The sequence below is a fragment of the Malania oleifera genome, chromosome 5, assembly GCF_029873635.1.
Source record: "Malania oleifera isolate guangnan ecotype guangnan chromosome 5, ASM2987363v1, whole genome shotgun sequence".
NCBI classification, from domain to species: Eukaryota; Viridiplantae; Streptophyta; class Magnoliopsida; order Santalales; family Ximeniaceae; genus Malania; species Malania oleifera.
The window spans coordinates 82,445,547-82,503,980 of NC_080421.1; the positions used below are offsets into that span (position 1 = coordinate 82,445,547).

Sequence of the window (58,434 nt, forward strand, 5' to 3'; positions counted from 1 at the left end):
GGAACACTATGGAGTCATACAATCTCCTACACATATAGCTCTGCCAACCTATTCAAGGAATAGTTGACTCTGTTAGGAATGAAATGTGCGATCTTCGTCAGCCGATCAACTACAACCTATATAGCATTCTTCCCATGCACCGTCGCAGGTAATCCGGTCACAAAATCTATTGAGATGTGCTCCCATTTCCACTTGGGGATGTCACGTGGATGAAGTGGTCCTACTGGCCTCTGGTGCTCTGCCTTGATCTGCTAACATATCAGACACTACTCTACAAAATAGGCAATCTCTCTTTTCATGTTGGACCACTAGAAAGATTCCCTCAAGTTCCGGTACATCTTCGTACTACCAGGATGTACGGTGTAGAGCGAATGGTGTGCCTCCTCTAGAATGACCCGTTTAATTCCAACGTCATTTGGTACACATACTCTATTATGGAATCTCAAAATCCCATCACCAAAAATACTGAAATCCAGCTTTAACCCACTCTGAACTCCTTCCATAATCTCAACCAACTCTGGATCCTCCTTTTGCGCTGCTCGGATCCTCTCCTATAATGTTGGTTGTACCACCAAGCTAGCGAGAACAACCTAATGATTTCCTTCCACTACCTCCAAGCCCTACCTTTCCAAGTCCATGCATATCTAATGCTGAATTCCCACTGCAGAGATCGACGCATCGACTGACTTCCGACTCAGAGCATCAGCTGTCACATTTGCTTTTCTTGGGTGATAGTTAATGGTACAGTCATAGTCCTTTATCAACTCAAGCCACCTACGCTGTCTCATGTTCAGCTCTTTCTGGGTGGAAATGTACTTAAAACTTTTGTGATCAGTAAAAATCTCGCACCTTTCACCATACAGGTAGTGCCTCTAGATTTTCAATGCAAACACTACAGCTGCCAATTCCATATCATAGGTTGGGTAGTTCTTCTCGTACTCTTTAAGTTGATGAGAAGCGTAAGCAACTACTCTGCCCTACTGTATTAGAACACAACCGAGACCCTTCTTAGAGGTGTTACTATAGATAACAAATCCGCCATCCCCAAATGGAATGGTCAGAAGTGGAGCAGCAACCAGTCGCTGTTTCAACTCCTCGAAACTTAGCTTGCACTCATGAGTCCAATTATACCTCACGTTCTTCCTCGTGAGTCACGTCAATGGACCTGCTAAACTAGAGAACCCTTCTATAAAACGACGGTAGTAACCTACAAGAAACTTCTGACCTCCTGAACATTCTTTGGTCTTACCCAATCCCCTACTGCCTCTATCTTACTCGGATCCATTGATACTCTTTCTTTGGACACTACATGCCCTAGAAATGAAATCTGTTCCAGCAAGAACTCGTACTTCTTCAGTTTCGTGTATAACCTCTTATCACTAAGCACCTGCAATACCAGTCTCAAATGAACTTTATATTCTGCAGCACTCCTAGAATACACTAGGATGTCGTCAATAAATACCACGACGAACCGGTCTAACTATTCGTGAAAGATCCTGTTCATCAGATCCATAAATGCTGCAGGTGCATTAGTCAAGCCAAATGGTATAACCTTAAATTTGTAATGGCCGTATTGAGTTCGGAAAGTTGTTTTCGGAACATCCTCCATTTTCACCTTCAAGTGGTGATACCCAGACCGTAGATCAATCTTAGAGAAGATCTACGTGCCCTGTAGCTAGTCAAATAGATCATCGATCCTGGGTAGCGGGTATTTGTTCTTTATCATCACCTTATTAAGTTCTCTGTAGTCGATGCACATCCTAATCGACCCATCCTTCTTCTTTACAAATAGCACAGGTGCTCCCCAAGGATAAACACTTGGTCAAATGTACCCCTTATCTAGCAGCTCTTGAAACTATTCTTTCAACTCTCTTAGTTCAGCTGGAGCCATACGATATAGAGCTTTTGATATTGGCGTCATACCAGGAACCAACTCTATACCGAATTCCACCTCACAATTTGGAGGTAATCCTAGCAAGTCATCTGGGAACATATCTTTGAACTCGCACATAACAAGAATCTCCTCCAGTTCACGTTCCCCTGCCGGCGTGTCTTTCACAAATGCTAGACACCCTTGGCATCCCTTCAAAAGTAATCTCCTAACCTTAAAAGCTGAGAGGATCCATGGTGAGGAACGCACACACGACCCTAAGAATTTGAATTCTTGCTTCCCCAGGGGTCTAAACACCACTTCTCCATTATGGTAATCGATACTGTCATAACTAGTAGACAACAGTCCATACCTAGAATAATATTGAAGCCATGCATATCAAACACAATGAAACTGACTGGTAGTACTCTCTCCTGAATTTCTATTGGAAAGTCACGGATTACCCTATTACATACGACTACTGACCCTGAAGGCGTAGCCACCACCAGTTCATAATCTAACCGTTGAGTCTCAATTCCACACAATTTAATAAATCCTTGGGAGATAAAGGAATGCGTTGCCCCCAAGTAAAATAGTATAATAGCTTTATTGGAAAGTATGTAAATGGTTCCTATGACAATATCTCTTGCATTCTCTGCATCACCAAGAGTCTGGGAGTACACCCTAGGGTGGGCTATCCCCCTTTGTTGACCACCCTACTGTGCCTCAACACTTCCTCCATATTACTGTTGTGAAGCTTTGCTGTTCGTCGACATGCGACAATGTTTCTTTTTATGTCCCATCCTACCACAACGAAACAAGCTCCAGAACTTGAAAATCACTTCCCTGAGCGAGGTCTCCCACACTTGGAATAAGCCGGAGTAGTTGTGGTACTCTGAGAAACACCACCACTGTTCTTCTTCTAGTTTCCCTGCTTTGCTCCTCCATAAGAAATAGAAGGCACAGGTCTCTTCTTTGGAACCTGAACCTCAATGTCCTTCTGCAGGCTCTCCTCTGCTATGGTGGCTTTATCTACCAAAGTAGCAAAGTCCCACATCTGCCAAATCGCAGTCTGCTTCCTAATATCCTTCTTCAGGCCCCTCTGAAACTTCCAAGCCTTCTTTTCCTCATCTGAAATCATGAATGGAGCAAAACGGAATAGCTCTTGGAATCTGGCAGCGTATTGCTGAACTGAAAGTTGCCCCTGTTCCAGACTCATGAATTCCTCCATCTTGGCATTTCTGATCGTGGCTAGAAAATACAGTCAAAGAATAAATCTTTGAACTAAACCCACATCAGAACCATTGGAGTAGGTCTATCCTCTTCAAGCTTCTTAACTGACTTCCACCACCTCTCTGCTTCGCCCGTCAGCTTAAACGTCATAAAGGCTACCTTCTACTTCTTAGTGCAGTTCAGGACTTCTAGAATCTTCTCAATCTCCCCGATCCATTTCTCAACCCGAATCGGATCCACACTCAATTTTAGTCATGTGAACTGGTCAATGGAGCATACCAACTCAGCAAGGGGACGATCCTGACCCTTATTCATCAAGACAACCTTAGCCATAAGCTATTGAGCGAAGTCTCGTAGCACACTAGTAGAGTCACTACCAGCCTCATGGCCAACACCCTCACTACGACTACCTCCAATGTTTGTAGTAATATCCCTAGATTCCATCTTGAAAAGCAATTGAGGAGATCAATTAGAATCTTAACCAACTAATACTACAACACTATAAACTCACTTCCTATAACAACATTCCTAGTACCGATGTACTCTAATGACCCACATTCTTATTCTAACTCAAGTTCCGCCCTTCGACTTAGAAACAAAACTGCCAATAGATTGCCGTGATTTTCTGAACCCTTCGAATGATCTAGAAAAACATAGAAGTCTATCAATGGATTTTTGTCCCCAGGTATACTAAGCTAAACTCGAAAATCATACCCACATTCTAAACTTTGGTATAGTCTAATCTACAAAACCTAACAACCTAAGCTCTGAGCATATCCGTAACTAGGCAGTGCAATTCACATCACACTTCCGGCTGGCTATGGCTCTGATACCAAACTGTAACACCCCGACATTTAATACGACCCTAGAATGCTACTATACATACATATCCTATACAAATCTTGATAACATACATAACCACCTGCTCTAAATAAGGACATACGGGTATTCAATAATAATATGTACTCACATATTTTGCGAAAAACATAAATCATTCATATGGATTCTAATAGACATAATAGAGTATCTAAATGTTCCTTACATATATTTAACCGTATGCAAAACATAAACTATATTACATTCCCAAAAAGAAAAACCATCCTGGCTAAATAACCCAGAACTCAAACAAAACTTACGTCAGCTAACTGAACGCTACTCTCCAAAGCCTTTCTAGAAGACTAGGACCGATTTCTTGTAACCCCGAAAAATAAGGTTGTAAGATTGGGGTGAGACACTTCTCAATAAGGAGGAAATATTACATCGGTGTGTGATTGTACAATTATATTCTTATTTGAAAACAATTACATAGATTACACATTCTTAATACTGTAATGTATAAATAGTACATAAATAACTCATGCATAATATAAAACCCAGCATCGTTACAAGTGAGAGTTCTTGAGGTTAGGGTAGGTTACAAACCCATACACTGTACAATCCCTCCTCCTGGTACTCAGACCTGTGACTCTACTCAGTGAAACTTTTAAATCATGTAAATGCATATTTAGAACACCGTCCAACTTGAAACTATCATAACTATGCCAGTAACTCCCCGTGGCAAGGGTTGTGCGCTAAGAAAACACTGATCGAGCCCTATACATACAGGCATCGTTAGACATCCTATCATACTGGAGTTCAAGTTGGCCATCACCACCCTGATCCCTTTTTACTAGTGGCCCTTCTTACCAAGCCTACTACTAGGTACCCACACTGAACAATAACTACGTGTGGTTACACTATACCTCTGTTTTGGCAACAGTACTAAGCCAACATAATATAAGATTTTTAAGGCCTCATATATGTTGGTCTTACAAGGCTTAATATCCTATTTTGATGCTAACAAACAAGTAGGACTTAACAAGCTTCAGTTGAGTGTTGTATTTTTCAAGAATCAATGTTGAAAGCATTTATAAAGCAAGGATCAAAGTTTGAAGATCATAAGAGCATGAGGATTAAAGAGATCGACATGAAAGCTCAAAGAAAATAGAGCTTAGACCTTAATATAAAAATTGGAACATGTTTTTTCAAAGTTAAAAAAATCTATATTCCAAGAATATCTAAGCAAAAATGAGAGAGAAATAAAAAAATGACTAGAAAAGAAAATCAGTCAATTGACAGAAGCTTGTCTATCTATGGACTGACGACTGACCAATCTAGTAAAGCTTAAAACTTAAAACAGAAGCCTGACAAACACCTATCAAGGTTCTAACAGACGACTGCCAGAGCCAAGTAAGAAGTGTGAGAGTAATCTGTCATACGACTGGACACCACTCTATGTATATTGAAAAATTTAAAGTGTTCAAGGGACAGACGTCTGCCCACTTGAGGACTAATGACTGTCACCTCTTTGTGTGTAACTATTATAGCTATATTCTGGTGACAGACGACTGCCATTCAAGGGACAGATGACTGCCACCTCTCTGTCCATTAATTTTTCAGTTCTATCATATGGACACACGACTGTCAGAGTTTGAAAGACATCTCGCTTGCGGCATGTTTAAATTTTCCAACAGATATAATCTTTGAAATTCAAATTTTTGGAAACTTAAATAATTTTAACATTTGGAAACAACTCCAAGTATTCTTGGGGAACAAGCAAGGAACTTTTCTACATCTATAAATACCCCCAAGACACATTGATTTCAATACACGAAGAGCATTAAGAAATCATATCTACTGTCTTACTCTCTCACATATTCTGAAATTCTAAAAGTGATTTAATTGCTCACATCCTTACACGAAGTTAAGAGAAGTCTTGCTGATCATCTCACCAATCTTGTGCTTCAATTGCTAATTCTTTCATCTATTGAAAGAACTCTACGATGAAAACAATTCTAGAACTTCAATTCTAAATTTCATATTCTGAATTTACTTTGAAATTTATTAGTTGTGTTGTAATTGCTGTACTAACTAGCTCTTTGAGGATCAAGTTTCTTTGTACACATCTATTTGATTTTTACCTTGTAGATTGAAGAATCTAAGGATTGTTTGGATCGTTGGCTAAGCAAGGGGATATTGCTTAGAGAGGCGGGCTCTAGCCTAATTAAGGAGTGACCAAGCGAGGATACATCTTTTGGAGAGGAGGGCTCTAGCCTTACCCAAGGAGTGTTGTAAATGTATTGTTCCTCTCATTAAAGGAATAGGTTTAGTAATCCTTTGGTGGTTTACCAAAGGCGAGGACGTAGGCTGGGTATAAGCTGAACCTTGTAAAAATCTCCATCTCACTCTCTCTTCCCTATTCTTTATTTTCAGTACATATTTAAATTACGTGGATGGTTTAAACTTAAAATCGTATAAATGACGTATATTTGGAAACACAGTAAACCTTAAAGTTTGATTTTGATTTGGGTTATGAAAACTGAAATGGAGTACATTAGTTGAACCATTCTTTGCGGAAACCATACGGGAGTATGTTACTTGGTTAAACATCTCAAAGATAAATTAACTTAAGAGTTTATTTGAATTCTGAAGTTTGGAAAGAGTAATTGGATTTTATATTGAACATCATATTGAAAAATAAATTTCATATATTCAGGGATTTGTTTCAAACTCACATTCACCACAGGGCTGAAAACATTAAAAGCTGAAAGTTACATATATTAATATTGATTGTGATTGGATGGTATAAAGATTTGTTTTATATTCCAAGAGTCTTAAATCTTGAATGATTTCATCAATCTAATAGTGATGCAGTGAACTTATATTTGGTAAATAAATTGTGGTTGTGTTGGTTTGGAAATTGTGATTAATTGTTTGATTGTTTTTTACTTTCAAAGTGTGGTTGAAGATTGAATGTTTAATTGTGTTGTTGATTGATTGTTGAACAGAAATCAAGTTCTTGTTTGGTTGACAAAATAAATAAACAAGTCAAAGAATTGGTTAAATATTAAAAGAAGTTAAGGACTTTAAAAGAACTAAAGAGAAAGTTTTAAAAAGTCAATTCACCCCCCCTCTTGGGAAGCTATTCCTAATTTCAATTGGTATCAGAGAGGGGTTATAAAAAATCTTAATTAGTAACTATAAAAAGATCTATATGGCTAACTTAGGCGTAGCTTCCTTTGGAGAGGGACATTCTTCAATTAGGCCTCCAATCTTTTGTGGACACAACTATACATTTTGGAAAAAGAGAATGCAAATATACCTTCAAACCATGGATTGGAAAGCTTGGGAGGTTGTCACGTATGGTGATCTAATTCCTACCACATTAGTAGATTGAAAACAAATACCTAAGGAAAAGAAAGACATGATTGAAAGAGATTATAAAGTGTTGCAAATAAACTCTAGTGCTATGAATGCTCTATATTGTACTTTAGATGCTAATGAATTTAATAGAGTAATGGCTTACAAATCAGTTAAGGAAATATGGGACAAGTTAGAAGTAACATATGAAGGAACTATAGATGTTAAGGATAATAGGATTGATATGCTTACAAGTGAATATGAAGCTTTTAGGATGAACCCGAATGAATCCATAACTAATATGTTTACAAGGTTCACTCATATAATCAATTCCCTAAATGCACTAGGAAAAACCTACACTACTTATGATATGATTAGGAAAATTCTTAGAAGGCTGCCACCAAAATGGGAACAAAAAGCCACTGCCATAACTGAAGGAAGAAATCTAAAAACCACTTCCTTAGATGAGCTTATAGGTTCTCTACGTAAATATGAAATGGCTATGAATGAAAAGAATGGAAAAGTCAAAACCCAAGATTCAATAGCCTTCAAAGCCTTTAAAGACAACTCAAGTAGTGAAGAAGAAATGGATGAAGATGAAGTAGCCTTCATCTCTAAACAGTTAGCAAGAATACTAAGAAGAAGAAACAAATTCAAAAGAAGGAATCAAAAATCTAAATCAGATGAATCAGATGAAGAAGTTAACAAGAAATCAAAGAATAAAACTCCTACGTGCTACAATTGCAATAAAGTTGGATGTATAAAACCAGAATGTCCACTACTACTAAAGAAAAAGCCTAAGAAGAAAAAGGAAAAGGCCATGAAAGTCACTACTTGGGACATGATGAGTACAAGTAGTTCAGAGAATGAATCAAGTGACCAAGAGGTTGCTTATACATGCTTTATGGCTTGGGACAGTGAGGAAAGCTCCTCATCTAAATCTTTAAATAATTCTTGTAGTGATGAATCCGATGATGAAAGCATGCCATCTTATGAAAAACTTCAAAATGATTTATTTAAAGTTCATAAGATGCTAATTAAAGTAACTAAACAAAATACTTCATTGAAAAATATGAATGAAGGAATAATGAAAGAGTTAGAATTCCTTAAGGCTGCAGAAAGAGAAAAGGATTCTAGAATCAAAAAAATAGAAAGTAAGAATGAAGTTATGACAAAGGAGTTAGAAGCTAAAAATCTTGCTGAAAATGAAAAATATTTAAAAATTAAAGAATTAGAAAGCAAGAATGAAAAGATGATAGAAGACCTTCGATCCCTATCTTCTATGGAATATAAGAAAGACATATATATTTTTGAATTAGAGGATAAGATAAGAAAACTATCTCTAGAATTAGAAAAATCACTAAAGAAGGTTGACAACAAGAAAGAGATAGAGTTAAATGATCTCAAAAATCAGATTAAAGATAAAGAAAAGATCATTTATAACTTTACAAAAGGAAAAACAAACTTTGACAAAATAGTAGGCCCCCAAAGAATGTCTCTAAACAAAGAAGACATTGGATTTAATAGAATTGAAAATAAAAAGAAAAAGAATCTTTAAATGGGTTATTTCTCAAAAGCCTCCAAAGATAATGCAAGCACATCCTTTATTGCTTACACTAACACCATATGCTATCAATGTAAGAAAAATGGGCATATAAAGTTTGAATGTCCATTTAAGAGAAAAGGTGTGAAAACTAAACAAATATGAGAGTTAAAGAAACATCCTTTATGAAACCAATCGGATCCAAGAAAGTATGGGTACCGAGATGATAGACTAGTTCATAAATGAAAAACTCCATGGATTAAGTTATTCCCTTTAAAAATTGAGAAAGTAACTTAATTCATGATCAACAAACAAACTAGTTAAAATAGAAAAACTTAAAGATGAGTTTAAGATAAGTTTGAGAATGAATGCCTATATGAGATGCTATATGCTTACATGCCTATATGATATGCTACATGATATGCTTGACTTATATTGAAAATTCATGGCTCACTATGTTGAAAATTTGAGAATGAGATTATTGAGCATAAGCATGAATTCTGATATAAGATTAATTCTTGATCATGCATGCTATTGATGAATTACATGGATAGACTTACTGCCTTTTATATTGATATCCATGAGCTGTGAGAGATATAACGGTTATATTGGTATCCATGAGCTGTGTATAATGTGATAATGACTTTGGTATCTATAAAGTATTTGCTATCCATGAATATTTTTGGTATCACATTTTTAAAAAAACTTTAATTGGTATCACAATTTTTTTTTTTTTTTAAAAAAAGAGGCTCATTTGGTATCACAATCTAAAAGATCAATTGGTTTTTTAAGCATGACAAGAATAATTATATCTATGAGCATGGTATGGCATTGACGATATAAGCATAATATAGATATTTGATACATAATGTGAATCAATGTTTTGAAATATAGGATGATGAAAGCAAAATTGATAACAAAACTAAATGTATTGAATTTAGGGGGAGTGTTATGTCATATTGCTTATATTATGATTATTTCCCTATTAATCAATTCAGAGAATTTTCAATTGGTATCAATTCTCAATTGGTATCATGAATTTTAAATAGATAACATGAATTCAATTTTAAATTGGTATCATAAAATCAACTATTGATATCTTGAGTAATGTCAAAGAAGGAAGAAGCTCTTAGTAAAGATATCATTGTTAAAACACACTACACATGCTATAGTGAAAAATAATAAATTGAGTGTGTTCATATGTTTGATATGCATGTTTGATGATATGTTCAACATGGGATTTAACTTGAACTTAATTATTTTTTTTTCCTTTTAGATGGATGTCAAAAAGGGGAGAAGTTTTAAAGCAAAAATTGAGCACAGTATTGCAAATTGCAAAAACTGAGCATGAACATAATATTATATCAAAAGGAGAAGTATTTGATAGTGATGAGCATGATTGTAAAAGAGATTTTGAAATTGATATTGATCGTGCAAATATTGTTAAGATGATGCTTATTGAAAGGGGGAGTCTTTTTAAGGCTTACTCCATTTTTTGCTTCTTATTTGTTATCATCAAAAAGGGGGAGATTGTTGGCCTTATAAGGTTTAATATCCTATTTTGATGCTAACAAACAAGTAGGACTTAACATGCTTCGGTTGAGTGTTGTATTTTTCAAGAATCAATGTTGAAAGCATTCATAAAGCATATATCAAAGTCTGAAGATCATAAGAGCATAAGGATTAAAGAGATCAACATGAAAGCTTAAAGAAAATAAAGCTTAGACCTAAAAATGCCATATCTTGAAAGCTCAAGTGATTCAAATTGAAAGCTCAGAGAAGTTTGGGAGATCAGAAGTTCAGCAAAAGAGAATCAAAGGGGTCTTTAGGACAAGTCTTTGTAAGTACTTCAAGTTTATTTAAATATGAAGTTTTCATTTTGAAGCTCATTAGGCAAAAAGAATTAGAGACCTTAATATAAAACTTGGAACATGTTTTTCAAAGATAAACAAATCTATATTCCAAGAATATCTAAGCAAAAATAAGAGAGAAATCAAAAAATGACTAGAAAATAAAATTAGTCAGTTGACAGAAGCCTGTCTATCTATGGACAGACGACAAACCAATCTAGTAAAGCTTAAAACTTAAAAAAGAAGCTTGACAGACGCCTGTCAAGGTTCTGACAGACGACTGCCAAAGCCAAGTAAGAAGTCTGAGAGTAATCTGTCAAACGACTGGCCACCACTTTATGTATATTGAAAAATTTAAAGTGTTCAAGGGACAGACGATTGCCCACTTAAGGACAAACGACTGCCACCTCTCTGTGTGTAACTATTATAACTATATTCTGGTGACAGACTACTGCCAGTCAAGGGACAGATGACTGCCACCTCTCTGTCCATAAGTTTTTCAGTTCTATCATATGGATAGACGACTGCCAGAGTTTGACAAACGTCTCGCTCACAACATGTTTAAATTTTCCAACAGATATAATCTTTGAAATTCAAATTTTTGGAAACTTAAATAATTTTAATATTTGGAAACAACTCTAAGTATTCTTGGGGAACAAGCAAGGAACTTTTCTACATCTATAAATACCCCAAAGATACATTGATTTCAATACACGAAGAGCATTAAGAAATCATATCTACTGTCTTACTCTCTCATATATTCTGAAATTCTAAAAGTGATTTAATTGCTCACATCCTTACACGAAGTTAAGAGAAGTCTTGCTGATCATCTCACCAATCTTGTGCTTCAATTGCTAATTCTTTCATCTATTGAAAGAACTCTACGGTGAAAACAATTCTAGAGCTTCAATTCTAAATTTCATATTTTGAATTTACTTTAAAGTATATTAGTTGTGTTGTAATTGTTGTACTAACAAGCTCTTTGAGGAGCAAGTTTCTTTTTACATATCTATTTGATTTTTATCTTGTAGATTGACGAATCCAATGACTGTTTGGATCATTGGCTAAGCAAGAGATATTGCTTAGAGAGGCGGACTCTAACCTAGTTAAGGAGTGACCAAGCGAGGGTACATCGTTTGGAGAGGCGGGCTCTAGCCTAGTTAAGGAGTGACCGGACGAGGGGGTATCATTTGGAGAAGGCAGGCTCTAGCCTTACCCAAGGAGTGTTGCAAAGGTATTGTTCCGCCCATTAAAGGAACAGATTTAGTAATCCTTTGGTGGCTTACCAAAGGCGATGACATAGGCTGGGCATAAGTCAAACCTTGTCAAAATCTTCGTCTGACTGTATCTTTCCATATTCTTTATTTTCAGTACATATTTAAATTACGTGAATGGTTTAAGTTTAAAATCGTATAAACTACGTATATTTGGAAATCAAGTAAACCTTTAAGTTTGATTTTGATTTGGGTTTTGAAAACCGAAATGGAGTACGTTGGTTGAACCATTCTTTGCGGAAACCATACGGGAGTACGTTACTTGACTAAACATCTTGAAGATAAATTAACTTAAGAGTTTATTTGAATTCTGAAGTTTGGAAAGAGTAATTGGATTTTATATTGAACATCATATTGAATAAGAAATTTCATATATACGGGGCTTTGTTCAAAACTCACATTCACCACAGGGCTGAAAACATTAAAAGTTGAAAGTTACATATATTATATTGATTGTGATTGGATGGTATAAAGATTTGTTTTATATTCCAACGGTCTTAAATCTTGAATGATTTCATCAATCTAATAGTGATGCAGTGAACTTATATTTGGTAAATAAATTGTGGTTGTGTTGGTTTGGAAATTGTGATTAATTGTTTGATTGTTTTTTACTTTCAAAGTGTGGTTGAAGATTGAATGTTTAATTGTGTTGTTGATTGATTGTTGAACAGAAATCAAGTTCTTGTTTGGTTGACAAAATAAATAAACAAGTCAAAGAATTGGTTAAATATTAAAAGAAGTTAAGGACTTTGAAAGAACTAAAGAGAAAGTTTTAAAAAGTCAATTCACCCCCCCCCCTCTTGGAAAGTTATTCCTAATTTCAATTTGTATCAGAGAGGGGTTATAGAAAATCTTAATTAGTAGCTATAAAAAGATCAAAATGGCTAACTTAGGTGTAGCTCCGTTTGGAGAGGGACAATCTTTAATTAGGCCTCCAATCTTTTGTGGACACAACTATACATTTTGGAAAAAGAGAATGCAAATATACCTTCAAACCATGGATTGGAAAGCTTGGGAGGTTGTCACGTATGGTGATCTAATTCCTACCACATTAGTAGATTGAAAACAAATACCTAAGGAAAAGAAAGACATGATTGAAAGAGATTATAAAGTGTTGCAAATAAACTCTAGTGCTATGAATGCTCTATATTGTACTTTAGATGCTAATGAATTTAATAGAGTAATAGCTTACAAATCAGTTAAGGAAATATGGGACAAGTTAGAAGTAACATATGAAGGAACTATAGATGTTAAGGATAATAGGATTGATATGCTTACAAGTGAATATGAAGCTTTTAGGATGAACCCGAATGAATCCATAACTAATATGTTTACAAGGTTCACTCATATAATCAATTCCCTAAATGCACTAGGAAAAACCTACACTACTTATGATATGATTAGGAAAATTCTTAGAGGGCTGCCACCAAAATGGGAACAAAAAGCCACTGCCATAACTGAAGGAAGAAATCTAAAAACCACTTCCTTAGATGAGCTTATAGGTTCTCTACGTAAATATGAAATGGCTATGAATGAAAAGAATGGAAAAGTCAAAACCCAAGATTCAATAGCCTTCAAAGCCTTTAAAGACAACTCAAGTAGTGAAGAAGAAATGGATGAAGATGAAGTAGCCTTCATCTCTAAACAGTTAGCAAGAATACTAAGAAGAAGAAACAAATTCAAAAGAAGAAATCAAAAATCTGAATAAGATGAATCAGAAGAAGAAGTTAGCAAGAAATCAAAGAATAAAACTCCTACGTGCTACAATTGCAATAAAGTTGGACATATAAAGCCAGGACACTCACACACTCACTTTTATATGTCATACTTTTGTTTAGAGTGTTTGTTGCATGATAAAGGATCGAATTGCACAAAATGTGCACCTTCGGTCGATCGACCTGTGCAGTTCATTCTGCCCCTGGTCGACCAAATGGGTTCTGAGCTAACATGTTGATCGTAGCCCAGTCAACCGAGCTATGACAGTTCAAATGGCCTCGATCGACTGAACCCTCTGGAAGTCAACACTTTGACTTCCTAGTCGAAAAGAGAGAAAATTGTATACCAACAGTCTGGTCGACCGAGGGTCCTCGGGAGAAATCCCAACAGTCTGGTCGACCGAGTCGCTTAGTTCAAATCAGTCTAGTCGACCGAACCTCGATAAAATGGAAAAATCATCTCGGACATATACGTCCGGTCGACCGAGTCCCCAGTTCAAAAATGGCCCAGTCGACAGAGCCATATGAACTTCAGTCAACCAAAAGGTTTCTGGTTGACCGTGTCTCTCAGGTTGCCCTGCATTTTTTTACCGTGGTTAATTTTTTAAACGGGGTTAATTATTTGAAAATGATTTAAAACTTTCCTAATAATTCTCAATAGTCCCCAACGGACATAATTCATGGGGTATCTATAAATACCCCCTCATTTGGGATTATTAGTAGAGATTAGCATATTTAATTAGGAAAAATTTTTTGAAAATCCAAAAACCTATAATACTCATTTTTGAGCCTCCTACACTTATTCTTACCTGATCTTACTACTCAAACTTCTTTATAAGTGTGTGTAAGTGTGGTTGTTCTATAGGTTTGCTCTCCTTGCTTTGTTTGATTTATTCTATTTTCTTGAGAGTCAAACCTAAATTTTCTTAGGGGACTTTGTTAATGAGTCTCTCCTAAGAAGACTTACATTAAACTTCCGAGTATTGCACATTCATTGCAATATCTTGTGAAGTTTGTAATTATTTTTGGATTGCAAAATCTCTTCAAAATATTCCCAAATATCTTGTGGGATTTATTTTGATATAACTTTGAAAAGATATTTGTTTATGTGATATTGATCTTTGTTGCAATATTCATTGACTAATATACTATTTACTGAATATAAAGATTATATATCTTTTGCAAACCAAACATATACATTACTTGAGCATCATACTATTGAGAAAATCTACTGATAGATATATATATATATATATATATATGTATATATATATATATATATATGTATATATATATATATATATGTATATATATATTTTTATTGTTTGGTTAATGTCCTTGTTTGAGCACTTAGATTGAATACATCTTGTGATACAAAGATAGTAGTGATTGCACTCTCACGCACTGATTACACCGATGGTAAATCTATTTGAGAGTTGATATATTAAACCACATTGAGCTTACATATTATATCATTTGTGGTGTATGTGATTGCATGTAACTGGGTACATATCTGCTTTACACCAAAGCACTGTCACTGTACCATTTGATTGTATTTCAATACTACTGTATTTCCAAGAATGACCCTGAAAAGGGAGACTAGCCCTTTGAAATAGTCCCGGATTGGCTTAAACCCGGTTAGGAAAGTTAGGTGCGCCATCCTGTTAAGACATATAGGTTGAGGTCAACCCCGCTAATTGACCTGGTTGTAAAGGTTGAGGTCAGCCCTCTGCTAATTGATCTAGTTGTAATCAGTGCCGCTCCACCCTTTAAATGAGCTTTAGTGGAATCCTCGGGCTTGCGAGCTAGAGGCGAGGACGTAGGCACAGTTGGCCGAACTCCGATAACATATCGTGTGTTTATTTACATTTCCGCACTTTATATTTACCGTGCGTGTATGTTATTGTATGAATGATGCACTTGATTTAAATTTCCGCATCGCTTATATATCTGTGCATTTGGAATTATATAGATCGACCCTAGGTCGTATTATACGGATATTTCATTTAACCTAGGAAAAAGGTTTTAAATTCCAGTTCACCCCCCCCCCCCCTCTTGGAAATACACCAAAGCTAACATCATATATACAATTTACAGTATAACATAATAACCTATGCAATTCCAATATTTTCACAATTTCATTCATGCATACTTTCATTCATATTGTGGTGAAAATTGGCTCGTAACCTCACGATTTAACCCTTTTCTCATACTTGGCACAGTATCTAACCAGCTGCTGTTTTCTGCAATTTCTAATATCCACTTGGAACCTTAGTCCTCATAGTCCATATACATGCATCTCAAATTAGTATAGAATCAAGTAATATCATACGTCACACTTATTTAATCATATATATACATTTCATATAAACTGGTTCATAAAATATCATTTCTACTGCTAATAAGAGTTTCAAACATCTCCTACTTTATTTTTAGTGCAAACAAAGTAGTTTAAGAATTTTGGAAATCATATGCCAAAAACCTCATTTTTGTCAAAACCATAAAATTGTGAAAACCGTAAGAATCGGAATTTTTTTTCTGGTAAAATTTTGCAAATAAGCAGTCAACAAGTACATATAAACATAGGCTACATATTCTATGGTTTCTTTTTCTAAAAATACAAATGTAAACAAATCCCCTTACCTCAATCCCAAAAATCAAAACACGAACGAATCGATCCAAAACAATGACCCGGGTTCCCCGAAACCTAAAAACCAAAGAACATTATTTCATTATAATCTCGACCACTATATAAATACCGAATCAAAAATGGAATCGGACCCATAACTCGATTTTAGGAAAAAACCCAAAAATCCTCATATCGAAAATCTAATCCGCTATAGCTGTAGAGATTCTCCTCCTAACCCACGTAGTGATGTCAGATGATTGATTCCGACAACAAACGACATGAAATCCTAGAGAGAGAGAGAGAGAAAGAGAGAGAGAGAGAGAATGGGATAACTTAGCATGGAAGAAAAGGATATTATATTTATAACTAGGTTGACCCAACCAGCCTCGTCGATGAGTTAGAGTTCTTGTTGACGAGCTAAAGAAGGTCGCTCATGGCCGAGAAGATGACTTCGTCAACGAGCCTACGATTTCAGAATCTCTGAAAATCCCTCGGTAACTCCTCGTCAACGAGCCCTGGCATCTCATCGCCAAGCCACAGAAGAAACCTCATCGATGAGAAATGGAGCCTCATCGACGAGCTCTATTGTTTTACCCTTTATAATTTCCCTTCTCTTTTTTTTATTTTTTTTTATTTTCTGGATTCATGTCCCTATACTCGTGGTAGCTTCCGATCTTTGAATCGGGCTAAATCCACGCCGGATTCGAAAAGAGAAGGCAAAGGGGCCATTTTAGAGAGAGAAACAGAAGGAAAAATGAATTCCTTTGCTGAAATTCTAATTTTTGCCTATTTATAGGCAACTTGCCATGTGGCCTCGTCGACGAGACACCTGGACTCGTTGACAAGCCCAAAAACATAGTTTGTGGACAAAATCGAGAGCTCGCTGACGAAATTTAGAAGTATGAGAACCTCTCTCGGTAAACCCTCGTCGACGAGACATGCATACTCGATGACAAGGCTTAGAAGATTACTCATCGATGAGAAAAATCCAGTTCATTGACGAGTGCCTGCTTGTTACCCTTTTAAAATTTCTTTTCCCTTTCTTCTATTTCCCCTTTTCCTTTTATCATCTTTCTTATTATTTTAAATAGTTATTTTTGGGTCATTACAACGTGTTTGGTCCGTCAACACTGTATGCACCTTCATCAGGAGCTAATATTGCTGGACCGTCCAGTAGACAGGCTAATTCCCCTTCTGACTCTACTACCACCCCATTGATGTCATTTTTATTGGACGACATTTTCAATGGGGAGGTGGTTGATGCACCTACTATGTCACCTCGTTCTTGTCCAGAGACATCATATCAGTTCTCTCCCCGTGCATTTGACATGAATGATGATTACGCAGTACGTCTTGGAGGAGATGATCTACAGATAGAACAATGACGAGACAAGACACCTGATGCAGATGTCTTGAATTCATGCAAACTATCTATTCATTATCAAAGAAATAGCCATCAAGATGCAAATTATCTCAAAAAATTATCGTTGCTATTTTAATCCTCCTATCATACATGCAATTATACTCTAATAAAAAAATATAAACTGAGGAAAACCTTAAAATCAAACATTCACTTCTTTTTTTTTTTTAGAATAATATTGAAAACAAATTAAATGGTAAACATAGAACTTACAATGAAAAATGTCGAGTTAGTAAATAACTTTAAAAAGGGAGCAAATGAAAATGCAATAATTTTTTAAAATTTAAAAATAACTAATAGAATTGGATAGATATATTCACTTTTTCTTTGCTAGTGTGACAAATATTCTATAGCGTGACAAAGTATAGCTCATTTTTTATTTAAAATAACTAAACTACAGTTTTTAAAAAATAAATATGACTATTCACTTGTGAAAATAATTTTTTTTTTATTTTCAAATTTTCAAACATTTACAAAAATATTTCATTGTTTTCAATTTATTCAAAATATAGAGAAAAGTTGGAAAAAGTCTTTTTTTTTAAAAAAAAAAAAAAAGATTAGATTTTTGGCTCTTAGTTTACATATGAAAGAAGGTAATTATGAAAAATATTTATAATTATAGAAACATTAATTTATTTTTTTAATTTTTTTATATTATTTTTTATAAAAATTATATAAATATTAATTTATTTTTTAATCTTTCAATGCATTGAAAATAATTTGATACAAAAAATCTTGTAGGATCAAACTGTGAGATTTAAAAGGTCAAGGCAATCATGGCTTAAACGCGTGACAAATCTCTCAGTACAAGATTTAAATGGTAAGGTAATCAAGTTTTGAGAAGTGACAAAAATCTCACATTACCAAGTTAAGCATTAGACTGTATTTTATATTTTATTATTAAATAATAATAAAACCGAAAAAAGCTGTGTGGGCTTGCCCCAAGCAATTGGAATACTACAGTAGTGAACGTAAAGTCGTCGTTCACTTGGTACCATTATTTGACTTGTAAGCTATTGCGTTCACCATGCCAAACCCCAACTGAGTCTGCGAAGCCTGGAAGTCACGTCATCATCATCATCATCTCTCTCTCTCTCTCTCTCTCTCTCCCTCTCTCTCTCTCTCTCCCTCTCTCTTCTATTTGCACCATGGAAATCAAATAACGACATAAACCCCATGGCCTTTCCCTCTCTCTCTTTTATCTGTACCATGGAAATCAAAAAAGGACAGAAACCCCATGGCCTTGCCCCATCAATTATACACATACAAGTAATGTGGCTGGTAGTCTTTGTCCTTATATATTACATACCGAAAGTAGCTATCCCATCCTAGGGTTAGGCTGCGGCCTTGTCATGGGCATTGGGCGGTGGGTGGAATGGTTGTTCCATTCCTAATTATTTTGTTAACAGTATCCAAACAATCCAAAATTTCTAGCTAGGGTAGTCTTATCTTATGATCAGTTGTTAGCTTGCGCGGATTTCGATGCATGCATGCATTATTCAACTTCAATACGTCATTCTCCATATCAATGCCCACTTATGTATATAGGAACTCCCTGTCCCTGTCCCTGTCCCTGCAACTCCATTATTTATCCTTCAATTTGTTTGACTGTTTCTGGGGCTTGGGGTCCCTCCCCCATCCACGTCCATCCTCGTGTGCCTTACGCCAAAAATATGTGGATCGCACTAGGCTTGTTTGGTAAATGTATAATCAAATCTTTCCTCCCCCCCTCTCTCTCTCTCTCTCCCACATATTAATAAGCCGACAAGTTGCTCAGCTGAATTGACTTAAGTGATAAAAATGATTTATGACTTTAATGAGCAAATAAGTTGTTCAACTGAATTAATTCAAGTACTAAGGACAACTTATAACTTTGATAATCCTAAAATCACGAGTTCAATTGTCCTTTAACAGTTTACCCTAGTAAATTTCAAGAAGTGCATCAATAGGCAAGTTTTCACCCTCTCGGGTCTGACGTCGCACCATTATGTCCAATATGACCCAATGATGGTTGGAGTCCCTAGATCATAAAAAAAATGAATAAGTTAAATAAGGATTTAATTTATGAATAGAGAGATATAAGGTGTAAGAAAATTAACCAAAATCAATTTAAAATAAGTTAAATTTATAAGTATTTATGTTATCTTTGTGCATTTCTAAGATACAATAATAATCATTTAACTGTGATATTCATCTGGCAATGTGGCAAGTAATGCAAGTCCCCACGACGTTGTGTTAAAAATTATAATGATTTTTCTCTACTCCTAAATAGTGTGACTATTGAGGATTCTTATGATACAGATCTACAAAATTTTACACTGGCCATCAATAGCTTAACATAACACTCGTTCTTCACATGAACTTAGGATCAGTTATACTTAATATATATTTAAGTCATATATAACTCGTTTGTCCTTAATATTATCACATGGCATGCTAGCAAAAGGTTTTGAATCCAAATGATAATTGTATATTATAGTTATTCTCCTTACATAAGATTTATAGGTTAGTTAAGCAGGAGTTTTTGAGTCAATCAAAAGATTGTTCAATCCCCTTAGGACATCATGCAATTTGAATTTTCAAATGTATTTAAGAAAATTATAGTTGTGTCTCAAAATGAAGATAATATATATATATATATATATATATATATATATATATATATATATATATAAGCAAATGAGCACTTTCTTAATTATTAGATTAATTAAAAAAAATTTCATAATATTATTGCATCATAGCTTTCAATTTCCCTAACTAGAACTCAATTTAAGATGAGCAGTACAATAAATTGCAAAAAAAAAAAAAAAAAAAACAACTAATTTTTGTAAGATGACAAACTCATCCTTACTAGTTCATCTCAATGCTCTACTTGGATTAAGATTTTTAAAAAAGATATTTTTTTTAATATATTTTCTTTTTACATACCACTAAAAATAAAATGTTGTTCTGTTAAAATTAATTTTTTTTTTAAAAAAAATTAACTAAATGTAAAATGAAGAGTTTCTTTTCTTCTTACTTTTCCTAATAAACAAACACCAAAAAAAAAATTCTTTCATATTTTTTTCATTAATGTTTTTTATTTTTTAGTTCTAAAGGAATTCAAAAGAATTATCATCAAAACGTACATTATGAAATATTTAAATATTTTTACTTACAAATACTTATATTTAAGATAAAAGACATCCATCTCCCCTAAAATTTGCCAAAAAGATAAGGAATTTCTCTAAGATTTTTAAAACCCCATAGACTTCCCTTCAAGTTCGAATATATGGACACTTATACCCCTCATGTGAACATTCCGTTAGTATTCAAACAAAAGTTAAGAACATATTTATTTCCGCCCTTTTTACCTTTATTAAGTTTATTTCATGATGCCTACTTTCAAAACAAAAGAAACATTTCTTTCAAATGGAAATCAGTCTTCAATTTTACATTCAATACAAATTAAAACAAAAAAAATAATTTTTTTTTGCTCTCGATGCTTTAATATTTACAACCCCATCAAATTTCCTACCATTTTAGCTATGATCAGAACAAAATGCATAAAGTATATTTCAAATAATAGATAAAAACAATCCAGTCACTTATAGATTGATGGTTGAGGGCAAAATTGACCAAAAAAAAAAAAAAAAACTTTCACTTATAAGAAATTAGCAACTCTTTAAGGGTTAAAGATATAATGAAAGAATATATATATATATACTTGTATTTGAATACTAATAGAAAATTAACATGAAAGGATAAGAGTATCTATAAATTCAAACTTGAAGGAAGAAATGAGAAATTCTGGAAACTTGAAAGATTTTATGAACAGTATTTAATCTGGTGATTGATCTATTATATAATCTTTAATTTACAGGGATGGAATTAGGGTTAATTTCCTTGCATCACTGTGCATTTGGATGATTGAGGTGGGTGCAGGTGGGGAGAAAAAGTGAATGGTCATGATCAATGGTTGATCATCTCCCTACCACAAGAGCTTAGTGCAGACCCCATTAATCAATTAGTATCAACAGTTATACGTACACATTTGACTTTCACATTCTACAAAAGGGAATGAATCATTAGTGTGTCTTCAATTTCAGGGTCGGGTCGTCTCCCTTCGTGTCATCGCCCCTTATTTTTGCCTAACAAAGTAAATGTGTTCCACAAATCAACGGCCAAAAAAGGTTACCCCCCAAAAAGAAACCCTTTTGGCATGCTTAAAATTTTAAAAATATTAAAGAAAATGAATAAATTTATATTTTTTATATTTGGTCACAATAAAAATGAAATGAAATAAAGTAAATTAATTAATCAAATTTACTAACATGTGTCATTGATTTTCTTTTTCTTTTTTTTGTTTTTTTCAAAGAAAATATTTAATATAAATAAACCATTGAAATTGGTAATGCCATATATATTGTAGCGAGCTAGGGCATAGGTGGACTCCAGAAGACAAAAACAAAAAATGAAATAAAAGACAAGGTGAACAACCTTAATTCCTCCACTGCCATATATGCATATAAGCTTCTGTGTTGAACATATTGGACCCTCTCTCTCTCAAGACAAGGTGAAATAGAAACCCAGCTGCGTAGCTAGTTGGCAGATGGAATGGGGTCGCCAGTAATGGTATTCCTACTGCTGCACTACGATTGAAAGCACACACCTAGACCTGCATGGGTGCAATAATGGCCACGAAGGTCGATGGTGGGCAAAAGTGCAAGCAAGGTATGAGGGAGAACCAGCTGGGCAACCCCACTACTCCTACAGCATCCCCACGCCCCCCCTGCCTGCACTGTGACTGAGAGGTTTAGGTTTTCAATGCCACGTGCAGTTCTTTAATCCCTTCATCGTGTCTTACATGTGACTGTAATAAGTTCAGATATTAACTAGTTCCACCTTTTAATGCTGACCTGTGGAAAAAAATGCCCCTACCTTCGAATGGCATTCTCTGTTCTTTTAGACCTTAGAGATGTTATCCTCCTTAAAACAAGATTTTAAGTCTCTACCTTCAAAATTTTCACTTATTTCATATATTCTCTAGTCTTTTAGAGCAAATTTTTTTTTTTTTTTTAAAGGTTAAAATAGTTTTTGAGATTTCAAAAATATCAGTAATCCCTATTGAGACTTGTTAAAAAAATATATATACCCGCTTTCAAGAAACTTATCCTCCTATAAAATATAAGGCGAAGTTTATGTGTTTTTAATAAATTTTAGAAGAAATCTTTAAAATTATTGAAATTTCAAGAGAGATTTTTAAAAATTTTTGAAAGCTTTGAAAAAGTAATTATCATTTTATCAAATCTCAGAAAAGATCAATATATTTTCTCTTTTTATTATTCGAAACTATATGCAAAATGCGTGTTTGAAATACTTCATCCTCAACAACTAAATATTTGACTATCTTAAAATATAAATAATACTTTTATGTTTGGGAAGATCAAATTTTAGATTCTAAATTTGAATGTGTGGAGGTAAAGATGTAAGGGTCACCGTAAATGGAGCCTCACATATATCCAACGACCAACGTTGCCCCTCACAGAAACTCCTAACTGTTGAACAATGCAGACTTTTATTTGTGAAGCCCAACCAAAGGATTGGGCTTTGAGTACATTACTTTGTGATTCCTGCTTGGGGAAAGTAATTGTGATTGGGGGTCTTGGCCCGAAGGCCGCACATTTGCACGGACCCGAATCAAACGGATCTCACTTCCGGAAAAATTATTTATCAAACCCCAACCCAAAGATTTTTGTGAAAAAAATTAAAGGAAAGAGAATAAAAAATTTTTAAAAAAAAATCTTTTCAAAATTATATGTTTTACAACAATTTGCAACCCCAATTTATACATGTAATTGGGGAATAATTGAATAAATACAAAATTAATCCTAAATTAATTTCCACGCTCCTTTCTATAATAAGGAGATTTGCTGATTTTTCTCAAATGAAAATATCACGTAATTGGGGTCTCATGTTTACTCCTTGATTTGTGGTCTTCCTCAATACTCCCCCTCAAGTTAGCGTGGGTATTTATAACAACCAACTTGCTGAGTAGGTAGTTAAATTGTGTAACTCCAAGAGCTTTGGTAAATAAATCAGCGGGTTGCTAGCTTTAGTGCATATGGATTGTTTGAATGATCCCATTTTGGAGTTTTTTTCAAACCACATGATAATCTATCTCGATATGCTTGGTTCGTTCATGAAACATTGGATTTGAGGCTATATGTATAGCAGCTTTGTTATCACAGTACAGTCTGACTAGTTGAGAATATGTCACTGCAAGATCTGAGAGTAAAGATCTTAACCAAGTGACCTCACAGCACGTAGAGGCCATAGATCTATACTTTGCTTCAGCTGAGGAGCGAGAGACCGTTGTTTGCTTCTTGGTCTTCCAGGAAATGAGTGATTTTCCGAGCAGGATACAATACCCAGTGACTGATTATCTAGTGTCCTTGCGGGGTGCCCAATCTGCATCACAGTATGCATGGAGTTGAATTTCACTAGAAGCTGACGAGAAAAGCCCTTGGCTAAGAGATTTCTTAATGTACCGCAAGACTCTGTGTGCTGCATTCAAGTGTGGTATACGTGGCTTGTCCATAAACTGACTTAGTATATGTACTGAATAGGCTAAGTCTGATCATGTGACTGCCAAATAAATCAGTCTTCCAACAAGTCGTCTATATGATGAAGCATCTGTAATGAGTTCACCTTCACTCTCACTGAGTGCAAGGTTTTGTTCCATGGGAAAGTTGCTAGGCTTAGCTCCAAGGAAGCCAGCGTCTTCCAGTATCTCAAGGGCATACTTCCTCTAAGACAGAAATATTCCCTTGGCTGAACGAGCCACTTCAAGTCCCAAGAAATACTTAAGAATTCCCCAATCTTTGAGCTTGAAGTAGTCGCTTAGAAATTTCTTGACCGCATTGATCTGCTCCAAACTATTTCCTGCAACGATAGTATCATCCACATATACTAAAATGACTGTGAAATTGTTCTTGTGGGATCGGACGAAAAGTGAGTAGTCTGCCTTGGACAGTGAATATCCTACATCAATAAGGGTGGATGAGAGCTTGGCATACCATTGCCTCGAGGCTTGTTTAGGGCCATAGAGAGACTTAATGAGCTTGCATACTTTAGTCTCCCCCTTTCGTATGAATCCCAGCGAAAGCTGCATGTATACTTCTTCTTCCAAAATCTCCATAGAGGAAAGCATTGATGACATCAAGACGATGAAGATGCCAGTAATGCATGGAAGTAAGTGCCAGAATGGTGCGAACGGTGGCCATCTTGGCGACTGGAGCAAATGTCTCGGTGTAGTCAATGCCTTCTTGTTGACTGTAACCCTTGGCAATGAGGCTAGCCTTGTATCGTTCGATGGATCCATCTGGATTTTATTTGATCTTATAGACCCATTTACATCCAATAGGCTTCTTACCTGGAGGGAGAGGAGTGAGGATACAGGTATTGTTGAGCTCAAAAGCATCAATCTCAACATGTATAGCAGTATGCCAGTTTGGATCGGTCATGGCCTGTAAGAAATATTGTGGTTCTTTGGCAAAAGAGATAGCTATGGTGAAGGCACGATGAATAGGAGTTAAGCGGGAATAAGAAAGGCAATCAGTGAGGAAATAATAAGTACTTGATGAACGGACCAGTGCAGAATCAGAAGATTGAGTGGGTGGTCGAGATGGTAGAACTTGTTCCACATGAAAATCCTTCAAGTATGTCTGTGGCTTAGTGGGACGACTAGATCATCGAGGCACTGGAGAAGGAGATGTTGATGGTGATGGTGATGGTGACGGAATAGGATATGTTGATGGTGATGGTGAAGGAATAAGATACGAGTCATCTAAACTATCGTCAAGGGAAAATACAAGACAAGGTAGGATAGGTTCTACAGGTTCAGGTTTAGAAGAAGCAAAAGGAAAAATATCTTCATGAAAAATGACATCTCAAGAAACAAAGACTTTGTGTGTGCTAAGCTTATAGAGCCGGTACCCCTTTCTGGCTCAATTTTTTGCTAGTTCGACGATCCGAAACCGCCACACTACTCATAGGAAAATTCTTTTCATATCTACTGAAGTGGATCGTTGGTTAGGCTAACTTGGGAACCATCCCAAAATTTGGGTAAGTTAGTTAATTTTAGTATTATTGGGTATTTGGTGTTTCTGGACTGAGTAGAATGTATTGGGAAAGGAAATACTGAAATTTTGTTGAGAAAAATGTTAATTTCAGGGTGTTGTGTTAGGAACACTGCAGGTATAAGAATCAAGGGTTTTGTGGGCTTCTCAGTAAGTCAGGTAAGGGGATAAGCTAAGTCAGGATTTTTCATGAAATTATTTATCATTTTACAGCATTAAATTTCAGGAAAATACATATATTATATAACTATGTTTGGGAAATACTGTTATGAATAGGATTATGACGATTTGTCAGAAATCATGATTTTTAAATAGATTTTATATTCAAAATATTACCCATTTCTGTGTGGCATGAGGTTAAATTTCCATGTAAATATGCATATCAAAATAATATGCTTCCCCAGATCAAGTAAGATATGATAGTTTTCAAGGTAATTATAAAAGAACACAAGAACCATGATTTTATGATTATAATATTAAACAATACAGGAAAATTATGTTCAGTATGTTATGTTATGCTGGCGCGGATGTCATGATTCATGTTATGTTATGCCGGCGCAGATGTTGAGATTCATGTTGGCACAGATGCCATAACCAAGTATGATCAGACAGAATTTATGAAATATTTACATGACAATTATTATTATGAAATACGAAACAACTATGCTCAGTATATGAAATTTATTATATGACATCAGAACCTGGATGACATGATTTAGTACAATTTCAGGAGCACTATACCGTAGCTATATGTTCAGAATTATGATAGTGCTACCACACGACTAGTAGTGTGGGAGATGGCAGTCAATGTGGCATCAGTATAGAGTGGAGTAGTCCCCCTGGCAGTCCCGGGACCAGGTAGGAGCGGGCTCATCGTACTTACATACTTATGTTTGACCTAGCATGGTCGGCCGGCCATTTCTAGGTCCCGCCTTTGAGTTGCACAACCTAGTCATGTGTGTCATGCCCCGAACCCACAAATGGGTCCCAAGTGTAAATATAGTAACCTAGCCTGTTTTTGTAACAATTAAACATACATGATACAATAATGAATGAGAGTCCGACCCCATGGGGTATACGTAAACCCTATACACATACACATACATATCCATACTCATCAAATACGTAGTGAAAAATGTTCTTTCTATACATACATCATCCCATACCAGATTCTATACAGAACTAGGATATACGTTCCCAAAATTACAGTACATACTCCGGGTGTCTACAAAACCCAACCATGACAACTCGGTTACAAAACTCATACTTACACAGGTACTAACGTAGCTAACCGACACCCCCACTTTCGGACGCTAGGATGCTAGTTTTGCCTACCTGAAGGACCTGAAAAACATTTGTATATTCGAGATGAGACACCTCTCAGTAAGGAAGAAAGCAGGTTATATCAGTGTGTGGCATATGAGTGTTATTTTAGCATAAAACATAACACAATACAATACAGTTCAATACATTTCAATACATTTTTAGTATTTTTCACAAATTTGTTCCAGTACATACGATACCCAAACATACGGTCAGTGTTGTCACACTAAGCACTCAATTACCCTGCAATAACCGAAGCCTCACAGCGATAACGTTGCCAATACAAGCACCCAATAACCTGTGATAACCGAAGCCCCACAGCGATAACGTTGCCACTACGGTGTAGCGCACACCCATCGGTGACCAACTGAAAAGAATAGGCGATATTTTACACCCTCGGATATAGAGTCGGACACTCTCGCCCATGGTAATTAGCCGATACATGGTGTTAGCGTACGGTAATTAGCCGCCACTAGCTGATTTACAAAACCAGGAACAATTTTGGAACTCATGTCCCTATACTCATTAGCGTACAGTAATTAGCCACCACTAGTTGATTTTACAAAACCTGGAACATTTTTACATACAATAGTTAATTCCACACTTATTTGGTATATAGTAAATCATATCATTTTCAGTTCAAGAATACAATTTAATACAAATATGGGTACGGTTATCTCAATACAACATTTTTAATACAACATACTATTTCTACAATAAAATAGAGATGATACCCGAAACCCCCAAATTTTTTCGAAAACTGTAACCCGAAAATCCTACATTTTCACTTGATAGATTTTCCCAAATAAGTAACCAAAACATACATACAATCATAAACTATAGGTTTACCAATCTCGATTTCAAAAATAAACTAATATAAATAGAATCCCCTTACCTTGATTTTGGGTTAAAGCCCGAAAATCCCTGAAACGACTTTTCGATCCACTATTCTTGAAGAGATTCCTCCCCTGATCTACGCGGTAACGTCGGATCGTCAAATCATACAACGAACAGCGAAGAATCGAATATATATATATATATATATATATATATATATATAGAGAGAGAGAGAGAGAGAGAGAGAGAGAGAGAGAGAGATAGAGAGAGAGAGAGAGAAAGAGAGAGAGAGAGAGAGAGAGAGAGAGAGAGAGAGAGAGAGAGAGAGAGAAAGAAAGAGAGAGATAGAGAGAGAGAGAAAGAGAGAGAGAGAGAGAGAGAGTTTTGGCTTACTTAGCCAAGAAGCAAATGAAACAGATATTTATAGCCCCTTTGACCCAGCCAACCTCGTTGACGAGATGGCGCCCTCATCGACGAATCATCCATACATTTCTTCGACGAACCGGCTCCTTTGGCGATGAACCCTATTCCGATATTTTACAACACATTCGGTATCTCTTCGTCGACGAGGCTCTAAATTTCAATGATGAAAAATATAAGGGTCTTCGTTGACGAGAACAATGGCTTCGTCAACAAAGTCTACAAAATTTACCGTTTTACCCTTTTTCATTTATTCAATCTACCTACCTCGAGTCGGGTTCTTATAATGTGGGGGTAAGACATGACTTCAGCTAGCTATCAATCCTAGGTGTATTTCAGTATTGTACAGTTATATAAGATGATTTTCATGTTAGTAATTTAGTACGTTATATTATATTATAAGAAATCATGTTTTATTCAGGTATGATAGCAACAATTTTTACCAGATATAATGTATGCACTGATATGATGTATAACATGAAAACACTTATGTTGTCACACACTGATATTAGTTTATTTTCCTTACTGAGAGGTGTCTCACCCCAGCTATATAAATATTTCAAGAAATCTGGGTAGAGGAGCGAATAGAGCTCCGCGATAGTAGAGACCGGTGGGGCTACCTTGTCTAAAGAGTAAGTTGTTGAGTTAGGGTCACGTTTATTTTTGGTTATGACCCTAGGATACATTTGACCTTTTTGGTGGGTGATTGTAAATATAACAGGTTTAGTTGAACTTTGGTATTGTGGTTGGTTGTATAGTATGTTGTAATTTACGTTTTTTACTACTTAGGTATCTGAGTTGCATTTTGGGTATATCCTTGGTACCCACGGGTCCAGGTTGATTATGTTATATGGTTGTATAGGATTTTTATATTGAATGTTATTATGAAAAAAAAAATTAAAAAATGGGTAAATTAAGCAGGTAGTTACAATTTGGTGTCAAAGCCTAAGTTGCCAGGTTTTGTAGATTATAGAGTGCAACAGAAACAATACTAGAGTATAGGAAGAGGATTTGAGGTTTTTTTTTTTAAGTTTAGAGGCAGGACTTCCATGGTGGTTTCTATGTCTTTCCTATGGTGACGATTTCAAGAAAGTCATAGTAAACTATTACCGGGTTGTGTTTCTAGTGTGTAGGACTAGATCTTGAAATAAGATAAAGATGTCAAGATAGGGGATTTTGGTTAGATGTGTAAGTTATAAGGATAGGGTCCCTAAGTCATGTTTATTGTCTTTTCAGGATGGACCCTGGAGGAGGTAGCGCCCATGTGAGCGGTAGTGATCGTGCAGGGCCCTTGAGTGCTGGTGGGGCTAATTTTGATGCGGTATTACACAGTTTGGCTCAATAGGTTATCGCTGAGATCACTAGGAGCTCTAAAGAGCAGGGTGGCTCGTCTGCAAGCTGTGGGTGCACGATTGAGAAATTCACTAAGATAAATCCTCTCGCATTTTCAGAAGGAGCTGACCCTGCAGCTACTGAGAATTGGATGCATGCAGGTGATCGAGAAGGTTTTGACAGTATTATAGTGCACGGAGGAGCAGAGGGTCCTCTTCGCCACCTATAAACTGACAGGGGAGGCTGAGAGGTGGTGGATTATAGTGAAATTTCTGGAGCAACAGAGGATGACGCCGATAGTCATGACATGGGACCGATTTAAAGAATTATTCTTTGATAGATATTTCCCAACTACTATCAGGGAAGTTAAAGTGGAAGAGTTCCTGAATTTGAAACAGGGACAGCTAATGGTCCAACAGTACGCGGCGAGATTTATCGAGTTGTCCTACTTCGCCCTATATATTGTTCCTAATGAAGTAAAGAGAGCGAGACAATTTGAAAAGGGATTGAGGCATGAGATCTATAGGAAAGTTATGGTGTTTAAAATACAAGACTTTGCTGAGTTAGTGGATAGAGCAGCTTTGGCTGAGGCTGGTGAGCAGTTGGGTGCATAGGATTAGGGGCAGAGGAAGAGGTCCACACCTTCAGGCTTTCAGCAGGGCTTTGGTCATGGTTAGTGGAGGAAAGGAAATTACGGTAGAGGTCAAAGGCAGGAGACTGGGGGCCATGAGGTGCAAGGTGCTCAAACCTACCATGTATGTCAGATATGTGGAAAGAGGCATCAAGGGGAGTGTCAAGCCGGGAGAGGTGTATGTTATCATTGTGGAGGATCAAGGCATCTGGCACAAGATTGTCCTACACCTATTGGTACTGCTCCTGCTCTCATGCAGTTCAGGGGAGGTTACCAAGCGCCTTGTGGAGGTCAGCAAAGGAATTTGGCCCGAGGGAGGGTTTATGCTCTAACGTCAGGAGACGCTGAGACGGCCACAAATGTCATGACAGGCACCTTTACTATTTTGTCATGCTATGCAATTATTTTATTGGATTCAGGTGCTACTCATTCTTTTGTGTCTAAGAATTTCACTAAATTTTCTGGAGGCAAAACCTAGTTATTAGATGTAGAGATGCCAGTAGCTTCACCATCTGGTTCAGTGATAAAGTGTTGTAGAGTGCTCAGGGGCTATTCTGTAGAAATTTAGGGGAGAGTGCTACCTGTCGATCTAATTGTACTTGACATGCATAGGTTCGATGTAATACTGGGTATGAATTGGTTGGCAACTAACTAAGCTAATATTGACTGTCATTTGAAAGAAGTAATTTTTAGAAACACCAGGCAAGCAAGAATTCAGATTTGTGGGGTCGTAGGTGTGTTCCCCGCCTCAGTTAATGTCAACTATGCAAGCGAAAAGGCTACTCCTGGATGGTTGTCAAGGGTTTATGGCTTTTGTAAAAGAGGTGTCAGGAAATGAGTTGAAGCTTAGAAATACACCAGTGGTTAAGGAGTTTCCAGATGTTTTCCCAAAAGAATTTCCACGATTGCCTCCTGACCATAGGTAGATTTCCCTATTGATCTACTTCCCGGTACGGCACCGATCTCTAAGGTTCCTTACAGAATGGCTGCAATAGAGTTAGGAGAGCTAAATGATTAGTTGCAAGATTTTCTAGATAAGGGTTTTATTTGGCCTAGTGTATCATCGTGGGGAGCTCCAGTGTTATTTGTAAAGAAGAAGGATGGGTCTATGAGAATGTGTATAGATTATAGGGAAATTAATAAGGTGACAATCAAGAACAGGTATTCTCTACCCCATATAGATGATCTATTTGATCAGCTTCAGGGTACGCGGGTCTATTCCAAGATTGACCTCAGATCAGGCTACCACCAGGTGAAAGTAAAAGTAGAGGATGTCTTAAAGACAGCCTTCAGGACTAGGTATGGGCATTACAAATTCCTTGTTATGTCTTTTGGTCTTACGAATGCTCATGCAGTATTCATGGATTTGATGAATAGAATATTTCATCAATATTTAGACTAGTTTGTTGTAGTTTTCATTGATGATATACTGGTCTATTCGAGGAGTTTTGAGAAGCATGAGACACACTTACGGCTGGTACTTTAGATGTTTAGAGAAAAGAAATTGTATGCCAAGTTCAGTAAATGTGAGTTTTGGTTGAAGAAAGTTGCATTTCTAGGGCATGTTATATCAGGGGATGAAATTTTTGTGGATTCCGACAAGATTGAAGCAGTAATGAATTGGGCCAGGCCGAAGAAAGTTCAGGAAATCAAGAGTTTCTTGGGGCTGGCAGGTTATTACCGTCGATTTTTCGAGAGGTTCTTAGAATTATTAGGGCCTCTGAAGCGACTAACCAGGAAAAATGTCAAGTTTGAATGGGATGGCAACTATGAATAGGGCTTTCAGGAACTGAAGCAGAGGCTTGTCACTGTACCAGTATTGATCATTCCATTAAGGGGTGATGGTTATGTAATTTATAGTGACGCATCTTTGAAAGGACTCGACTCTGTATTGATGCAGTATGGTGGGGTTGTAGCTTATGCCTCTCAACAGTTTGAAGAGTATGAAAAGAACTTCCCTACCCATGATTTGGAGTTGGCTGCAGTGGTACACGCACTAAAGATTTGGAGGCATTACTTGTATGGCGAGAAATGTGAGATATTCTCCAATTAAAAAAGTTTGAAATACTTTTTCACTCAAAAGGAGCTGAACATGAGATAGAGAAGGTGGTTAGAACTTATTAAAGATTATGACTGCACTATCTGTTACCACCTAGGGAAAGAAAATGTGGCAGTTGATGCTCTGAGTAGGAAATCAGTGGGACCAGCACTGGCAGCTATGGAGGTTCAACATCCAATCCAGATGGATCTGGAGAGACTTGGTGTAGAGTTGGTAAAGAGTGATCCTCAGGCATTTATTGTTAGCCTGGTAGTGCAGCCTACTCTACAGGAAAGGATTAAGACCACTCAAAAGGATGACGCAAAACTAGTAAAGCTTATAGTTAAGGTGCAAGACGGACAGGGAGATGAATTCAGTATTTCAAATGACAGATCTCTACGGTTTTGCACCAGATTATGTGTGCCTGCAGATGCTGATATTAAGAGGACGATTTTAGAGGAGGCTCACAAGTCTTTGTACACGGTTCATCCGGATGGTACTAAAATGTATAGGGATCTGCGAGAGTCTTACTGGTGGAACGGCATGAAGAGGAAATTTTCTGAGTTCGTACAGTAGTGTTTGACGTGCCAGTTGGTAAAAGCTGAGCGCCAGAGGTCGACGGGCCAATTGCAGCCACTTTTCATCCCACAATGGAAGTGGGATTATGTATCTATGGACTTTGTGATGGGTTTTCCATCGGCACTGCATGGTCAGAATTCTATTTGGGTGGTCATTGATAGATTGAGAAAGACTGCTCACTTCATTCCTATTAAAGTCAACTACTCCATAGACAAACTGACAAAATTATATATTCAGGAGATTGTACGATCACATGGAGTGCCGGTGTCTATTGTATCAGACCAAGACCCACGATTCATGTCATGGTTTTGGAGGAGATTCTAGGAGGCTTTGGGGTCTCGGTTATCTTTCAACCCGGCGTTTCATCCTCAGACGGCGGCCAAACTGAGAGGGTGATTCAGATATTAGAGGATATGTTGGAGGCGTGTGTGCTGGATTTTGGGGGTAGTTGGACCCAGTATATGCCGCTGGTAGAGTTTACATACAATAACAGCTATTAGGCCAGCATTGGCATGACACCGTATGAGGCATTTTATGGTAGGAGATGCCAATCTCCTCTTTACTGGGATAAGATTGGTGAAAGGTGAGTTTTGGGACCAAAAATTGTATAATAGACGTATGATAAAGTTCGGCGCATCAGAGACAGGATTAGTGCAGCTCAGAGTCGGCAGAAAAGCAATGCCAATACGTGCCACAAGAAACTGGAATTTGAAGTTGGGAATCATGTATTTTTAAAGATAGCACCATTGAAGGGATTTATGAGGTTTGGGAGGAAGGGTAAGTTAAGCCCTAAGTTTGTTGGACTTTTCAAGATTCTTGAAAGAGTAGGGTCAATTGCCTACCGTCTTGCTTTACCACCACCTTTATTTAGAATTCATGATGTATTTCATGTTTACATGTTAAGGAAATACATCCCAGATTCCTCTCATATCATCAGTTATGCCAAGTTAGAACTCAGTGATACTTTGGCTTATGAAGAAACTCTAGTGCAGATTCTGGACAGGAAGGAACATGAATTGCGTAGTAAAAGGATTCCACTAGTAAAATTCTTGTGGAGAAATCATGAGATATAGGAAGCTTTATGGGAGCTTGAGGAAGAGATACGATAGAAATACCCACATTAGCTTAGCGGGGAATAACAGTAATCATGAAGAGATACAAATAGATATATAATGTCTCTTTTATGCAGGTTAGTCAATATATGTAATAATTTTCAGTTGTAGGTAGTGTTTTGGTTTTGGGAGAATTTTATTTTATGTATTTGTAATCTCCCAAAACCCTGAATGTAACCACGATATTCCTCTGCCATAAATAAGGGTAAGTAATAAAATAAGTAGCCCATTTTCTTTAAGGGATGATGAATCGCTCAAATAGTAAATTTCGAGGACGAAATTTTTATAAGTAGGGGAGAATGTAGAGACCTGAAGAATTATGGTATTTAAAATTATAAAAGAGGGAGAAAAGGAAATTAAAAAAAAAAAGAGGTCACAGCAGGTTCTCGTCGACGAACGCGAAGTGGCTTATTGGGATCGTCGATAGGGACACGTGTCTCGTCGACGAGGAATTATTGAGAGGGCAATTTTAGGGCCTAAAATTCATTGACGAAGGTTATGAGTTCATCAACAAACTCCCTTCTTGAACTCGTCGACGAAGTGACGTGTCTCGTCAATGAAGGCCAGTGTATAAGTATGCCAAAATTGGATTTCAGCACAGGAAATTTCGCATGCAGCCCTTCTCTCTCTATATTTCCATCCCCTCTATCTTCTCTCTAAGTTTCTAGCTCGAATTTTCATCGGTTCGACAATTTGAAGCCGCCATGCTACTCCTAGGAAAATTCTCTTCAAATCTGCTATAGTGGATTGTTGGTTAGGCTAACTTGGGAACCATCCCAAAATTTGGGTAAGTTAGTTAATTTCAGTAGTATTGGGTATTTGGTGTTTTTGGACTGAGTAGAATATGTTGGGAAAGGAAATATTAAAGTTTTATTGGAAAAAATGTTAATTTCAGGGAGTTGTGCTGGGAACACTGCAGGTGTAAGAATCGAGGGTTTTGTAGGCTTCTCAGTAAGCCAGGTAAGGGGATAAACTAAGTCAAGATTTTTCATGAAAATATTTATCATTTTAGAGCATTAAATTTTAGGAAAATACGTATATTATATAACTATGTTTGGGGAATACTGTTATGAACGGGATTATGATTTAAACGTGATTTGTTAGAAATCATGATTTTAGAACAGATTTTATATTCAGAATGTTACCCATTTCTGTGTGACATAAGGTTAAATTTCCATGTAAATATGTATATCAGAATAATATGCTTCCCCAAATCAAGTAAGATATGATAGTATTCAAGGTAATTATAAAAGAACACAGGAACCATGATTTTATGATTATAATATTAAATAGTACAGGAAAATTATGATCAGTATGTCATGTTATGCCCGCGCAGATGCCGTGATTCATGTTATGTTATGTCAGCACAGATGGCGTGATTCATGTTATGTTATACCGGCGCAAACAAAATTTATGAAATATTTACATGACAGTTATTATTATGAAATGTGAAATGGCTATGTTCAGCATATGAAATTTATTATATGATATCAGAACCTAGATGACATGGTTTAGTGTAGTTTCAAGAGCACGGTATCGTAGATATATGTTTAGAATTATGATAGTGTTACCACATGACCAGTAGTGTGGGAGATGGCAATCGATGTGGCATCAGTGTAGAGTGGAGTAGTCCCCCTGGCAGTCCCGGGACCAGGTAGGGGCGGGCCCATGGTACTTACAGATTTATGTTTGATCTAGCATGGTTGGCCAGCTATTGCAAGGTCCCGCCTTCGGGCTGCACAACCTAGTCATGTGGGAGTGAGACATGACATCAGCTAGCTATCCAACTTGGGTGTATTTCAGCATTGTACAGATATATAAGATGATTTTCATGTTAGTAATTTAGTACATTATATTATATTATAAAAAATCATGTTTTATTCAAGTATGATAGCAACAGTTTTTACCAGATATGATGTATGCACTGATATTATGTATAACACGAAAACACTCATGCTGTCACACACTGATATTAGTTTATTTTCCTTACTAAGAGGTGTCTCACCCTAACTATATAAACATTTCAGGAAATCTAGGTAGAGAAGCGGATAGAGCTCCGCGACAATAGAGATCGGTGGGGCTACCCTGTCTGAAGGGTGAGTTGTTGAGTTAGGGTCAAGTTTATTTTGAGTTATGACCCTAGGATACATTTGACCTTTTTGGTGAGTGATTGTAAATACAACAGGTTTAGTTGAACTCTGGTATTGTGGTTGGTTGTATGGTATGTTATAATTTACGTTTCTTGCTGCTTAGGTATCTAAGTTGCATTTTGAGTATATCCCTGGTACCCACGGGTCCAGGTTGATTATGTTATACGATTTTATAGGATTTTTATATTGAATGTTATTATGGAAAAAAAATTTAAAAAATGGGTAAATTAGAGGTCGTTACACATTGGATGGCTCGTGGGTCAAATTTGGCTAGGTTCTAAGAGTGAGTAGAAGCAAAACACAAGCATCCAAATACTTTCAGGTGAGTATATGTGGGTTTGACACCATGCAATTTTTCATAAGGAGATAAACCACTCAAAACAAAAGAAGGTGTGCGGTTAAAGAGATAGGTAGTAATAAGAATAGCATCCCCCCAGAAGTGTGTAGGCATATGTGCTTGATAGAGTAAGGAGCGGGCAACATTGAGGAGATGATGATGTTTGCGTTCAACCACTCCATTTTGTCAAGGAGTGGAGACACAACTGGTTTGGTGGACAATACCCTTGGGTACGTAAAATGTGGTCATGTGAAACTATGGCCCATTATCACTTCGTCTGATTTTGATGGTGGTAGAGAATTGGTTTTCAACAAGATGAATGAAAGATTGCAAGAGAGAACAGGTGTTAGATTTGTGGTGCATTAAATAAACCTAAGTACTACGGGTAAAATCGTCGACAATAGTAAGAAAATAACGTGCACCAATAATAGAAGGTGTGTGATAAGACCCCAAATGTCAACATGTAGTAATTCAAAAGGTTTATGGGAAAAAATAAAACTAGTTGGAATTGGAGCCCGAGTCTGTTTAGCCAATGGGCAAATTAAACACGATTGCAAATCAGAATTACAAATAATTGGTTCTTTATTGGAAAGAAAAGACAAAATTTTATTGGACAAATGTCATAAACGTTGATGCCAAATATGAGAAGTCGAAGTGGAGGTGGCTATCTGACAACAAGCTTTTCTGGTTTTTGCAAAGTGGTAGAGGCCGTTCCGCTCAATTCCCATTCCAATCATCTTCATCGAGCGCAAGTCCTGAATAAAACAAAAATCAAAAGAAAAGATAATGAGACAATGGTGTATTTTGCATAACTTACAAATGGAAATTAGGTTAAAATGAAAGGTCGGGACACAAAGAACATTATTTAAAGTGAGAGTAGGAGAGAATCGAACTGATCCAATATGAGTAACGGTGGCATGGGAGCCATTCGGTAATTGAACTGTCTGACCATGGACTGGAAAAGATTGGGTCAGAATAGTGAGTGTGTAAACCATATGGTCCATTGCACCACTGTCAAGAATCCATAGATGATCACTATTGGGCGTACCTCCCAATGAAGAGTAACACAACCTACTTGCTGTGCCATGGATTTCGGAGGGGTGGAATTGTTGAGAATAGCCAATAGCTGCTGGCATTACTTGGGGGTAAAAGGAAAACTGCTGGTAGTAGAGGAAACTTGATTGGCACTATGCTTGGAACTTGTGACAGGCTTAGAGTTACAAGATCCCGGAGGGAAGCCATGGATGCGATAATAGCGATCAATAGTGTGCCCATCTTTCCCACCATGATTGCATTTGAGGGACCTTTTAGGTGGACCTAGTCGGCTGTCTTTCTGTGGTGGATAGTTGGAGGTGGCCAAAGCAATGCCTTCAATGGATGGTGGAGTCGAGATGTTGCAGTGGCGTTCTTCTTGCATGACCAGGGCATAGGTATGACTTACAATTGGAAGTGGATCCATCAATAGTATATGTCCACAAGTTACACCGTAGGATTCATTGAGGCCCATAAGAAAGGTCAACATATTGTCAGATTCTTGTTGGGCCAGATTGTTCTTACAAGCACCACAAGTGCAGGTACTGCATGTGCAAATGTGCGGGGATTGAATTTCAGCCAACTCATCCCTTAAGCCCTTCAACTTTGCAAAATATAATGTAACTGAAAGAGAACCTTGAACATGATTACTAATATTTTGTTTAAGTTTGTAAAGAGGTGGCCCATTGACTTGAGAATACTGTTCCTTTAAATCGGCCCAAATGACAGAAGCGGATTCACAATAGATTATGCTGGAAGAAATATCTTTAGAAATGGAATTGAGAAGCCAGGATATTACCATGATGTTGCATCGTTTCCATTGTCATGCCTCAAGTGAGGAACTAGAAGCTGGTGAAGGAATCGTGCCATTGATGAAGCTAAGCTTGTTTTTTGCCTCAAGAGTGAGAAGCATTGCTTGACTCCATGAGGCGTAGTTGTCTTCAGTAAGTGGAGTGGTAAACAAGACCATGTTGGGGTGATCCGAAGGGTGAAGGTACAAGTGATGGGTAGGGTTATCAAATTTCTCTTCCTTTTCAGCTATGAGGAAAAATGAAACCTCTCAAATGAAACACTTCTTCTTCTTCTTCTTTTTCTTTTTTTTTTTCCTTTTTTTTAAAAGAATTGATCCTCCACTCAGTTAAATATTTTAAATATTTAAAATATTGATTTGCCTTGATCCTTTGGAAGAATTGATTCTCCACTCACTTGAATATTTTAAATATATAAAATATTGATTTGCCTTAATCCATAAAGCTGTCAGTGGGTCACTTTGGAATTGCTCTTCAAAATTGAGTGGAAGTAATGGTGGGATTCAGAGCCCACTTTTGACGTGGGTTGGCTGGGCATAGATTTGTAGCAGTGAAAAGGAGGTCGTCTTCAACCTCTAATTTAGACGAACCAGCGTGTTCTCTGCTTTGTTGAAGACGACGATGTAGACGATCAAGAGATGACATCAAATCGGACGGCAAATCTGCGAAGGCGCAAATCTGAAAGAGCAATAAGCTGATCGAGAAAGAAAACGTCAGAAAGTTGACGGAGACGCCAATGACAATGTCAAAGACTTCAGCAAAGAACAACAATAGAGACAACGACGTCGGAGGTCGTTGATGGCAGCAACGAAGATCAGATAGGTAGTGAAAGAGTGATGGTTCCTTCGTTGTTTTTAATGGCGGAGCTAGTGGTGAGCTTAGGGAACAATAGGAGCAAAGGTTTGATGAACCAGCTCTGATACCATGTGAAAAAATTAAAGGAAGGAGAATATATATATATATATATATATATATATATATATAACTCTGTTCAAAATTATATTTTTTACAACAATTTGCAACCCCTATTTATACTTGTAATTGGGGAACAATGGAATAAATACAAAATTAATCCTAAATTACTTTCCACGCTCCTAGAATAAATACAGAATTAATCCTAAATTAATTTTCACACTCCTTTCTTTAATAAGGAGATTTGCTGACTTTTTTCAAATGGAAATATCACGTAATTGTGGCCTTATGTTTGCTCCTTGATTTGTGGTCTTCCTCAACAGATTGTTCCAATTATATTTTTTACAACAATTTGCAACCCCTATTTATACTTGTAATTGGGGAACAATGGAATAAATACAAAATTAATCCTAAATTACTTTCCACGCTCCTAGAATAAATACAGAATTAATCCTAAATTAATTTCCACACTCCTTTCTATAATTAGGAGATTTTCTGATTTTTTTTAAATGAAAATATCATGTAATTGGGGCCTCATGTTTGCTCTTTGATATGTGGTCTTCCTCAACAGATTGTTCCAAGCTTCCTCTTTTCGCAGTTATTCTCGGTCTCCTTTTTAACGGTAGCAATGAAGCACATACTGTGCACATTAGAGTTAGACATGGTTCGATTAATTGAACCATATTGTTTAATGGTTAATTGAATTGAATTTTCAATCCATCAAAAAATATGCATCGGAGCTAACCGCTTCAAATAATTTACCAAAGTTCGAATAAACTTGATTTACTTACTCAAGTAAACCCTGAGGTCATAAAAGATATGAAAATCAAGAAACTTAAGTTTCTAATTTGTGTAGGCTTGGTAAACCTGCAAGGAGCTCAATCATCATTTCTATAATATTAAATTTCATTTGACTACCTTTACTCTATGTTCGAGGTTTGGAATTGAAACATTGGATCCAAGTTTGTGTGGATTTAGATAACACTTAATATAAATTTGTATTAAATTTCTTCAAATGTATCCATATAAATCAGCATCCAACCTTCGCATGCTCCAACTCTACCTTATTAAAATTGTTTTAGATTTTGTATCCTATGGAAAAGATTAGAGAAACATTTGAGATTTTACCTCACATTTTGGCATTTTACCTCCTACAAGTACGGGAAAATTCTAATCCCTCCAATATGGATGGGTCTCAAATTTCTGCACTCATGTTGAATTGGTAAATATGTTTACAAACTTAGAAACTCAACACAGTTGTACCTTTGACATGTGAAACAAGCCCCATTCACTATACAATTAAGGAATAGTTGAACGCTCCTTTGAATTTTTGGTTCTTGTAAGTACTTCCAGTTAACTGAATAATTAGGTCATCTGGAATGTTCTTACATGTTTAGAGTTTGCTTTTAGCTTTTGTGCCCTTTGTGGCCCTGGGTATGCCCATATTCCTGTACATATCTATTTTGATTTAATAAATTTATCATTTACTGATTAAAAAAAAAAAGGTATAGTTGAACACACTACCAAAAAGACATACTAAATGTTAGTCAAACCTAAACTTGTCACCATAAAACGTAACTTTATTCCATATTCAAAAAATTGACATAAGAATATATTCAATGGTTTTCATAATTATTATAGAATACAAGTTGCAAGCATTTCTATCATGGTTTAATAAAATATACGAATGCATATATTTGTAGCTTTTAACTTTGACAAACACAATGTGGTCAACATAATATACCTAATTACAAACAAGAAAACAACCATATGTGCATTTTTCAAAATCTAGTATATAAAACATCCATTTGTTAATGTTTAAGCACATTTGTGCATTTAGAAGGACTATATAGGAAAAAACAATGATAGAACTAATAACTGCTAGTGCAAATTTTAACTAAAAAGTTATCAAGCTCGTGTCATTTCCACTGTAGTTTTGTGTAAATGAAACTATAATTCAAATCCTTTGCAAGTGTCCACATTACAATCATACATGCTCATATAGTTTCTAAATCCAAAGACATCCATCATTTCATATCATATTATAGTTCTAAAATATGAAAAAATATGTTGGTAATTGGAAAATCATAGATAATGATGTTTATGTTAATAGAACTTGAAGTTTTGGAAATGTTAAGAAGTTGGTATTGAAATGTATATTTGGTGGAAGATAAAAAAAAAAAAAAATCAATCGAATTTCTTAGCAAGATGTTGTGTAAAACCCCCAAATTTTGCACAGCAGAATATGTTTATGTAAAAGGATCAAACACACAATGTAGTACTTTAATTATGACATTACAGAACAATCCACAACCACAGCAAATTAATGAAAAGGAATTATGTGGTTCGGCAATGCTTACATCCATGAGACCAGATGGCAAGGATTCATTATTTTCTTATCAAAAGTACAAGAAAAATACAAGAACCCTCTTAACTATAACAATTGTCATCCAACCATACTCTAAATACATCAGATATGACATATATATATATATATATATATATATATATATATATATATATATATATATATATAGAGTTCTTGGAGGTTTTCCCTCCAAACCCCAACCATATTAACGTCCACGTTTCAAAATTTGAAATATGCGCTAGGTGTCTCAAGCCAAACCGTCGAGGGTTTCTCCTGCAACTGCTTGATTTTCTTTATGCTTTCCCTTTGTGCATGCTCTCCACTCAATATGTGAGCCACATTTCATAACAATCTCCACCTTGGTGAACATACGCCACTTAGGAGAAACTGAAAACATGAACCCGTTACCCCACCTTGAACTTGGGACGTTAGGTTGGGACCGCCTCCTGTCTAGCGACTGGAGACAAACACCAAGTCTAAGCAATGCTTGAACTTGTCCATGGCAGCTTTGGCTTCTACCATGAACCCTGATTCAATTGTAGATGTTACACCCGAAGACTTCACCCTAGGCTTCCAGCAAGGCATTCCCACAACAGTAAACACAAAAGTTGTTGTAGACCTTTTATCACCAAAGCCCCCTGCATAGTCTTCAACAAATCTCACAACTGACATTCCACTTTGTTGCCTGCCAAAACACCCCATTGCACCGTCATGAGGGACCTTTGACATATCTTAGATATCATAGTCCATCCTTGGGTACCAAGTGGTATACATTTCATATCGATTCTCCATAAAACCCCCTTAATACGGCAAACAAAGTCTATCTACAATTCCATCCACAAAGCCACCCTGAGATAACACCAATCTCCTTACAGTTCTGTATATGCGAATCTTCAAACCAAGACCTTCTTGGTCATACCCAAGACATTCATGTCAAAACCTTTCAATAAAATTCCCAACTAATTAGCCTCAATCAAAGCCTTCTCAACCAATAACATGTCATTCACAAACAACATCCTATCACCCTCTTTCTCACTAAAAGCTTCATCAACTCCCACACCTGATTCTTACATACTTCCATTTCCTCCACCATAACACTCATCCATCTATTTTTCCCTTTTCTGTGTACTGCAACTTGAAAAATATTAGGAACCTTACTGCTGGTAGTAATGAATGCATAAAACACTAGAAGGCCAAATTTATACCTAAGTGGTGGTCTCATAGTGCACCTGGGCCCACAGTGATCCCGCTGGTCTCCTGAGCTAAACTCCCTGTAATATGAATAATGTCATCTATGCCCTGATTCTATAGTTCCAGCTGCATCACATGTCCATTCATACTGTGATACTGTTGACTTGAGATAGAAATCCTTACATTTCTGCCCTAAGTATTTAACTCCACTTGAATTATATGTTTGTTGCTGCAACAATTTTCTAACATTTTTTTATTTTCCTTTGCCTGAGTACGTTGCCCCATTGCTTTATCTCCAACATTCATGTCCTCTATCACCCCTTTGTTTGCCACAGGATTACCCAACTTGCACCCACTTTTTTTATACCCCAAAAAGATGTACTATCCAGAGATTACACCAAGCCTAGATCCCCTCATCACTAGAAAAATGCACCTATGGACACCCACTCACACCCGAGTAGTCTAGTGCAAAACCTGCCCACAATTCATCTACATCTTTCACATCTAGTGATACCTTTGGGGATCTGTAACACGAGAAGCGCGTCATACTCATTGACTTCACCAAGAAATTCCCTGCAAGCCCTGCATATAAGCTACCCTGCTCACAAAAATCATTGAACAAAACCAACATACTCAGTCCCAATGTTTGACCAGAGGATCTCTCTCTCGATCTAGTTCTCCATATTAACCGCAAGTTAAACCTAGTAAAAACCTCAGACTTGTGTCATATGTTTGCCCTGTGATGCTATCCTCGCCAGTACCCAAACATTTGAATACACGTAGTCACCTATATGCCCTAACTGCATATGTAGAGACTCGAGAAAATAAAATAAAAAAGGAAAAAGGGGAAAAGTGATTTTTGGACGAGGAAGGAGAAAACTAGTGACAGTTTTCTGGAGGATCTAGAAAACCGGCGACGGTTCCGGTATTTACCATGGAACGGTAATGGGTAAATGGTAAAAATCGGGCTGGTTAAATAAAAAATCGACGACAATTTTTTGAGAGTTGGAGAAAACCAGCGACGGTTTTCTCTGCAGTGGGCATATAAGGGGAAACCGAGAGCCATTTTCTTTTTATGAAATCAAAATCTTCTCTCTCTCTTTCTCTCTCTCTCCCCTATGTAACCCACAAACTCTCTTCCTTTCTTCCTTCGATTCCGGCTTCGTTAAAACCTGGATTAACGATCAGGAACCACCATGAAGTTCTTGGGAAGATTCTTTGCAACGTACGCGGAGCAGATTTTCAAGTTAGGGTTCTGGTGCACCATCCCAAAATTAAGGTAAGTGGTGTATTTTGGAGTTTTTGAGTTAATTTGGAGTATATGAAATATAGGAAGTGTTATATGGAAGTTATTCTAGGAGTTGTGTTGAATAATTTGGGGAAAATGTGAATTTTAGGTTTTTGGGCTACGAACGCCGAAGGGCGTAGAAAATTAGGTGTTTAGTGGAATCTCAGTAAGTCGAGTAAAGGGAATAAATTGTTACAGTTGATTTGAGAATTACTAGATGAGTTATTATGTGAAAATGGAATTATGTTATTTTACCTGAAATTTATTATGATATAAATATCATATGAAAACTTATGTGGCATATGATTTATATTTAAATGTGTACATGAAAATGTGATTACTGAATTGATGAAATGAATTGTGAAAGTTGAAATGAGATTATTGAAAATATGAATTGAGATATGAGATTTGAAATGGGGGAAAATGTTGAAAGTGAAATGTACTGAAAAATGAACATCTTCTAAGAAATGATGAATATGAGTTATAGAAAGGTTTTATTGAGAAACGTGAATGTCATGAAATAAAATATGTATATGTATTTATGAGATGAAATGAGTTGTGAATACTGAAAATGTGAATATTGCAAATGTAAAATTTTGCAATACTGATATTGAAATGTGAATATGTGAAATGAAAATATTGCAATGTTAATTCTACAATATGAAAATGAGAAATGTGAATATGAGGAATATGAATATAGGAAATATGAATATGTGAAATGAAAATATTGTAATGTTAATTTTGCAATATGAAAATGTGAAGCATGATTATGGGAAATGTGAATATGTGAAATTTGAATATTACACTATTAATTCTGCAATATGAACATTAAATTGTGAGAAATGAAATGTGAAATTCCGAAAGGGGAATACAGACATGCGATTGATGTAACGCCAATACCACATAATGATTTCTGGTATGTGGCAGTGATAACCCTGATGGATGGATTTGGAAACCCTGATGATGGGTTGTGATATTGAGAGCATGGTACCATTGCTAGTGGTGTTAGTGCGACCACACGGACTCGTGGAACATGTGGCGTGACAGTCGACTAAACTGTATAGTAGAGTTGTTGTGCCCTTTGAGTCCAAATCAGGGCTTTTGGCCGACCAGTCCTACTTCAAATACGAGATATGTGATGATATTTGACCTAACTGGGTCGGCCAACCGTGGTTAGGTCCAGCCTTCAGGCCGCACAACCTTGACTATGGGGGGAAGCATGACGTAGTGAATATCCTCAGGGTAGCCATGAGTACAAACACGAATGTATCAGTTATGGTGACACTCATGAGCTTGATATGGAAATGGAAATGAAAAAGGAAATGATAATGGAAATGGAATGAAAATGGAAATGAAATGGGAATCGAAACGAGAAAGTAAGTGGGAAATGAAATAGTGTGAGTTAATAAATAATTAAAGTGAAGTAAAACACACCGCCTAAGGGCTTACAGAGTAAGGTGAGTGCTCTGATAAGTATCAGTTTTAGCTGAACCCGAGTTAATCGGGTTAGGCTAGAAACGATATCAGGGCAGAGGGAAGCTGCTTGTATGGACGGGTAAGTTTGCCTATTCTCGGGAACTTTGCTGATAAACTTGGGATACGAATAAATGATTTTGGAAATGGAAGAAAAAGCTTATGAAAGCTTGTGTTATATAGCTATATGATATGATTATGGAAATGTTATATTTTCTCAGAAGATACTATCACTAACATGCTTATATGTTATGATATAATGAATCTCATATTGCCACACATTGTAGATTATTTATTCCGTCTTACTAATATGTGTCTTACCCAATCATTTAAATATTTCAGGAAACCAAGATAGACCTAGTGATAGAGCTCCAACATAGAGGGGAGTAGATACCCAGTGTGGTCAGGGTGAGTATTTTGAGCTAAGGAGGTTTGATTCCCCTGGAGGTTTATGCGTTAGACTTGTATATATGGATGGTATAGTACTCTGGTATGTGTGTTCACTGTGGTATGTATATTTTATGAAATGTCTTCCTTTGTTAGGATTATGTATATGAGTATGATTGTATACCCGGTACCCATTTTCGGGTCGAGTTATGCATTGTGGTATCAGTAGTTGACGTGGTCGATATGTGGTGTATGTATTATTTATATAAAAAAAATGGTATGGAAAATCGGGGCATCACAGTTTGGTATCAGAGCCTAAGTATGCTAGGTTCTGTAGACTTTAGTAAACAGTGGAATACAATACCAGAGTATAGGAATAGATATTGATGAGATATGAGTCAAATGTTGTTAGAGGATAAAATTCAGAATTTAGAGTTCTGTCTTGCGACCTAGAAGCAGGAGTTTTGTGGTCATTTCTGTGTTTTTCCTAGGGCAACTACTTCTGGAAAACCATAGATACTATCGCTAGATCGTGTTTCTGACTGGTAGAATTGAATCTTAAATAGGGACAGAGGAATGTTTGTAGCAGCATAATTTGTAAATTTTAGTATACTGGGCATGTTAGTAAGATATGATGATAGAGTTCTGAGACTGTGTTGTTTCAATTATAGGATGGATCTAGGGATTAGTAGTGCACACGCTGGAGGTGATGATGCAGGGCTTTCCAGTATGGGCGGAGGAGACCCAGATGTTGTACTATGTAGTGTCACCTAGCAGGTGATGGCAGAAATGGCTAGAGGTTTAGGGGAGCGGAGTTGCACGATTGAGCAGTTCACGTAGATAAGACCCTTGTCATTTTCTAGAGGAGCTGACCCACTTGTGGCTGAGAACTAGGTCCAAGATATGGAGGAAATACTGGCAGTTCTTCCATGTATAGATGAGCAGAAAGTTTTATTTGTGAAATTCAAGTTGACTCAGGAGGTGAAGCACTGGTGGAGATCAGCGAGAATGTTGGAGGAGAAGAGACCGGACCCTGTGGCGGTGACGTGGAGCCACTTCAGGGAGATTTTTTTCGAGAGGTACTTCCACGCTACTATTAGGAATGCGAAGGCGGTGGACTTTCTGCATCTTACATAGGTACAGTTGACAATACAACAGTATGTGGCGAGATTTATTGAGCTATCTCAATTTGCTCCATATTTGGTACCAGATGAGGAGAGAAAAGCGAGGAAGTTTGAGGAGGGTCTGAGGCAGAATTTGTTCGAACAGGTTATAGGCTTTCAAGCTTAGACATTTGTAGAGGTAGTAGACAGGGCTCCAGTGATTGAGGGTGGCCTTTAGAGAGGCACTGTAACACAGAGACATGGGAAGAGGGTTACACCTTCAGATGTTCAGGTAGGGTCCAGCAGAGGGCCTTGGAGGAGGCAAGACAGCAGGGGTGGACGAAAACAAGTAGTGTGAGATCGGGCTATGCAGGGCAGTCAGATGCCCCCTCCTTGTCCTATATGCTACAAGGGACACTCGGGAGAATGTCGAGTTAAGGAGGTGATATGTTATCGGTGTTATCAGTGTAACACCCCGACCCCGAGGGGCCTGGGATATTAACTTTTTACTACTGATTTACAGCGGAAGCAAATAAACTCAATTTTATTCAAACCAGAGCGCTAATTATTCATGTTACAATCACTTATTTCAAATGAAGAAAATTACACAAACTTTAATATCTGAAATCATACTAATGTTTCTAAATAAATCTTTATTTTTCTAATCCCCACCCGCATGCTTGCTAAGCCTGATTTCTGACATATCCTTCAGAGTTATCTGAAATAAAATATGATTGGGGTGAGACGACGCTCAGTAAGTAAATAAGATTATTATTAGTGTGTGGCCAAAATGAGCTTTTAAAGAATTTCGTAAAACAATATTTAATACTATAACTTTAAGACTGCTTTTAGAATAAACATAAATTTAAAAATTCCTGCATAAAACTTTTGTCATCAATTTCAACAGTAAATTTTTATAATCATATACTATAACTGTTAAATTAAACTTTTAACTTTAAAACTGTAAAAATATTTAATGATAAACATACATATACTTTTCCTTATACGTTTTCCTTAGATCGTCATTTAAGCACCAAAATGATCCTTTTCACGTAAACTTACACTTTTCCTTCAAATCATCAGTAACTTTGTACACGTAATTAAATATGTATAAACATATATTATAAAAATCACCCTTAGGCCTGTTTACCGTAAGTCATGTTTACCCCCATGACTGGGTTGTGCGGTCCGAAGACTGGACTTAATTGGCTGGCCGACCAAACTAAATCAACGTACGTAAATTTTAAGTAAGATTTTCCTTATTAAGTCCTGGTCCGGAACCAGGTGTGCACTCAGGAGAAATCCACTAACATAAATGACCACTCTGTAAACAGTGTGGGTGCACTCTGATCCGTATAAACTTTAAGCTGCGGTACCGAGCATCTGTAACTTTGAACTTTCGTTTGCCATAAGGGGTTTTAAAATCATCTTATTATAATTTATGCAATTTAATATAATATCGTGAAAATCTCATCTTTACTTATATTTTCATAAAAATGCAACGTAAAAATAAACTCATGCCACACAATTTTTGTGTTAAAAATATATATAATTTTACTTTTGAATAGAAAGAAATGCTGAAAATTTACCCGAGGGGATTAGAACATTTCTTAACCCAAAAATAGGTGCAAGTATATTAAAGATAGAATTGATATAATTAAATATGCGTAAAAATAAACTCATGGAAATTTTGTGGAACTAAATAACATAATTAAAATTTACGTACAAAATAAACTCGGGTATGAATTTAAAATAAAAAGAAACTAACATAATCAAAATTTACTTACCTTCTTCTTTTACCGTGTGCTACGAACACAATAATTATCTTTAAGAAATGAGATCGGAAAAAGTTGGTGATTGAGAATTTATTCAAAAATTCTCTCTCCACCACAAATTCTTTCACTCACTAATCCTTCTCTTCCTTAGAAAATTGTTGTGAAAAATGAAGGTTGAGAGCTCCCTATTTATAGGAAAAATTTTGGGGAAGAAATGGAATTTATAAAAGTGTGGGGAGATGGGTGAAATTATAATTTTTTTAAAATTAAAGAATGGGCAAGGGATGGGCAAGGTATGGGTTGAGTATGAGATGGGGATGGAAGCCATGTGGGAGTGCTTGCCACCATTCCCATTAAATAAATTTTTAATTAATCACTTACCTAACTAATTAATCAATTAGTTAATTAATTATTTTATTATTTTATTATTTTTCTTAATCATTATTATCATTGTTATTACTTTTAAACTATTTTGAGTATTTATTTATTTTTGAATAAGAATTAAATTTAAATTTTGAAAACTCATGTGGGCCCCACACGGTCTTGTGGGCCCCACACAACTTCGAGACCCGAATGGATCCTACGTAACTCGAATAATTCTTATACGATTTTATGCATCCTAAATAGCTTTGAGACTCGTGTAAACCTCCATACGGCTTCGGGACTCATGTGGGCCCCACACAGTCTTGTGGGCCCCGCATATGATACTTACATTATTATTATTTTATCATATATTTCTACAAATTATGTCAGTCAAAACATTATTTTATGTACTTATTTACGTATATAAACAGTGTCTACCCTGTTTATCCTATGAAATTCTATTTTAACCAGGCCGACCTCCAGGGAGCGACTGAGCCGCAATGGTCTCTGAGCACTCGCTTAGACAAGGTCTTTCTTAGGCATCAAACATGGAATCAAGGATCCTAACAGAGAAACACTTTTTTTTTTTTTAATACTAACTATTATTATTATTATTCATTTTTTTTTTCTTAGGTTATTACAATGAGCCTGAACATATGGCGACGGATTGTTGTGCACTGCCAGTTGCTGCACCTGCTCCTAGACTATATCGAGGAGCTCATTAGGCACCCTAAGGCGGATAGCAGAGGAATATTACCCAAACTCAAGTCTACGCACTGACGTCGGGGGATACAAAGGTAGCATAAGATGTGGTGACAGGTACAGTTTCAATTATGTCATTTACAGCTACTGCTTTATTTGATTCAAGGGCGACTCATTCTTTAATCGCCAGGGAGTTTAGTAAATTTTATGGGTTAGAAACACAGCGGTTAGGTGTCATTTTGTCAGTGGCTACGCCGACAGGGGCTGTGGGGTTACGTGATAAAGTACTTAGTAACTATCCATTGTGCATTCAGGAGAGGTCTTTATTAGATGATTTGGTAGTCCTGGATATGCATGGATTTGAGGTGATATTGGGTATGAACTGGCTAGTTGCTCACTATGCCAGTATTGATTGTCATCAGATGGAGGTGGTGTTCAGACCTCCAGGGGAATAGGAGTACAGGTTCGTTGGGTCTCGTGTGTGTACCCCACCACAATTGTTATCTGCCATTCAAGCGAGGCGGTTGCTGCTAGATGGTTGTCAAGGTTTTATGGCTTGTGTAAAGGAGACAATAGAGAGGGAGTTGAGATTAGTGGATATCTCGATAGTGAGGGATTTTCCTGATATTTTTCCTGAGGATTTGCTAAAACTACCTCCTGATCATGAGGTAGAGTTTTCTATTGATCTAGTACCGGGGAGGGCATCGATTTCAAAAGTGACGTATAGAATGGCACCGACAGAATTAAAGGAATTAAATGATCAGTTGTAGGAATTGTTAGACAGGGGATTCATTTGACCCAGCATGTCACCCTGGGGAGTGCTAATATTATTTGTGAAAAATAAAATGGGTCGATGGGAATGTGCACCGACTACCGTGAAATTAACAAAGTGACTATTAAAAATAAGTACCCACTTCCCCGCATCGATTATTTGTTTGATAAGCTACAGGGGACACGGGTTTTCTCGAAGATAGATTTATGGTCTGGGTATCATCAGGTAAAATTTAGAGCAGATGATGTTTCAAAGATGGCATTCAGAACTCGGTATGACCATTACGAATTCTTGGTTATGCTGTTTGGTTTGACTAATGTTCTTGTAGTGTTTATGGATTTGATGAATCGGGTATTCCACCAGTATTTAGATTAGTTTATGGTGGTATTCATTGACGATATACTGGTGTATTCAAAGAGCCTAGAGGAGCATGAGGAACATCTGAGGATAGTACTTCAGATACTGAAGAAAAGGAAACTGTTTGCGAAATTCAAGAAGTGCGAGTTCTAGTTAGAACAGGTTACCTTCCTTGGACATGTGGTCTCCAGGGGTGGTATCTCAATAGATCCGAGTAAGATTGAGGTGGTAGTAGATTGGGTACGACCGAAGAACGTGTAGGAAATCAGAAGTTTCTTGGGATTGGCTGGGTACTACCATAATTTGTTGATGGTTTTTCTAAATTGTCAGGTCCGTTGACTAGATTGATCAGGAAAGGGGTGAAATTTAAGTGGTCAAATGAATATGAGCAGAGCTTCCAAGAGTTGAAGCAGCAGCTCATCACTGCACTGGTGTTGACGATTCCTTCAGGTGAAGAGGGTTTTGTGATTTACAGTGATGCATCACATAAATGGCTTGACTTTGTTCTGATGCAATAGGGAAGAGTAATTGCTTATGCCTCGCGACAGTTGAAAGAATATGAGAAGAATTACCCTACCCATGATCTTGAATTAGCAGCGGTGGTATATGCACTAAACATTTGGAGACATTATCTTTTGGGGGTAGGTGTGAAATTTTTACTAATCACAAGAGTTTGAAATACTTTTTCTCGTCGGCAAGTATTGATAGTGTATTTTGAGACAACTAACTGAGTTTTGTTAGTCAACTGTCACCCTTCTGTTTGTCTTTAAAAAATGAGTTATTCAGTGACAGGCGTCTAACCCCATGTTGACAGGCGACTACCACCCTACTGCTTGTGTATTTTATATGAGTAATGCATTGACAGGTGACTGACAGAAACCTCACAGTCAACTGCCACGCGACAGATTTTAACATGCATAACGGACAAATTTTGAAAAATTCAATTACTTGGGGCCAAACTTATTTAAAACTTGGACCCTACTTAAAGTAAACTTGGGGAACAAGCTAGATACTTTTCTACCTCTATAAATACACCTAAGTTCAATTGATTTAATCACCAAGAATTAAAGTCAGCATTCAATCTCTCTCAATTGTTTTCAAAATTCTCAAAGGCTCTCTCACTCCCAACTTGCACGAATTCTACTAAGGATTTGTTGATTCCAAATCATCAATTTTGTGCTACAAGTTCTAATTTTTTCATCCATTGAAAGAACCATTCGGTGATATACTTTTAAAGCTTCAATCTGAATTTCATATTTTGAATTACATTGAAGTATATAATTTTGAAATTGTACTAATATATTTTTTGTGAGAGTATACTTGTACGCAGCTTGTATCTTGTGTTTCTTGTAGTTCTTTGACGTTCCAAGGTGTTTGGATCGTTGGCTAAGCATGGGGTATCACTTAGAGAGGTGCTGCTCTAGCTTATTTAAGGAGTGACCGAGTGAGGGGATATCACTTGGAGAGGCGGGTTCTAGCCTACTGAATGAGTGTGTAACGATGTTGTTTCGCCCGACAAAGAAACTGGTTTAGTGAATCCTTTGGTGGTTTGCCAAAGGCGAGGACGTAAGTTGGGGATAAGCCGAACCTCGTAAAAACTCAGTCTCATAGTCTCTTTCCCTTACTCTTTTTACATTCAGCATATATAAACTACATGGATGATTTAATTTTCTTAATTATACAAACTACGTAATTTGGAAGTTAAATAAACTTAAAGTTTAATTTTTATTTAGGATTGTGGAAACCGAAAGGGAGTACGTTGGTTGATCAAAACTTTGCGGAAATCTCAAAAGGAAGTACGTTGTTTGGTTAACACCTAAAAACAAATTAACTAAATAGTTTATTCTAATTCTAAGTTTTTTGGGAATTGAGTTGTGGTTTGCATTAAAGGAACGATTTCATATATACAAAGCTTGATTCAAATTCACATTCACTACAGGGCTTGAATATAAATCATATACACAGGGCTACATACAACAAAGCTGAATCTATGAAAGTGCTGCATCTTGATTGATTGAATATATTTAGTTTGATTGAGTTTTGTGTGATTGTTAAATCAACAAGAGGTTAAGAATTCTTAAAAAATTTGAAAGAAAATTTTTAAAATCCAATTCACCCCCCTCTTGGGACTACACATTTGTTTTCATACACCTCAAATACGCAGTGGAAATATTCTTTCTAATCCATACATTGTACTATACCAGAGTCTATACATGGCTAGAATCTATGCTCCAAAATATAGTACATACCTCGGGTTTCTACAAAACCCAACAATGACAACCCGATTACAAAAATTGATACTTACTTACGCACTCTACGTAGCTAACCGACACCTACTCTCCCAAACGCTAGGATACTAGTTTCAGCTACCCAAAGGACCTGAAAAACATTTGTATATTCGGGGTAAGACACCTCTCAGTAAGGAAGAAAGTAGGTTATATAATTGTGTGGCATACAAGTGTTATTTCGATATAAAACATAATATAATACAGTTCCAGTATTTTCACAATCTAGTTCCAGTACATATGATACCAAACATACGGTCAGTGTCATCACATTCAAGCACCCGATACCCTGCACTAACTAGAGCCTCACAGCGATATCGTGCTAATACGGTATCCACTCACACCCATTGGTGACCAGCCGGAACAAACAGGCGATATTTCACATCCTCAGATATAGAGCCAAACCCTCTCGCTCACGGTTTTTAGCTGAGACATGGCGTTTGCCCACAGTAATTAGCCGAGACGTGGCAAAATTTCACAAAACCTGGAAAAATTTTGGAACTCATGTTCCTATACCTATCAGCGTATGGTAATTAGCCGCCCCTAACTATTTTACAAAACTTGGAACATTTTACATACAAAAGTTCATTCCTCACTTATTTGAGTATACAACAATCATATCGTTTTCAATTTGAAAAATACAGTTTAATACAAATACAGGTACGGTCATCTCATTACTACAGTTTTATACAACATATGATTTTCCAACCAAAATAGAGATGATACCCAAAACCCCAAATTTTTCCCCAAAACTGTAACCCAAAAATCCCACATTTTCACCTGATAGATTTTCCCAAATAAGTAGCCAAAACATACTTACAATTGTAAACTACATGTTTACCAATTTCGATTTCAAAAATAACTGATATAAATAGAATCCCCTTGCCTTTTCCCAAATACCAAAATACAAACTTTACGACTCCAAAACTACGAACCGAGTTCCCAAAACTTAAACATCCAAGAACTATACTTCACTATTATTCTTACTACTACATATATACCGAAACGAAAATGAAATTGGACCCTTACCTCGGTTTTGGGTCAAAACCCGAAAATCCTCGAAATGAATTTCTGATCTGCTAAAAATGTAGAGATTCCTCCCCTAATCCACATAGTAAGTTGGATCGTTGAATCACGTGACGAACAACGAAGAATCGAAGAGAGAAAGAGAGATTCCACTGGTTCTAGAGAGAGAGAGAGGGAGAGTTTGAGTTTACTTAGCCTTTAAGCAAAGCAATAGGACATTTATAGCCCCTTTGACCTAGCCAACCTCATCGACAAAACGGCACCCTCATCGACGAGCTGAAGAAGGGAGTTCATCGATGTCGCAGTGGCTTCGTCGACTAACCTGAGATTCAGAATTTTTCAGAATCTCTCGGTATCTCTTCGTCGATGAACATCTGAATTTCGTCGCCAAACGGTACGAGGGCTTTCACTGAGGAGAACAATGGCTTCGCCAACGAAGCCTGCTAAATTTACCTTTTTACCCTTTTGTTATTTATTAAATATGAAATTCTTGGTCGGGTTCTTACAACCTCCCCTCCTTACAAAAATTTTGTCCTCAAAATTTGTAATCTCTCATTTACCAACTCAACTACATACCCAACGTATACCCGACTCTAGAAAGAATCGGCGGCCACCCACATAGCAACCTATCCCAAATACATACATACCCTCACTTATGGTGGAGGAATACTGTGGTTACATACATACACTGTCTCGAGAGCTCACAATATTACAGAACTCTCCCAAAGACTAACCATACATCATTACTACGATAATAGAATATTACATGCATACATACCCGTACCGATCCTACTATCGAAACTACTACTCAAAACAACTGCGGATATTTCCGACGTATTTCTGTCTCTAACTCCCAAGAAGTTTCCTCAACTGCATAATTTCGCCACAGTACCTTTACTAATGGTATCTCCTTAGTACGCAGTTTCTGAACTTTACGGTCTAGAATCTGAACGGGTATCTCCTTATACGCAAAAACATCCTCAATCTCTAAGGATTCATAACTAATCACATGTGATGGGTCCGACACATACCTCCTCAACATGGATACGTGAAACACGTAATGGATCCTCAAAAGTGCTGGGGGTAGTGCAATCCTGTAGGCCACCGGACCCACTCATTCTAGTACCTCGAATGGTCCGATATACCTCACGCTCAGCTTGCCCTTTTTCATGAATCTCATCACCCCTTTCATCGGAGCGATTTTCTAAAATATCTTACCCCCAATCTCGAATTCCAACTCACGACGATGGACATCCACATAACTCTTCTGCTGACTCTAAGTTGATTTAATATTATCCCTGATTAATATGACCTTTTCATAAGTTTGTTGTACGAGTTCGGGTCCCAATATCTGTCATTCACCGACCTCATCCCAATGCAGAGGAGACCAACACCTCCGACCATACAATGCCTCGAACGGTGCCATCCTGATACTAGCCTGGCAAATTCCACCAATGGTAGAAACTGAATCCAATTACCACCGAAATCTAACACGTAAGCCCATAACATAATCTCCAAGATCCGTATTGTCTTCTCTAACTGTCCATCAGTTTGGGGGTGGAACGCTGTACTGAAAGTAAGCTTCGTCCCCAATGCTTCCTATAAGCTCTTCCAGAATCGAGAAGTGAATCTTAGGTCTTGATCTGAAACAATAGACACCGGTACCCTACGCATTCTAACTATCTCTTGCACGTACAAATATGCTAGCTTACTCAAAGAGTAGCTAACCTTCATCGATACAAAGTGAGAAAATTTGGTCAACCTGTCCACGATTACCCAGATGACATTCTGCCCATGTAGTGCTGGTAGTAACCCGGCGATAAAGTGCATGGAAATATGCTCCCATTTCCACTCTGGAATACTTAATGGCTGCAACGGCCCTGCTAGCCTTTGATGTTCAGCCTTTACCTGGTGGCACGTCAGACATTGTTCCAAAAATCGAGCAATCACCCTTTTCATGCCACTCCACCAGAAAGATTCATGCAAATCCCAATACATCTTCGTACTACCCGGATGTACCATATACAAAGAATGATGTGCCTCTTTTAGGATTGTCCTCCTTATCCCCTTGTTATTTGGAACACATAGTCTATTTCCAAATCTCAGCACACCCCCCAAGAGATGTTAAAATTTGTAGCCAACCCTTGCTGCGCTTTCTCTACAATCTTGACTAACTTTGCATCACTAGCCTGCCAGCTTTAATCCTCTCAAATAAGGTTGGCTGGATCACCAAGCTAGCAATGAAAGCCTGGTGATTACCATCCACCAACTCCACGCAAAGACTCTCCAAATCATGTCTGATATAATGCTGAGCTACTACTGCAGATATTGATGCATGCTTTGACTTCCGATTCAACGCATCAGCTACCACATTAGATTTTCCCAGATGGTAGCTAATGATATAATCGTAGTCCTTAATTAGTTCAAGCTACCTTCTCTGCCTCATGTTCAACTTCTTCTGTGTGAAAAAGTATCTGAGGCTCTTATGGTCCGTGAAGATCTCACACTATTTACCATACAAGTCGTGTCTACAGATCTTCAATGCATATACTACTGCCGCTAACTCCGGATCGTGCGTGGGGTAATTCTTCTCGTACTCCTTGAGTTGTTGAGAAGCATAAGCAATTAATTTCCCATGTTGCATCAGCACACATTCCAACCCTTTCAGCGATGTGTCACTGTAAATTACAAAACCACCATCCCCATATGGGATGGTTAAAACCGGAGCAGTGACCAGCTAGTGTTTCAACTCCTACAAACTCTACTCGCACTCATCAATCCAATCAAATCTCAAACCCTTTCTCGTAAACTGTGTCAGAGGGCTAGATAACTTAGAGAATCCCTCCACAAACTGCAGGTAATACCCAGCCAGTCCTAGGAAACTCCAAACAATCTCCCTTTCTATGCCACTCCACAATGGTTTCGTTGATGAAGCCTACTAAATTTACCTTTTTACCCTTTTTTTATTTATTCAATCTGAAATTCTCGAGTCGGGTTCTAACACTAGGTTCTCTGGTTTGTTCTTGAAAAATATTGTTTAGAGAAAATCTTTTGAGGATTTAAATCTTTGAAGCTTTTTATCATATACATTCTTTTTAAAGATTGCAAAATCATTTTTAGAAAAACACCGTTACTCTACTAAGCATAACTCATATTATATTAAAGTGCATGTTATAGATCTTTCATGTTGTAGATCTTAACTTAGTTGTAGAAGTATTTTTATATGTATAAAAATATTTTTAATGTACTAGTTGGGTTCATCCCATTAATTGAACTGAGGAGTCTCAGCCCCATAAGTGAGACCGGTTCGGTTCAGTTTGGTAAATTAAACTGGGGAGTCTCAGCCCCGTAAGTGAGACAAGTTGGGCTTAGCCTTGTAATTGAGTTGAGGTTTTTCTCACCCTATAAGGAGAGGATGTAAAAGACTTCTGCTTCGCCCATTTAAGTGAGTAGGTTTATTATAATCCTTGGGGGGTATGTGCAAGGCCGGGACATAGGTTGGTTTGGCCAAACCTCGATAACAAATATGGTGTGTCTGTGTGTGTGTGTCTCTCCCTATCTCATTTGCTTTCCGCACTTTAATTTCAATATGTGTATGCTTGTTCATGTTTTGTTATAACCATCGTGTATACACACAGAATTAATTTAAATGAGATATACAGCACACGTGTATGTATGCACACATTGCTCACTTAGTTTACATACATGTTTTATTTCAAATGGGATATGAGATGTGGTGAATCAGTGTAATTGTTTAAATTAGCGAAAAAAGTTTTAAATGTCCAATTCACCCCTGCTCTTGGGATCACACCAATTCCAACATTCTTCAAACTTGAATCTTCCTTTTTCAAGCTTGAGTTCCTCCTCATCAATGGAGTTTTCCTTTAGAAGACAAGGAAGTGAAGAAATAGAGTTTCTTCTTCTTCTTCTTCTTCTTCTTCTCTCTCCCCCCCCCCCTCTTTGTATGTGAGTTCTCCTTGGTGAACTTGTTTCCCCTTT

The 58,434-nt window shown here is 36.9% G+C and overlaps 1 protein-coding gene across 1 annotated transcript; it reads right to left on the reverse strand.

Moving 5' to 3' along the window:
• Positions 1 to 37,727: 37,727 nt before the first annotated feature.
• LOC131156022 (uncharacterized) lies at positions 37,728 to 38,426 on the reverse strand. Its single transcript, XM_058109475.1, has one exon. The coding sequence runs from the start codon at positions 38,424 to 38,426 to the stop codon at positions 37,728 to 37,730; it is 699 nt and encodes a 232-aa protein (XP_057965458.1).
• Between the last annotated feature and the right edge of the window lie 20,008 nt (positions 38,427 to 58,434).

Excerpts from the sequence above, each read along its gene's own strand:
- LOC131156022 (XM_058109475.1), bottom strand. The coding sequence starts at position 38,426 with ATGGTAATATCCTGGCTTCTCAATTCCATTTCTAAAGATATTTCTTCC.